The 72,089-nt window shown below is 36.4% G+C and overlaps 4 protein-coding genes across 6 annotated transcripts in view; 3 read left to right on the top strand and 1 right to left on the bottom strand.

Moving 5' to 3' along the window:
• Positions 1 to 22,546, top strand: part of LOC117327797 (platelet binding protein GspB-like) — a gene marked incomplete in the record, with an annotated part of 631,084 nt that extends 608,538 nt beyond the window's left edge. The window contains 13 exon segments of the mRNA XM_033884978.1: positions 3,008 to 3,134; positions 3,756 to 3,829; positions 5,396 to 5,504; positions 8,442 to 8,522; positions 8,742 to 8,823; positions 9,730 to 9,820; positions 10,450 to 10,529; positions 10,807 to 10,941; positions 12,870 to 12,995; positions 13,622 to 13,776; positions 15,929 to 16,073; positions 16,610 to 16,715; positions 17,125 to 22,546. Of these exon segments, the coding sequence (XP_033740869.1) occupies positions 3,008 to 3,134; positions 3,756 to 3,829; positions 5,396 to 5,504; positions 8,442 to 8,522; positions 8,742 to 8,823; positions 9,730 to 9,820; positions 10,450 to 10,529; positions 10,807 to 10,941; positions 12,870 to 12,995; positions 13,622 to 13,776; positions 15,929 to 16,073; positions 16,610 to 16,715; positions 17,125 to 17,198 (1,385 nt within the window).
• A 1,262-nt stretch (positions 22,547 to 23,808) lies between these two features.
• Positions 23,809 to 43,077, top strand: LOC117327796. Its single transcript, XM_033884977.1, has 5 exons — positions 23,809 to 24,148; positions 33,443 to 33,572; positions 35,000 to 35,129; positions 39,915 to 40,051; positions 41,879 to 43,077. The coding sequence occupies exons 1-5, from the start codon at positions 23,884 to 23,886 to the stop codon at positions 42,138 to 42,140; spliced, it is 924 nt and encodes a 307-aa protein (XP_033740868.1). The 5' UTR covers positions 23,809 to 23,883; the 3' UTR covers positions 42,141 to 43,077.
• Positions 43,078 to 44,106: 1,029 nt separating this feature from the next.
• On the bottom strand, positions 44,107 to 69,627 carry LOC117327794. Of its 3 annotated transcripts, none has more exons than XM_033884974.1 (7): positions 69,023 to 69,627; positions 66,645 to 66,720; positions 52,168 to 52,489; positions 51,580 to 51,797; positions 48,747 to 51,045; positions 48,262 to 48,372; positions 44,107 to 47,671 (listed from the first exon to the last, which is right to left on the bottom strand). In XM_033884974.1, the coding sequence occupies exons 3-7, from the start codon at positions 52,448 to 52,450 to the stop codon at positions 46,731 to 46,733; spliced, it is 3,852 nt and encodes a 1,283-aa protein (XP_033740865.1). In that variant the 5' UTR covers positions 52,451 to 52,489; positions 66,645 to 66,720; positions 69,023 to 69,627; the 3' UTR covers positions 44,107 to 46,730. The 3 variants fall into 3 exon arrangements, with proteins under 3 accessions (XP_033740865.1, XP_033740864.1, XP_033740863.1); XM_033884973.1 differs by lacking the exon at positions 69,023 to 69,627 and adding an exon at positions 67,431 to 67,492; XM_033884972.1 differs by lacking the exons at positions 66,645 to 66,720; positions 69,023 to 69,627 and adding an exon at positions 54,224 to 54,327.
• LOC117327795 (fatty-acid amide hydrolase 2-like) lies at positions 54,611 to 65,845 on the top strand. The gene is made up of 8 exons (XM_033884975.1): positions 54,611 to 54,747; positions 55,531 to 55,740; positions 56,738 to 56,957; positions 57,285 to 57,494; positions 59,432 to 59,551; positions 60,085 to 60,242; positions 60,390 to 60,488; positions 60,803 to 65,845. The coding sequence occupies exons 2-8, from the start codon at positions 55,549 to 55,551 to the stop codon at positions 61,373 to 61,375; spliced, it is 1,572 nt and encodes a 523-aa protein (XP_033740866.1). The 5' UTR covers positions 54,611 to 54,747; positions 55,531 to 55,548; the 3' UTR covers positions 61,376 to 65,845.
• Positions 69,628 to 72,089: the final 2,462 nt, after the last annotated feature.

The raw sequence follows: 72,089 nt of genomic DNA, 5'->3' as shown, positions 1-72,089 counted from the left end.
ATCAAGGTATATTGTATCTCATGTCTCTATCAAGGTATTGTATCTCATGTCTCTATCAAGGTATTGTACCTCATGTCTCTATCAAGGTATTGTACCTCATGTCTCTATCAAGGTATATTGTATCTCATGTCTCTATCAAGGTATTGTATCTCATGTCTCTATCAAGGTACAGTGGAACCTCTATAAACCGAACATGCATGGGACATGACTATTTGTTCGGTTTATAGAGGGTTCGGTTTGGAGAAGTTGATCGAAAAATGACCGGTCAAATTCCGGATATAATTGGTTGGACGATGTTTTATTAGAATGCACCCGATTACAAAACGGCACGTTCATACTTAGACAATTTGGATTGTCTGAATAATATGCATATTATGAAAGTTAATCAATGTTTATATTGCAGAATATATAAGAAAGGCAAATGACTATAACAATAGTTTTAAACAGTATTTTCACATGTACAACTACATGTACACTTTATGATCGGCCTACATTTTGTTACATCCGGTGAAGCTTCGTCATGTGGATGGGGCCAATAGTCCGATACGGAATATTTTACACATCAAATAATATTAAAGGGTGTGAAGATGTTTTGTTTCAATATCAATTACAATTGATCAGATGATACTGGTCGTATTTCCGACATCGCTGTTGTCTAAAAAAAACATCACGGCTTCTTTACGAAAACAACCCCTTTTGGGCCTCATTTAAATTAAATGCGAAACTCAGGCTTCTAGCTCTACTTGCATTGAGAAGATAAACGAACCGACGCGCTTCAATGAAGTGTGGCATTGTTTCATAATTGTCGTGTTGATTATACACTAGGCCTTCCGTCATAATGCCCCCTTGGGATATATATTGGATACCTGTACAAATCACCTACGTAGGTCCCGAGACAATAAGGCTTCACACAATACCCGTCACAGTTGTTGTTTCACGGTTGACTGGCCTGACCTCGTGTCATAATCGCTCAGGTAAGGCCGGTTTTCAGAAGTAATTTTTGGTATATTTTAACAGGAACCGGACACAAAATCAGTCCGGTGTTCGGAATTCAGAGGGATCGGTATTTGGAAGTTTTTTAATACTATAATAAAGAAGGACCAATTCCGTACAATGACAATTCGTTCGGTATTCAGAGGTGTTCGGTTTTTAGAAGGTTCGGTTTTCGGAAGTTGCACTGTATTGTATCTCATGTCTCTATCAAGGTATTGTACCTCATGTCTCTATCAAGGTATTGTATCTCATGTCTCTATCAAAGTATTGTATCTCATGTCTCTATCAAGGTATATTGTACCTCATGTCTCTTTCAAGGTATATTGTATCTCATGTCTCTATCAAGGTATTGTACCTCATGTCTCTATCAAGGTATTGTACCTCATGTCTCTATCAAGGTATTGTACCTCATGTCTCTATCAAGGTATTATACCTCATTTCTCTATCAAGGTATATTGTATCTCATGTCTCTATCAAGGTATTGTACCTCATGTCTCTATCAAGGTATTATACCTCATGTCTCTATCAAGGTATTGTACCTCATGTCTCTATCAAGGTATTGTACCTCATGTCTCCATCAAGGTATTGTACCTCATGTCTCTATCAAGGTATTGTATCTCATGTCTCTATCAAGTTATATTGTATCTCATGTCTCTATCAAGGTATTGTACCTCAGGTCTATATCAAGGTATTGTACCTCATGTCTCTATCAAGGTATTGTATCTCATGTCTCTATCAAGGTATATTGTACCTCATGTCTCTATCAAGGTATTGTACCTCATGTCTCTATCAAGGTATTGTATCTCATGTCTCTATCAAGGTATTGTACCTCAGGTCTATATCAAGGTATTGTACCTCAGGTCTATATCAAGGTATTGTATCTCATGTCTCTATCAAGGTATTGTACCTCATGTCTCTATCAAGGTATTGTACCTCATGTCTCTATCAAGGTATATTGTACCTCATGTCTCTATCAAGGTATTGTACCTCATGTCTCTATCAAGGTATTGTATCTCATGTCTCTATCAAGGTATTGTACCTCGTGTCTCTATCAAGGTATTGTACCTCATGTCTCTATCAAGGTATATTGTACCTCATGTCTCTATCAAGGTATTGTACCTCATGTCTCTATCAAGGTATTGTACCTCGTGTCTCTATCAAGGTATTGTACCTCATGTCTCTATCAAGGTATTGTACCTCATGTCTCTATCAAGGTGTTGTACCTCGTGTCTCTATCAAGGTATTGACATTGGTAGCACTATTAGTCGGACATTTGTGACACAATTAGTTCAATGAATATGCACCGGAAACAAAAAAATATATAAACATTAGTTAGAGACAATTGCTACCCATCCTAGCAAACTTTCACTTGGCAGACCAATTCCTGTAATGAGCTTGAACCTGGCTGACATTTGGGTCAGATTGACCAGACCTGCTTGGCAGAGATCTTATGTTTTGTGATCTGTGTATTATATAATCTAATCTAGAGTATCTTCCCCTAGTTTGAAACTTAGGAATCAGACATATTGTAGAGACCTAAATAAAAAAAAATCAATTATATTTTATAATGTTACTGAGACAGGGCCAGTCTAGGTTTTTATAGTGCAAGTCCTAAATCAGATCCTATCTGGCTTTTAGATAAAACATTAATCATTCTACTTATTGAAAGTTTGTTCAGCTCTCATATGTCAATTGTCATGCTCACGCTGACATCTTTCTAATTTTCAAACTTCGAAAGTCTATTTGTATTATAGCTTAAAATCTATAACAGGGATCTATCAGTTGAATTAGAGAAGAGATATTTAGTATGGGACACGATTATTACATGTAAGTTGGTTTTAGTTTGATCTACCTCTGACCTCTTTTGAATACAAGTCACAGATTATAAAATCAATGTTTGCAAAATGTTTTGAATACAAAGTGAGAGTTTCAGGGCCATTGGGCCTCTTTTCCTTATGACAATGCTTAGCAATGCTAATTACATTATAATTAACAAACCAACCTTTCATTACAGCTAGTACATTCGGCAGACGTAAGAGATCAACGAAAACATTTGTGGTCCAGATTGGAAAAGCAACAAACTGTGAATCCTCAGCAGAAAAGTATTGCAATGGACCTCTGGAGGCAGGCTCAATTTATTAGTAAGTTTATTTTTGTCTCCCCTGCGAACTAAAGTAATAAAGCCAGACTGTGGTGTTACTTTTTCAGGTGTGATGGCAACGGCTATATCAACATTTCACTTTAAAGTCTTTTATTTCTAAAAAAGAATAATTTCCACTTTAATCAAACTTGTTATATAGTTAGATCACATAGTGGACATCTCAACACAGCCTTCATACATGGAATATCATCCAGAATGTATTGTCCAGTGACACTGGAATTTAGACATCAGCTGGGAATCTGGACAGAATTTCAATTAAAAACCAAAAGGTCTAAAAGAATCAAAACAAAATAAAATTAGATAATTTGTATATAATTATGTTGTATTTAGCAAAAGAAGGGCTTTTGAAATATCTTATATGGATATGTTAGATTTGAAGTGTGCGAGTCCCAGAAAAAGTCCCCATCATCATAAAGGAGTGAAGAGTGGTCAGGTCACATGACATAAACAGGAAGTTGTGTACATTCACTGGCTGTCACTCTACTTATCTAGAGGTCACATTGGTCAAAATATAGTTAATAATATGTTAAGGCAATTGAGATCACAAAAATAACTTGTACTTTTATAGGTCTGTGTTTCACATTGATTATTTATGTTTCAGTGTTAAGGGGGTCGTTTGTACTGTAGGAGGATGTACATTGTCTACACTGTATGGACCATATTCAACTGAGAAAGGTAATTCACAAGTTTACTATCTGAGCCACACACATTCGATACAATCACCTTACCATACCATCAATCAAACCTGATCTTGTCAGGATGGTGTATTTAAGGTATTATTTTTACTCTTAGAGCATACTTAGAGATAAAGGTGCTCTATAGTTCAGTTTGAATTTAAATTCAATCCGACTGAAATATAGATTATCAAATGCACACAAAATTCTTTAAATTCAATTGGACTGAAATATCAAATATACACCAACTTCAGAAATGTGCCTTGCTTTAGAATCCTTAAATTTCAATGCATGTTATTCTTTTGTCATGTGACAATGACTTAAAGATGAGAAAATGGATCAAAAGCAGTCATGATAGCCAAGGAAGCATCAACTGTGGAATGGAAGTAGTCTGTATATTTTAGAGCGGTTTGCACAGGGAGTTTTGATTGGTTGATAGCTATGTAAACTTTACTAACTATAATTATAGGGGCTAATAATTTTTATGAATACTTTAACCAGAAGCAGATGCCTGTGGACATGATTAGTAAAGTTAGTTGGAATTGAACATGTGGAACAACTAATTTACAAGGTCACTAGGTCAGAAGTTAATTTTACTGTAAAAGGTCAAGGTCAAATTTTGTATATTTTTGTGGATGAATATTTTGTTATGTCATGAGGAATCAAAGTTCGTCAGAATTAAACATGAAATCAATTATACAAAAGTGAAGGTCACCAGATCAGAGGTCAAGGTGACTGAGTCAAAATGAAACTTTTGTATCTTTACACTGGTGAATATTTTGTTATTTATGAGATGGTAAGCACTAAACAAGGAGTCAGGTGACTAAAGGTCAAGGTCATCGTTATGGCATTTTGAAGCAAAGTTGGTTAAAATTGAAGATGGAATCAAAGGTTAAGGCCTGACTTTCAACATTCATATGGATGCAATGGCCATAAACTGTCAGCTGTCATGTGTTGTCCATGTTTGGTTTTTGGATGCAAACCTTTATAAGGGCATAGTGCAGTCAGCTATAAGAGGAAAACATGGGATACCAAATGATTTGACAGGCAAGAATGGTCTGCTCTCAAAATTTTAGTTGGTATGTAATTAGGTATGAGTGGCTACAGATCAAGTATGAGTTTCAGGATTTTTAGGTCAAGGTCAAGGTCACTGTTACTGTTTTTAACAGGGGCCGGTAGGGAACATGTATTGCTTTAACAATGCTCCCAGAAAGCTGGTTGCTTTATGACCCTTCTCTGATTGATGTATTTTTAGAGACCTATATTAACATGAAATGTAATTTTTGTGTTTGAATGATAGAAATATCTTTGTATTGAGGATGATAGAAATATCTTTGTATAATTACAAATGATAGAAATGTCTATTTTTTGTTTGATAGAAATATCTTTGTGTTTTTCATGACAGAAATATCTTTGTGTTTTTCATGACAGAAATATCTTTGTGTTTGGATGACAGAAACATCTTTGTGTTTGGATGACAGGAATATGAACATCTTCAACATGAGTCGAAAAGAGATTTTTAAAACATTTATTATGGAAGTTAACAAAATTGTTTTCCCTTTCTCAGTTCCAGACCCAGGACCAGACATTGGTGTCATAGTTGGCGTTGTTTGCGGCATTGTGGCTTTCGCCATTGTCATTGGTGTTATTGTTATTTATATGAAGAGGAGGCAAAGGTTTGTTCCATTTGTATTGGTTTTAAGAATGAAATTGAGAAATAATAACATAATATATATTTTGATTATTAAATATTTAAGTATGTTGTAACTATTTCTCAGAAAGTCATACATACTCATACTCTGAGCTTTGAATGGTGGGTATCAATTAAGACCCCTCTGGGTTAACCTATAGGTGGGTATCAATTAAGACCCCTCTGGGTTAACCTATAGGTGGGTATCAATTAAGACCCCTGTGGGTTAACCTATAGGTGGGTGTCAATTAAGACCCCTCTGGGTTAACCTATAGGTGGGTGTCAATTCAGACCTCTCTGGGTTAACCTATAGGTGGATGTCAATTAAGACCCCTCTGGGTTAACCTATAGGTGGATGTCAATTAAGACCCCTCTGGGTTAACCTATAGGTGGATGTCAATTAACACCCCTCTGGGTTAACCTATAGGTAGGTATCAATTAAGACCCCTCTGGGTTGACCTAATGGTGGGTGTCAATTTAGACCTTTCTGGGTTAACCTATAGGTGGGTATTAATTAAGACCCCTCTGGGTTAACCTATAGGTGGGTGTCAATTAATACCCCTCTGGGTTAACCTATAGGTGGGTATCAATTAAGACCCCTATGGGTTAACCTATAGGTGGGTGTCAATTAAGACCCCTCTGGGTTAACCTATAGGTGGGTGTCAATTAAGACCCCTCTGGGTTAACCTATAGGTGGGTGTTAATTAAGACCCCTCTTGGTTAACCTATAGGTGGGTGTCAATTAAAACCCCTCTGGGTTAACCTATAAGTGGGTGTCAATTAAGACCCCTATGAGTTGACCTAATGGTGGGTGTCAATTAATACCCCTCTGAGTTAACCTATAGGTGGGTGTCAATTAAGACCCCTTTGGGTTGACCTAATGGTGGGTATCAATTAAGACCCCTTTGGGTTGACCTAATGGTAGGTGTCAATTAAATATAAGACCCATCTAGGTTAACCTAATGGTAGGTGTCAATTAAGACCCCTCTGGGTTGAGCTAATGATGGGTGTCAATTAAGACCCCTCTGGGTTGACCTAATGGTGGGTGTCAATTAAGACCCCTCTGGGTTGACCTAATGGTGGGTGTCAAATAAGACCCCTCTGGGTTGACCTAATGGTGGGTGTCAAATAAGACCCCTCTCAGTCAACCTATAGGTGGGTGTCAAATAAGACCCCTCTGGGTTGACCTGATGGTGGGTGTCAAATAAGACCCCTCTGAGTTAACCTATAGGTGGGTGTCAAATAAGACCCCTCTGGGTTGACCTGATGGTGGGTATCAATTAAGACCCCTGTGGGTTAACCTATAGGTGGGTGTCAATTAAGACCCCTCTGGGTTAACCTATAGGTGGGTGTCAATTCAGACCTCTCTGGGTTAACCTATAGGTGGATGTCAATTCAGACTCCTCTGGGTTAACCTATAGGTGGATGTCAATTAACACCCCTCTGGGTTAACCTATAGGTGGATGTCAATTAACACCCCTCTGGGTTAACCTATAGGTAGGTATCAATTAAGACCCCTCTGGGTTGACCTAATGGTGGGTGTCAATTTAGACCTTTCTGGGTTAACCTATAGGTGGGTATTAATTAAGACCCCTCTGGGTTAACCTACAGGTGGGTGTCAATTAATACCCCTCTGGGTTAACCTATAGGTGGGTATCAATTAAGACCCCTATGGGTTAACCTATAGGTGGGTGTCAATTAAGACCCCTCTGGGTTAACCTATAGGTGGGTGTCAATTAAGACCCCTCTGGGTTAACCTATAGGTGGGTGTTAATTAAGACCCCTCTTGGTTAACCTATAGGTGGGTGTCAATTAAGACCCCTCTGGGTTAACCTATAAGTGGGTGTCAATTAAGACCCCTATGAGTTGACCTAATGGTGGGTGTCAATTAATACCCCTCTGAGTTAACCTATAGGTGGGTGTCAATTAAGACCCCTTTGGGTTGACCTAATGGTGGGTATCAATTAAGACCCCTTTGGGTTGACCTAATGGTAGGTGTCAATTAAATATAAGACCCATCTAGGTTAACCTAATGGTAGGTGTCAATTAAGACCCCTCTGGGTTGAGCTAATGGTGGGTGTCAATTAAGACCCCTCTGGGTTGACCTGATGGTGGGTGTCAATTAAGACCGCTCTGGGTTGACCTAATGGTGGGTGTCAAATAAGACCCCTCTGGGTTGACCTGATGGTGGGTGTCAAATAAGACCCCTCTGAGTTAACCTATAGGTGGGTGTCAAATAAGACCCCTCTGGGTTGACCTGATGGTGGGTGTCAAATAAGACCCCTCTGAGTTAACCTATAGGTGGGTGTCAAATAAGACCCCTCTGGGTTGACCTGATGGTGGGTGTCAAATAAGACTCCTCTGGGTTAACATATAAGTGGGTGTCAATTAAGACCCCTATGAGTTGACCTAATGGTGGGTGTCAATTAAGACCCCTCTGGGTTAACCTATAGGTGGGTATCAATTAAGACCCCTTTGGGTTGACCTAATGGTGGGTGTCAATTTAATATAAGACCCCTCTAGGTTAACCTAATGGTAGGTGTCAATTAAGACCCCTCTGGGTTGAGCTAATGGTGGGTGTCAATTAAGACCCCTCTGGGTTGACCTAATGGTGGGTGTCAATTAAGACCCCTCTGGGTTGACGTAATGGTGGGTGTCAATTAAGATCCCTCTGGGTTAACCTAATGGTGGGTGTCAATTAAGACCCCTCTGGGTTAACTTAATGTATATTACTCTGACCTGTGTAGACTCCAGTAATATCCTGTCAATTTAATGTATTTATGATCAGTAATATCCTGTTAATTTAAGAGGGTTAATTGTAAAAATATTTACTGTAGTTTAAATATTGTTTACACAGTTTTTATTTCAACTCATCACATCTAGTCATCAATTATTTAATCAGTGACAAAATAATATATTTCAGTTCCAAACCAAGCACATACAAGACCGATGAAGAGGAACCGGATCTTCCAGAAATTGAGAAAAAACACATCCGTGCCAAAAGGTGAGTCTATGTCCATACTTCAGAACCAAGATAATCATCATAGTGGCATTTTGTGAATCATTAGGACAATGGATTTTTCTCTGTACACTGGCTTGTTTTCTATCAACAGGTCGTGTGTTAATAGTCTATTTTGTGTAATAGCATATTTTGTGTAATAGCATATTTTGTGTAGTTTGTATTAATATAATGTTAAATATGTGATTTCTTTATTAAACCCAGACCTGTTGTCATGGAGAGGTTTCCCCAGCATGTGGCTGACCTTCATAAAGACAGCAAACTGAAGTTTGCTAAAGAATATGAGGTAGGAAAAGGCAAAAGAAGATTTGACAATTGTTTCAGAAATTAAGAAAATATTTCATATGAAATAAACACTCTTCTGGAAAGACATACATCTTTGTTTTTGAAAATATATCAGGCCATACAGTACCTGTTCAGTTTTCTGCTAGATAAATACTTGTATGTTAAACCCTTAAACATTCAAAACAAAGAACATTCTTGTTGGTCCAAATGGAAGTGTGCAAGGGAGGACAGGCAAGTGCACTACCACTGTATCACCCAATCACCTGCTTCTGAAACAATGCATTAGATTAACTTTTAAATTAATACATTTTGTAAACTGTTTTTATAAATACATGAAATACCAAATTTACATTACGGTCAGATTGTATTCTATATTTAAAAACATTAATTAAGTTCAATCTTTTCTAAATGTTCAGTGAACAAAACATTAAAAATGCAGCAGTTTATAGAAACTGTTGGTTATAGCAATTGGAAACTGTAACTATGGATCAATTAACTAAAGGCACAAGATCGAAGATGAAAGTTAAGGGTCAAGGTTATATACATTAGTTACCAGGCCTTAGATAAAAAATGGATAATTTCTGATTAATACACTTAATTATGCTGTCGCAGTTATGCAGCATCTATTTTCTGTTTTACATTCATTTATTGAAGTAAATATAGAAATATCATCATTTGAAATGTATCTATTAAAAGCTATATTTCTCAGTCTTTGATTGGATATTATGTATTATTCAATATTCATTTTGAATGATACCCCCTCCCTCTTATTTTCATCCATATCTTTTTGTTCCCGGGTGAAAAATGCTTTGATTCTGTTTGTCTTCCAGGTGCTAATTGTGTTGTAGAGGTTGAATGTTGTTAATTGAAGGTACCACTTGGTGACAGTTTTGTTTGTATTTATCAGGACCTTAAGGAGTTGAGTGCCAAACATCCATGTAATGCTGCTAACGAGGATGAAAACAAACTTAAGAACAGATATGTAAACATCCTACCATGTAAGTGTTCAACTTTGTCGCAGTCAGTTTACTGAATCGACGCCCTTATCCTGTCTACTCATCCTTATCTTGTATGTACAATACATTAATATCTACAGTCTGGGAATCATCTACATCGTCAGGATATGTACTATACAAATACATGTACATTAATATCTACAGTCTGGGAATCATCTACATCGTCAGGATATGTACTATACAAATACATGTACATTAATATCTACAGTCTGCAGTCATTTACATTATCATGATATGTACTATACAAATACCTGTACATTAATATCTACAGTCTGGGAATCATCTACATCGTCAGGATATGTACATGTACTATACAAATACATGTACATTAATATCTACAGTCTGAAATCATTTACATTAATTATCAGGATATGTTCTATACATTATGTCAAGTTAATTAGTATCTATACATTCTGAAGTTATTTACATTATCAGGATAAGCACTGTACAAATTCATTAGTATCTACATTCTGAAGTTATTTACATTATCAGGGTATGTACTGTACAAACATTTTGTCACTTAACTAGTATAGCTCTGTCATATTTTTTCCTGACTTATGTTTTACATGTTTAATACAATGTTGACTGTATGAGTTTGTTTCTACCTGTAGTTGACCACAGTCGAGTGAAACTGAATCCTGCAGATCCAGAGGACCCAACCACAGACTTCATCAATGCTAATTACATACCTGTAAGTTATGTTGGTTTGTAAATAGTTAATTTTTTCATGTAGATTTATTTTATTTTTTAAAATGTCAAGGAATAATAAGTTTAAAGGTTAACTATCTAATGAATAAATCGATGTCTTAATTAAGGAATACAAAATGAGTATCTCTTCGAAATAGGTATATGTTCAGTAAGTATGGAAATCTCAGCTGTTTCCGTCTCCGTCCTTTTCTGTCCTTCCAAATTAAGTTTCTCTTTGTTATATTACAGTATAGATTCACAAATCTGTTGAAATTTTCCAGGGTTACAACTCTCCACGAGAATACATAGCATCCCAGGGCCCGATACCAGGCACTATTGATGATTTCTGGCGCATGATCTGGGAACAGCAAGTAGCCATCTGTGTCATGTTGACCCTTTGTAAAGAGGATGGAAGGGTACTTATTATGATTCTAAATGATATAAGTTGTTTTAATGTGAAATACAGGCTACATCATACAGTATTACTTTGGGTAGATTTAAGTGTTAAAATCTGTCAGTCTGTCAAATAGATCTTTGTGGAATATTGTGTTTAAAAATGTATTTTGTTTGAATGATTTTGCAAAGGAGCTTGAAGTGAGGACTAATTAAGGTGCTTCTGTTTTGCCCGTTTACAAATATTATACAACCTAACCTGCCTTTATATAATGACTGGTTTTAGCTCCTGGCCCTTCAGTGAGCTTATGTCGCGGTGTAGCATCCATGTCCATTCATTGTCAACTTTTTTATTCATACGACTTCTTGATAATCAAGAGGCATGAAGGGTTATCTGATTTATGTAAATGAATGGCCTTGACTTATATCCAGGGTCACAGGGGTCAATTTTTTTTCAAAATTCTTCTCAAAAACTCCAAATGCTTAGAGTGATAACATTTAGCCAGTGATATTCTGGAATGAATGGCTGCCAACCTAGGCCATTGATATTTAGATAAATGACCTTAAAGCTGACAGTGCAAGTTAAAAAGCATCCAATTGAGATTAAAAAAAAAAATACCTGTACAGATTTCCAAAAATCGTTTCCGAGACATCCCCCAATTATGGTTGTGTCGTATCTAAGGACGGGCAGACATTTTTGTTTTTTGTAATGCGTAGATACGAGCCGCTATAAAAGCGTGTGCGTTCATTGAGACAAGTATCAGTCGATCGATACACGCGCATAGCGACACATCTCTCCATTATACATAGTTTACGTTCTCAATACAAACGCAAATGAGTTTTTGTTCACATTACGGAACTTGAATATGGAATTTGAAGAGGTAACTTTATATATATACATGTACATATATATTTTATTTTACAATAAAAGAAAGAAAAGAAAGTATTGACAACACAAACTATTTGGGCCCCAACAAAACATGTACCTAATGAAATTATAAACAGAGTAAATATGAGTAAACTCCTACCTGAGTCTTTCCAGTGGGATATGCAGCAAGAACAACTTTACAACTGTTGCATCATTATATCCATAGTTTCCATCGAAATATTTCCCGTGTCTTCGTACAAATGTATTATTTGTGCACGTGCCATAACGCAATTAAAACGTGATAAAACCGCACAACAGCCCTAGTGTAGTGTAGACAATAGGAAAACATCCGAGGAGTGCTAGTGTAGGATACGAGTAAAAATCGGAACTCCTCGGACTGTTTACTTGTTATGAAAATGGCTGCACCCACGAAAAACACGTGAGAAGATGGATAGAGTATTTGGGATTAATTCGTTATGCATTTTCAAGCATTTATTTGGAGACTTTATTTTCAACAAGATTTGAAAGATAATTGAGAGACACTGACAATCTTTCTGCTCAAGTTACAGGTAAGTGCTTCTGTTTGGTGTCGTTCGCGAATACAGTTGTAGGTCACGTGGTGTACAGATATAGTGTAGAAGATACAGGTGTGTCACCGTGAACACCTGAGGTTAGAGTGAATGCGAGTGTGACGAAGCACGATCTTTTTATAGCAGCGGCGGCTTGGTTGTATCCACGCATAACAAAAAAGAAAAATGTCTGCCCGTCCTTAGATACGACACTACCATAACTGGGGATTGTCTCGGAAACGATTTTTGGAAATCTGTACAGGTATTTTTTTTTTTTATTTCAATTTGATGCTTTTTAAATTGCACTGTCAGCTTTAATGTAATTTTTTCGAGGTCACTGAAGTCAAAGATGTTTCACTTTAAACCCTCTTTCTGATTAATGGCAGGTGAGCAATACATACCCATTAGACCTCTTATTTAATTTGATGTCTCTGATCTGGATAGATTGTACGTATGGTCAAACTTTTATCTCCTATGTTGTTTAGACATGACATTGTGATGTTTGTTAACATAGATCAAGTGTGAACAGTATTGGCCTACAGAGCGTAATGAACCAAAGCAGTATGGTGACATCGTGGTGGAGATCACCTCATGCTCAACTGTCAATACCTATGATTTTAGAATCTTCAAACTCACACAGGTAAGTTACAAAGTCACTTACAAACTAACACTAAGTCGGAGAAATATACAGTTCTAATTAAAAGTTTTATTTCAAAAATTCTGAATTGAGTTCTAAATACACTGCATGTCATTCTGGATGTTTAGCCTTTATATAGTAATTAGCTGTGATTATAAAGTCAGATGAATTTGGGGAGACTTATTTTGCCATTAGTGTAGACAAATTGCTATAAACTATCCCTTTTATAGTGTCTGCTAGTGTATCTGAGGAACTTTTCTGAGCTACAAATCATTCAACTGATCCTTACAAAACTATATGTACATACATGTATATCAGGCTGGTGTCCACTTATGAGCCTTTCGCTATTTGGCAAGATTTCAGTTTAAATACACGAAACAGTGAAATAGGAAAACGATCTACTGACACAAAAATATTAGAATTCATATCTATTACCATGAAGTTGATAACAAATTATTTATCTAGGGTTATTATTTGACAGCTGATTGAGGGAATAATGCTATTCTTTATTATTTAAGCTTCTGATTGTTTTATGAATCTTACTTAATTCTGTCATTGCAGGTACTTTGCTAAACATGGCCGTTGGTTTTTTATGATTTATTCTAAAATTACATCACTGATTTTTACAGGGAGATCAGACACGAACTCTGAAGCATTTCCACTTTTTAAATTGGAAGGACTTCTCTGCTAATGTTCAAAATGATGTGATGATTGACTTCATACAAAATGTGCGGGCACACATTCAACCTCCAGACAAGAAGGGCCCAATGATCATACACTGCAGGTTAGATAGATTTTCACAGTTGTATTGATTTGAACATGTAAAGTTAAGATACTTTCATTGACAGACATATGTAAAAAAATCTTTGTCAGAAAACGCTTTTTAGATCAGGCCTTGGCACCTACAACTTGATTTGTAGCTACTATGAAATAGATATGGGTCCAACAACCTGAAATTGAATATCAGTATGTCTGAGGAAGAGGTCACAGTAAACCATACACGTATACATATACAGACTGCATTAACTTCCCAATATCGATCACCTCTTGATACCAATCAAAATAGTCATGTTCAGAATGGATCCTTCTTTATTATAGTAATAAACTTTCCAATACAGCTCCCTCTGAATTTGTGACAAAGTTAAATAAAATAAATATACCTAAAATTACTGACATAGGTGCCTGACCAACTGACCTTGAAATCAACACCTGTGGCAATTGTTGTCGTAACTTTTATCTGTGGGTAAACGTGTGTAGTTAAATTGGTATCAAACACTTAAGACTATGGAACATTATGATTTAATTGTGTAATGATATCAAAACGGTCTAGAGGAAGCCAAATTAACATGCATCATTGGAGTGGTACAACCTGTTTACCATAACAAAACAAGTAGAGCTAGAAAGCTCACGCTTCACAGCTAATTTACATGAGGTCCATTACAGGATGTTTAAGCAAAGGGCAAATACCAAAATGCAATATTGATGTTCTGAATACCATCATCAGGAACTGGTTTATATTTGAATTTTATTTTCTTATTTTTATGTGTAAAACCATTCAAGTTTTCAATGAAATAAATACTTCTTATCGATTGATAGACTGTTAGGTTGGATGCAGTTCAGTACCAAAGACAGCATTGTAAAATGATAAGTGAAATGATACATGGCATATGTTTGAAATCAGTATAAGAGCTTACTTAATTTCTAATTCAATAGATTCTGCATTTTATGAATTCATTGACTTCCATACTACTAACTCTTCTTCAAAGATATAAAAAAAAAAAACAATATTATCCCTGGATCTAGACCGGTCAAAATGAATCACTCCTCCAAACCTAACCCTCTCTAAACTGGTGAAATATTCATGTACCATGCATGATAATGCATTATATATGACGTAACCTAATAATACCAATGATGAAGGAAGACAACTTTATGACTCGTGCCCTGACTGCGCCTCAAACTCGCGATCTTTGTCACCTAATTGCCTAGCCAGAAATACCCACAGCTCCACATCCACATTTTTAGCTCGTCTCCTCATAGAAGAGTAAGAGCTTATGTTGTCACTCCAGCGTCGGCATTGGTTTTTCAAATGTTAAGTTTTTGGTGCAAGTGTTGAAAGGCATAATGATTCATGATAATATGGTCATTGTGAGGGTTAAACTATCCCCTGTCGGAGTTAAACTAAAAGATTTTTTGGGAAAAAAACAGATTTTTGACATTTTTTGGACTTAGAACATTTCTGAGTTAAGTTTTAGGTGCAAGTGTTGAAAGGTATTAATACATCACTTTATAATTGTACTAGGGTGCTGATAATTGGCAATAGAGTCCCTCTGGATTTAAACTATCCCCTTTATACCGGTCCACATTTTTCAAGGGAGACAACTCTCTATTTTATCAAAAAAATGAAGAAATAGGTTCAAAATTCATTCAATCTACAACAGCATAGCTTGTCTCCTGAGTGTTTTTCAATAAATAATTTATATATATGTAAATTGGTATGGTTTTGAAAATTGCATGAATTCACAAAACACAATCTGATCAAGTAAACAATATAGATATTATTAATGCAATTTGCGAAACCATACTAATTAATATATTTTAATTATTTATTGACAAACGTTTGCAAGACGAGCTATGCTGTTTTCCAACAGCTCTTGTTAAAAGAAGATTTCAATTTTGCAGTGATATATGACATTATAATACCCTGACATGATCATACTGACAAACTGTCTATCAGATGATATGAATACCTGGATCCCAATGTACTGTATATGCTTAGTATATCACATGGATGTGAATTGTACACGTATTACCTGTATTCAGCTTTGTACAATTACGACAGGAAATGTTTGACCTTTTGATAAACAACACATAGTAATAGTACATAAACATTATGAAACTTGTGTGTTGATTGTGAGAATGAACTGGTGTTTCAGTGCCGGAGTTGGTCGTACAGGAACGTACATGTCCTTGGATCAACTTATCCAGTTCATTGATGAACATGATTTCAGTGAGGAGTTAGACATTTTCGACCTGGTTCTGTCAATGAGGAACTACAGGGTGTTTATGGTCCAGACAGAGGTACAGTATAACTAACCTGCTATCACATGTGCTATACACCATCAGGAGATCCAAGCTTTCTTTAATTATAAACAGTAAATATATTGTCATCCTGACATATACCCTGTAACAGATGCTTTGTCTTCCACTTTACCTCTATTTCATCCTGTCCTTCTGTAACATTAACTTACATAGAATATATCTACAATAAGTGAATTATTTGTTTGTAGTGGGGTTGTTTTACCATGTTGCAATTGGTGGCAGTGATGGGATTATAAGTTTCACAGTTTTTGGATTACATGTCAACTGACTTCTTTAAAGAAATGGCCATGGACCATCCTTGTTTGGTTTTAGTATATTTCATTACTTACATAATACTTTGTGTATTAATATCAAGCTGGTTTAACCCTCTAGAAAAAGTAGTGTAGTGACCAGAGTCGCTTCCCTTGCCAGGAAAACAAAATTGTAGGGCTTCTGATAAAAAAATGATTCATTAATTTTTGCGGGGCCAAGTAAGCACCCTTCAAACATGTACAGGTGTGCTTGTTTCTTTATAGCAACAATATGTGTTTATCCATGACTGTGCCAAGGACCTTATTGAAAGAAAGAGAGCTAGGCTGCAGAATAATGATGACGATGACCTCTATGTGAACAAGGCATATGGTAAGAAGTTAAACATATCCATAATATCATATCCTTGATTAAAACATTCTTTATTAGAAGACCTTCATTGATAGAGATCTGTTTTAATAGATATTTTATTTGTTATTATATGATTTGATATTATATTAGTACTGAATGTGAAATTTGCCCGTAGAATGTATAAACCAAATTGTATGATAGTGCAAATACATTATTTCCTTTTAAAAGAGAAGTCGATCACTATTTAATGAAAATAAATGACCCAAGGATTTTTAACTTCCTCATCCTAAAGTTATTTATTAGGATCAGTAGAATCGGCCCTATTACATGGTAGTATACAGTATATATATTATAGTTACCTTCTGTATAACCACTTTTCTGATTGATGGTGATATATAAATACTAATTACTATGGTGCTACTTTTTTCAGAGGAAGACCCGGAGGAAAACATGTACCAAAATCAAGACTTTTACAACAACACAACTGCCAAAACCGAGCTTTAACCAAACCAGTTGACTGATACAAAATATGCAGCAAAGTATGGATGTATCATTTACATGTATATAGTTATTTGTTAGCTAAACTGTGGACATTCCTACAATATGCTTCTGAAAATTTACCAAATACTTACATTCCATCTAATTCCCAAAGATGTATACTTACAAAACAAATGGCAGAATGTATGTACAGCAATTGGCAGTAATATGAAGCAGGTCTTAGTTGAAATAGTATGCATTCATTTTGACTTTAATGGCTTTTAAGGTATTTTACTTCAGTGCCAATTTCTACCTTGTTTAGGAAATAATGTATTTGAGTGGCATAGTCTGAGATTTTCTTATCCACATTAACATGGTTACAAACTATTTGAATGGTCAGGATAAGTTTTTTATTATCTGAAAAGGAACATTAGATAGAAACGTACAGGGGCTATTAATCATGTTTACCTTTAATATGTATATACTTTAGTAACCTTTCACACATTGTGGAGATTATTATCATAATATTGATGAAATGAAAACTTTTTCAGTAAAATGTCCAATTAAAGCCTATGTGTGCATTATGTAATGCATGATTGATTGAAAACTCCTTGTAATGTTTTGATAAAAAGGAGAAAGATGACAGACAATTTTATTTTTTTCTTTATTTTATAGAGATTTTGGTATATGGACTACAACTTGAACTGGGGGGCTATTATTTGAGGACTAGTGAAGAATTAATTGTAAATGTGTAAAACATAAGTATTAGAATTTCTTGAATTCATTTAGAATTAAGTAAAGAACAGGGTTATTTCCTTTGTTGGACCCGACAAAGTAAGTTGTCTCAAAATTAGATAGATTCCATTGGTCACACAGTTAAGATTATAAGTAAACTTTAATGATATTATAGTATATGATTGGAAATCAAAAATTCCAGATATTTGCCAGTCCTGATTACATTGGAGCATTGTTGTTTTCAATAATATACATTTGTAACTGTAAATGTATAACCATATGCTCCTGCAGCAATAGTGAACAGTTGAAGAACTTAATAATCTCACTGCTGTAGCATTCCATGAGTGATAGTCTGCTCTAATATCAATCAAAATGTTTCGGACACAATCAATGAATTCTATAATATATGAATACAGATATTCTTTATGTACATGTAGAACTGAAAATTCCTTAATTCATGTCTGGTTTTTTTTCAAATAATCAGACATGATCAAGTAATATGCAATATGACCATTACTTACAGATTACCATCAAATCTAAAAATGTTTGGTGTGTTCGGTACACAGTGGATTATAAATACCTATAAAAATGATTGGTGTGTTCGGTACACAGTGGATTGGGTTATAGATACCTATAAAAATGTTTGTGATATGTGAATTTCAAATGTATGGTAAATTGCCCTATGAAATACACCTACTGGTACAAGTACTATCACCATATCACAGACCTTTGATACCGGTAGTTTTTGTTTCTTTATTTTCCTCAACTGTTACATCTGTGATTTGTTAACAATTTTGTAAGATTTTATGAAATGGATTGGCTTTGGAAAATAATAACTTTGTATAAAGCAAGATCACAACAGACTTTGATTTGATGATAAGCCCTACATACAGTGTAAATAGTTATATTAGCTTTGAATAAAAATATTTCTGATAAGTTTACATGATAAATATCATATTAACTGTAAGAATTTGGTCTTTGAAAGCAATTCCAGAAGGCAGTTATATTCATAACTATGGCCATGCATATAATGTATTCTTATAATATGTAATGTATTTTACTGCATGTACATTGTACAATATTACTCATTGCTACAAAACGTTTGTATGATCTCTCACATGTTATAGTGCTTGCCAACAACAGTGGTCGTTGTTGACCAGTAGTGCCTTGTTGTTGAATTGTTATTGTTTGTCGTGGATATGTAGGGATTTGTTCACATCTGTTGGAGACACATTCTCTTTATATTTGTTGTATATACACACACCATTTTTCGGTTATAAACCAGGAGCATTTTTAAGATAATAATTATTTTCCCAGTTGTCCTCTTCTAGACTAAACATGATTTCGTGTTTTCATTGATCACATAACTACCCTGTTAGTTTAACATTCACCACATGTGTGTGTTCAACACACACATTGATCAGACCTAGAGGTGTTCTGATTAGCTGGTACCTCCATGGTTTCAGTTTTTATGTCACAACTTTTTTGTATTACATATGTCAATTCACAATTAATTAAGATGTCATAAAGAGAAAAGTGAGAATGTAGATATTTTAGATTTCAAGGTAGTATGAAAATATGTTTTTCAAGCATATTTGCAGCTGGTCATGTGTTAAACAGAATCTTTGAGAAATGTGATTGATCATATAAAATCCCAGACTTCTATTTTCACTTTTCTACACCGACTTAGTAAATTGACAAGTTCTTGGGCTACTTTGAATCTTTTCTGTCAATGGGAACATGCAGGTATATGGTTCTCAATGTCTAGGTTCCTAATATCTACCAAACCAGGATAGAAAAATTTCATTAATAGATATTTAAATCATTCGAAACGGAAATAGGAATTAAAATAGATAACTACAACCATGTGATTATTGACTTGGTTGGGACATGGAAATTGTTTTGTTTTTTTTTATTATTTTTTTTTTTTTTTTTTTATTTGTGAATTATTAATTATATGAATTTTGTGATTTTTGTCATGTGTCAATGACTACAAATGTGCAAAGGCATGATGATAATGAAACATACACAGGTTGTTGGGAACACTTTTTTCTGGTAATCGTGTCAATCGAAACAATGGTGTGATGTTTTCCCAACATACATTTTTATGTTTTTGTTGTTAAACATATCCAATAATTTGCAACATTCCTCGTGTGTTTTCATCCGGTGTATTTTCGTGTTTGATACGATCCAGGTAAGTGATATTATCTTTGGGTGTCTATATTTTTTTTATTAAAATTGATGTTATTATTCCATGTAATATAATACATAAATAATTATGTATATATATGTATTTTCATTTATAAATATATCTGTGATGTCTGTTTTTTCCTTAGTATTATACCTGAGGAAGAAGCTATTGTTTCTATGCACTTGCATTGGAACATATTATTTCTTTTCTTGTATAAGTAGGACATATAATTTTGTTTTCTGTGGTTTGCATAAAACTTGAATTTTGATACAAGTTTATTTCAATATGTAGATACATTCCATGAAAATTAACATATGGGTAAATGATTTCCAAAACACTCTCATATACATGGAATATTAAATGTCTTATTACAAAGCATTATTTATCTGGTGTCACGTCCTATGAAGATCACCTGCCTGTAAAATTTCAAAGTTATCGCCCCTTGTTTCTTTTCATTTTTTTTTTTTATTATTTTTGTCCAGAGATCTATTTTTTTGATCGATTTCTTTTATACTTGGTAGGCTTCATAATCATGATATATAGCTGTGATTCCCTGAATGACATTTAGATTTGATTATTTTTGCAACAAAAATGTTGCTTTTGCTATATCCATTACTTGAATCTTGTTTGGAGATCTACATTTTTTCAATGATTTCTTTAAAACTTTTTAATCAAAATATCAAGTTATGTTTGATGAGTTGTAAACAAATTCCTGATACTTATATTACTGAAATTATTAGAAAATTAAACATTGACTTTGTAGTGAAAGCTAGGTGAGGGTTATAGCATGTCACCTAGCTAGCCACTCATTCAGTGTAAAGTGATGTAAGTCTTATTTTAATGTTGATGAAAGATGGACACATTATCTTGTGTATCCAAAAAAAATTGGAATATACTGCTGAAGATTTTCCTCAAGTGTGGAGCTTGCTCGGATTTGGAGTTTTGTTAATTCAGGTCAGGGTCTACTTGAATTTGTGTTTTGTCAGGTTTTTGGTACATATCTTATTGTAACTGCTGTTCTGTTGTTATGGGAACAATCGAAATGGTTATGGAGAGGTGGAAGGGTTTTGTGGTGCTAACACATCATGATAACAATACACAAACTTTTATTATAATTGTATAAGGATAACCTGAAGCTAAACCAATAGGTTTTATTTGGTATGAAGCTTGCAGACTTGTTAATGGAAACAGCAAATGTGAACATATCTTAGTTACACTCATAAATACAACATTATCATTAACATATAAAAGGACCAAGAAATCTTGTTAACAAATTAAATATATTTTTCTCTATAAATTTTGCATGAAATATTTTGTGAAACCAGATGCTTAATTTAATGTTAAAAAATCAAACAATTTGACCATAAATTCTATTAGATTTTGATAGATGTAAGATGCTTTAAGTTCAATTAAATGTGCTATTATTTACAGTTTCAATGATGTCAGCTTTAAAATATATATTGTATTTAGTTAATATACTCATATACTATGGATATAACGTACATGAACATTGAGCAGTGGCTTATTGTTTCTTGTTAAGTTTCTGTCTGTTGAATACATGATAATTATATCCTGAAGTACAATAAATATATATCCAGATTAAGATACCTTAGTCTTGGCATTATGTTAACTCACTATGTATGATGTCAAATTATAGTATAAAGATAAAACTCTATTTCACAAAGATCAAAACAATCCTTCATACCTAAGTGCTTTATTTTCATTTACCAGCTTTAAATTATTCGGGAGAAACATGTATTTTGTTATTGTTTAAGTCTTTGATAGAACTACTTTACAGACCTACTCTTTAAGGTTCTGTCAATTAAACCGGATAGTAGTTTACTGGTGGTTCCAAAGGAAAGCTTCTTTTTAAAGTAAAGTAAAATCCATCCAAAATGTACCTTAATGATATGTACTACTCATAGAACTCGGCATAAGTTTAGCTTTAGTAAATATATTATTTCATTTATTAATCAGATAAACCTATTATTTATACAGATATATACACCCTTTATATAATGTTATACTGCTTCCTAAACATTTCATTATCAGGATCCTTGGTCAAATGATAAGACTATGATGACAGAATGGGTCAATTTAGTAACTCAATGTGTATATTACAGACCTATTATTAATAATATTAGGAATTGAATGATGGGCATGCCGACGTGTATGTATGGTCTGTACATACACAGTGGGAAAGATTAGACTAGAAAGTATAGATTCCTTATCTCAATATTTGTACTTAATTATTTTAATCGACTATTTTACATTGAGAAATATCACCATATTTTTACAACGAAATGATTCTCTTTTACTTACTGGATGCAAAATATCTCGAGACTAGCTTATTCACAATATTTTTGAAGAATTTATTTTGAAAATAAATTGATTTATCATATATAATATATTTTCATATATATAAACAATAAAACATTTCTCACTTGGATTCCTTGGTCTTTTGTTTTATATTCATTGAACATGACTACATTTATTGAATTCATGTAATGGCATTGCTTCAAACGTTTTATGTCTCGGCTGTTTTCATATTGTTAAAATGTAGGAGAAACACTAAATACTACTTTAAACGGTAAAGCATGTACATGTACAAAATATGAATGAAACCTGTACATAAAAATTCTTGGAATCAGAATAGGACTGCTTGATCCGGACAGAGAAGTCTCTTTTATATAACTAAATAATGTATATAGTGGGCAAAACAGGAAGTTAAATAACAAGGAAACGTTCACAGTAACGTCAATAAACCATATAACTAATGTCAATGAAAATAGTTTCGACTTTTGCGTGATTCTCTGCATTTTACGATTGAGAACGCCCTTTATAAATTATCAAAATTTTCGGATTTTGGAATATAGTATTTCATTGAAAATCGCACCACTTCGTTATCATAAGATCAGTTTTCGTTTATTGCTGTTTTTCATGGTTTCTGTTGCATAAAAGATCGCATTTCTTCATAAGGTGGAGATACCAAGAAATTTGTCAAAAATTGCAAACTTTGAGTAAAAGTTGTTTATGATAAGGGAAACCTATAATCATAATCAAAATACATGTGAATCACATGTGACTTGCTACATTCGATAATGGAACCGATATACAAATGTACCCTGCCTATGTATACAGCTGTTTTGTCCTAGGAATCGTCGGCTAGATCAGAGACGTCTGATATACACGTCTCTGGCTAGATGTCAATAGTGTGTATTTTACAGGTATTGCCCGAATTCAGTTTTGAAAACCTCGACAGTTGAAACAAAAGATAATTGTACATTGGTAATTGCACAAGAGTATGCATGCAGGCCACAACACAATGCACTTTAGATATAATTAGGCTAGAATACCTCATACAGCGAAAATACAATAGCTTAGCGTTCAATACATTGGTATAATGAATCCGACAAATGTATTCGATGTAATTTCAACAAGGTAAGCAACCCGATGTTAGGTTAATTGTTTCTACTTTTCATTTACTGACAAAACAAGATAAAATCAAAACATTTTAGCAAGCACTTTTGCAGGCGAATTTCAAACTTTACTTCGAATAAAATATGAGCCAATTAATCTACTCCGACAGGTACCCTGGTATATATTACATGTCGTGGCTTTATTTTTAAACTTTAACCTTGACCCAACAATTTAAATACCTTAAAAAATCCCCACAATACGTCACTTAAACAAACAGATCCTGTCTGACCAAACATTTTACCTGTGGGTTGATAGCTGTATTATCCTTAACTGGCCAAGTATATTGTTTGAAAACATCGCGCTAACATGGCTTCCTGTTATATCTACCTGGCGGTTTTAACAGTCTTGGTTGATAATGGTCTCGCTAGTACACGGCGCCCCGGAGCAACTACCTTACGGCCGGGGGCGACAGCAACACCGTCCCCACCCTGCATGGTCCCGTCCAACAACCCTACGAAGGAGTGGCTGAAAGAGAAATTCCCCAACCCCCGGGTAAACGTCACGCTGTGCGGCCGAGAATGCATGCAATCCTGGGTGTGCGATCCTTCCGGGATACTCAAACCCCGCGACGGTGAGCAACCACTTCATTTACTTTTGGGTTGTTGAATTATGTTCTAACGATTAAAAAAAAATATCTTTGGAGTATGATACGTATAGTATTCTGAATAGCAATGTATACAATCTGCCTGTTTATCGGTACCCACCGCCCCTTGTGTCTGTTTGTGATAGCCATCGTTAGACGCAGGCATTTGTGCAAAATAGTGGCACTGCGGGCTTTGTCAACTCCTGTTCGGTTAGTTACAATATCTTATACAGGGCATCCACCATGGCAAGCTTGTAAGACTAATAATAAAACTCGGACAACAGATCTGATTTGAATATGGCCGTTTATTATAGTAAACGACGGTTGTTAATATATATTCAGAGAACAGGAGTTTGGTATTTTGTACCACAAACTATTAATCCTTTATTAACGGACATTACATCACCACAACAGCGATGTATGCGTCACTTGGAGTCTATTTTTAGTGCCATATCATACTGATCTTTGTTTCGTTATTTCGTTCAAGAGATAATTCATGGCGCCTAGGAACAGCTAGGCTATCTGTCCTGTGCGGATAGTGGTATCTTTGCCCCTTATCGCTGATAGTAATCTACTAACATTTAACACTGTACATGCTAAGAGACCTGCTGTATCGTATATCATTATCATATCAAAGTTAATATGAAACCACAATTTAAGTCATGAATAACTCACAGAAAATAAATTCTTCGATAATTATAAGCTACATGGCTCATGTAATGTAATAATTGTCCTCAGTCGTCGCTAAAATTAGATCTATATCTTTATCTGTGTATAGCATTTGTATCATTTGTAAGTTGTAATCTACAGGTGTCCAATGCGTCTTACTTACGGAATAGAACTAAATTGAATTGAATTGTATCTTGTTTCGTCGTTAGAACCTTGTAAGAGGGGCGGCACGTTCTTTGAAAGCCTCGTTGAATTTCCACAGACTACAATTTAAACAGTTCTCTCAAATTATGAATTTTTATAGTGTTACGTTTTAGCTTGCAATATTTCCTAACAATTTCAGCTCTAAACTCAAGAAATATATTTGTTCAAAATATTAGAAAAATAAATCAGTAGTAAGGGGATTGTTTACAGCTGAGGACAACTAAGGAATACAATAGGACTATTAATTGCTGTGTAAATAAAACAGTGTTAAATGGAAGTTCAAATGAGACTTGCATCTGATTTGAGACATGGAATTAACCTTCATTCGCCGTCCGTTTGGGATCTTTTCCACAGAATACACACACCCTCTTTCTGTACTGATATATGTTTCAGTGATTAAGATGTGGTATACGTTGCTCTATGCGTTACAAATGTCATGGCTTCTCATTGTGTGTGATGTTATAACACATCCTCCCTTCCTTGTGCGCTGTGCTATATCTTGTTTTTTGGCGGTTCCATTGTCATTTGTATGTTTACGCTGTGCGTTATTTTGTACTTGTTCGTTTAATTAGAAGAATGCGAAAAGTTCTATTGTGAACATTTTTCCTTACTCTGCATACCTTTGTTGTTAAAATATGGATCCACGATCCTATGTAAAGACTGGCAAAGAAATAAGTACGTGTTTAGATTCGCACGACCCCGTTGAATGAATTGAGTGGATGTAGTATATATTTTGCTTCCATTAACTACACGAGTATGGTGGTATGCGGTAACATTTGAATGTCACGTTTGTTCTATTTCTGTTAAAGATGTTTTATAATTTTGCAAACTATAAATATCACACCACAATACTAACTAATCAATAACAATAACAAAGCAAAACAACTACGAATCTCAAATCACAAAGTAACAATGCCACAACAAACATTCACTAAAAAAACAAAACAAAAAAACAACACAAATCGTTGTCTATACAGCGTTACAAAGCCGCAGCCATAGGAAGTATATTGATTACGTCTAACGAGTGCAAAGCTATGCGCTACCTTTGAATAATGTGCAAGGACATACCTACATAATATGTATTACAGGTACAGCAAACCATTTCTTTAGACCAATGCAGGTATATGACTCAGACATAAAGCATGGCCATAGCGTCCTTGATATTGATAGGTTGTTTTAAATACTGATCTTCTTTTTTTCAAAACGCACTATGATTTGCAATACGCCTTTCTAATTGTATTTCCGCATTTACTGTGTAGTTACAAGCGGTTGACACCATGGACGTAGGTGTATTAGGGAACAACCAACCAATTGAAAAAATAGATTTTAGAAACATCCCCTGTGTATAGAAAGTTGAGCCAGGGATAAAATGCCTGGCAGCCATTGATTGCCCATTATGTTATGAAGTAACAAAATAGATATGTGGCCTGATAGGTAACTGTCTAAAAGAAATGTAGATATAAATTTCGTAAGTCCGATTGACTTTTTTCCCAAAAGGTCAGGGCATAATAATTTAGATTTTTGAGAATTTTTACTGCGAAATTCACCCATTTTCAAAATGGCTACCATGGAAAAAAATTGAGCTGAAGGATCCAACTTTTTTTTAATTACGTGTTATATGAGACCCTAAACTTTTGTTATAAACCATAATTGCCATATTGAATTCAAAAATTTTAATGATATTCTCCAAAACGTCAACACTAAAGTCTATGGGGAAACAATTGGTTGGTTGGTCCTTATTATGTTACTTTAGACATTTACTTGTATTTATGTATAAGTAATCAGTATTAGGATTGTACAAAAGATACAAGATAGTAGCACATTTCACACCACATTTAGAGTTAGATACAGTAGAGTTAGCTGTAGTTATATGACCATAGCTGTCGATAGGACATTAGATACCAAACCAAGTCAAACAGTAGAGTGAAAAGGACTAAAACTTTACCATACTGTTGGTTCGTCCGTTAATGACTCTAGTGATATATCCACATCGTAGTCACTTAGGCAGTATTCTCTTACTGGAGAGTGTTTCTTGTTTTATTTATGGAGTATAACGTCGTTGTGCTATATTTTGTCGTTGTTAACCGACAATGTAAATTCTATAAACTTTGTTGTATATCAATATTGCAGTATATTGTGAGTGACGCAACAACCAGGGTCATATATAAAGACGGATGTGAAGGAGACACCAATAGAAATAACACAAAAAGCAAAACTAATGCTCCTTTATGGTGGTTGGCATTCTCGCGTTTTCGCTCCCTCGCCGTCGCGTTTTCGCATTCTCGCGTTCTCGACATAAGGTCGAGAGTGCGAGAATGCGAGATTTGATACTTGGCCCTAACGAGCCACCATACTCCTTAGTTTTGCTTTTTGTGTTATTTCTATTGGTGTCTCCTTCACATCCGTCTTTATATATGACCTCACATTATACTACTGTACTGCAGACTTGAAAGAAATTAAAGAAATTAGATCCAACTGTTGCAACTGAGGAAGAGCTATTGGAATAAAAACAATTAAATCCTGTCCTGCAGGGGGTCTTGATCAATCGCTTATTACAGCCCTCAGACTACGGGGTCTATCATTTAGTCTCTCAGGTTAAAGGGGGTCTTGTTCAGTCGCATATTACAGCCCCCAGACTACGGGATCCTACAGTTAGCCTTCCAGACTACTAGGTCCCACATTAACACTCTTACAATCAATACGGAGTAGAATACAGCAGGCCTTATTAATCGGCTCTGCATTATATACCATTATCTAAAACAACCACTAGGCTATGGGGTCTCATAGGTAGTCTACCAGGCTGGATGGGTCCCACAGTTAGTCTACCAGGCTACAGGCTTCCCATAGCTAGTCTACCAGGCTGTAGGGGTCCTCCAGTTAGTCTACCAGGCTAGAGGGATCCTCCAGGTAGTCTACCAGGCTAGAGGGGTCCCATAGTTAGTCCACCAGACTAGAGGGGTCCCACAGTTAGTCTACCAGGCTAGAGGGTCCCACAGCTAATCTACCAGGCTAGAGGGTTCCTCCAGTTAGTCTACCAGGCTGTAGGGGTTCCCACAGTTAGTCTACCAGGCTAGAGGGTACCACAGCTAGTCTACAAGGCTAGAGGGTTCCTCCAGTTAGTCTACCAGGCTGTAGGGGTCCCACAGTTAGTCTACCAGGTTAGAGGGGTCCCACAGTTAGTCTACCATGCTAGAGGGTTCCTCCAATTAGTCTACCAGGCTGTAGGGGTCCCACAGTTAGTCTACCAGGTTAGAGGGGTCCCACAGTTAGTCTACCAGGCTATAGGGGTCCCACAGTTAGTCTACCAGACTAGAGGGGCCCCACAGTTAGTCTCCCAGGCTATAGGGGTCCAACAGTTAGTCTACCAGGCTAGAGGGGCCCCACAGTTAGTCTACCAGACTAGAGGGGCCCCACAGTTAGTCTCCCAGGCTATAGGGGTCCAACAGTTAGTCTACCAGGCTGTAGGGGTCCCACAGTTAGTCTACCAGGCTAGAGGGGCCCCACAGTTAGTCTCCCAGACTAGAGAGTCCCACAACTAGTCTACCAGGCTGTAGGGGTCCCACAGTTAGTCTACCAGGTTAGAGGAGTCCCACAGTTAGTCTACCAGGCTATAGGGGTCCCACAGTTAGTCTACCAGGCTAGAGGGGCCCCACAGTTAGTCTACCAGGCTATATGGGTCCCACAGTTAGTCTACCAGGCTAGAGGGGCCCCACAGTTAGTCTCCCAGGCTATAGGGGTCCCACAGTTAGTCTACTGGGCTATAGCGGTCCCACAGTTAGTCTACTAGGCTATGGGGTCTCACAGGTAGTCTACCAGGCTAGAGGGGTCTCACAGTTAGTCTACCAAGGCTAGAGGGGCCCCACAGTTAGTCTACCAGGCTGTAGGGGTCTCACAGTTAGTCTACCAGGCTAGAGGGGTCCCTCAGTTAGTCTACCAGGCTGGATGGGTCCTACAGTTAGTCTACCAAGGCTAGAGGTGTCCCACAGTTAGTCTACCAGGCTGTAGGGGTCCCACAGTTAGTCTTCCAGGCTAGAGGGGTCCCAAAGTTAATGTACTAGGCTATGGGGTCCCACAGTTAGTCTACCAGGCTAGAGGGATCCTCCAGGTAGTCTACCAGGCTAGAGGGGTCCCATAGTTAGTCCACCAGGCTAGAGGGGTCCCACAGTTAGTCTACCAGGCTAGAGGGTCACACAGCTAATCTACCAGGCTAGAGGGTTCCTCCAGTTAGTCTACCAGGCTAGAGGGGTCCCACAGTTAGTCTACCAGGCTAGAGGGTCCCACAGCTAGTCTACCAGGCTAGAGGGTTCCTCCAGTTAGTCTACCAGGCTGTAGGTGTCCCACAGTTAGTCTACCAGGCTAGAGGGTCCCACAGCTAATCTACCAGGCTAGAGGGTTCCTCCAGTTAGTCTACCAGGCTGTAGGGGTCCCACAGTTAGTCTACCAGACTAGAGAGTCCCACAACTAGTCTACCAGGCTAGCAGGTTCCTCCAGTTAGTCTACCAGGCTGTAGGGGTCCCACAGTTAGTCTACCAGGTTAGAGGGGTCCCACAGTTAGTCTACCAGGCTATAGGGGTCCCACAGTTAGTCTACCAGACTAGAGGGGCCCCACAGTTAGTCTCCCAGGCTATAGGGGTCCAACATTTAGTCTACCAGGCTAGAGGGGCCCCACAGTTAGTCTACCAGGCTATAGGGGTCCCACAGTTAGTCTACCAGGCTAGAGGGGCCCCACAGTTAGTCTACCAGGCTATAGGGGTCCCACAGTTAGTCTACTAGGCTATGGGGTCTCACAGGTAGTCTACCAGGCTAGAGGGGTCCCACGGTTAGTCTATCAGGCTAGAGGGGCCCCACAGTTAGTCTACCAGGCTAGAGGGGCCCCACAGTTAGTCTACCAGGCTAGAGGGGTCCCACGGTTAGTCTACCAGGCTGTAGGGGTCTCACAGTTAGTCTACCAGGCTAGAGGGATCTCACAGTTAGTCTACCAGGCTAGAAGGGTCCCTCAGTTAGTCTCCCAGGCTAGAGGGGTCCCAAAGTTAATGTACTAGGCTATGGGGTCCCACAGTTAGTCTACCAGGCTAGAGGGGTCCCATAGTTAGTCCACCAGGCTAGATGGGTCCCACAGTTAGTCTACCAGGCTAGAGGGTCCCACAGCTAATCTACCAGGCTAGAGGGTTCCTCCAGTTAGTCTACCAGGCTGTAGGGGTCCCACAACTAGTCTACCAGGCTGTAGGGGTCCCACAGTTAGTCTACCAGGTTAGATGGGTCCCACAGTTAGTCTCCCAGGCTATAGGAGTCCCACAGTTAGTCTACCAGGCTATAGGGGTCCCCACACTTAGTCTACCAGGCTATAGGGGTCCCACACTTAGTCTACTTGGCTATAGCGGTCCAACAGTTAGTCTACTAGGCTATGGAGGCCCCACAGTTAGTCTACCAGTCTGTAGGGGTCTCACAGTTAGTCTACCAGGCTAGAGGGATCTCACAGTTAGTCTACCAGGTTAGAAGGGGTCCCATAGTTAGTCTACCAGGCTACAGGCTTCCCACAGTTAGTCTACCAGGCTAGAAGGGTCCCACAGTTAGTCTACTAGGCTATGGGGTCCCAAAGTTAATGTACTAGGCTATGGGGTCCCACAGTTAGTCTACCAGGCTAGAGGGGTCCCATAGTTAGTCCACCAGGCTAGAGGGGTCCCACAGTTAGTCTACCAGGCTAGAGGGTCCCACAGCTAATCTACCAGGCTAGAGGGTTCCTCCAGTTAGTCTACCAGGCTGTAGGGGTTCCACAGTTAGTCTACCAGGCTAGAGGATTCCTCCAGTTAGTCTACCAGGTTAGATGGGTCCCACAGTTAGTCTACCAGGTTAGATGGGTCCCACAGTTAGTCTCCCAGGCTATAGGGGTCCCACAGTTAGTCTACCAGGCTAGAGGGGCCCCACAGTTAGTCTACCAGGCTATAGGGGTCTCACAGTTAGTCTTCTAGGCTAGAGGGATCTCACAGTTAGTCTACCAGGCTATAGGGGTCCCACAGTTAGTCTACCAGGCTGGATGGGTCCTACAGTTAGTCTACCAGGCTAGAGGAGTCCCATAGTTAGTCTACCAGGCTACAGGCTTCCCACAGTTAGCCTACTAGGCTAGAGGTGCCCCACAGTTAGTCTTCAAGGCTATAGGGGTCCCACAGTTAGTCTCCCAGGCTATAGGGGTCCCACAGTTAGTCTTCCAGGCTAGAGGGGTCCCAAAGTTAATGTACTAGGCTATGGGGTCCCACAGTTAGTCTACCAGGCTAGAGGAGTCAAACAGTTAGTCTATCAGGCTAAAGGGGTCCCACAACTAGTCTACCAGGCTGGATGGGTCCTACAGTTAGTCTACCAGGCTAGAGGGGTCCCATAGTTAGTCTACCAGGCTACAGGCTTCCCACAGTTAGTCTACCAGGCTACAGGCTTCCCACAGTTAGTCTACCAGGTTAGAAGGGTCCCACAGTTAGTCTTCCAGGCTAGAGGGGTCCCAAAGTTAATGTACTAGGCTATGGGGTCCCACAGTTAGTCTACCAGGCTAGAGGAGTCAAACAGTTAGTCTACCAGGCTAAATGGGTCCCACAATTAGTCTACCAGGCTAGAGGGTCCCACAGTTAGTCTACAAGGCTATAGGCTTCCCACCGTTAGTCTACCAGGCTATAGGGGTCCCACAGTTAGTCTACCAGACGAGAGGGGTCCCACAGTTAGTCTACCAGACGAGAGGGGTCCCACAGTTAGTCTACCAGGTTAGAGGGGTCCCACAGTTAGTCTTCCAGGCTATAGGGGTCCCACAGTTAGTCTACCAGGCTAGAGGGGTCCCACAGTTAGTATACCAGGCTAGAGGGGTCCCACATTTAGTCTGCCAGGCTATAGGGGTCCCACAATTAGTCTACCAGGCTATAGGGGTCCCACAATTAGTCTACCAGGCTATAGGGGTCCCACAGTTAGTCTACCAGGCTATAGGGGTACCACAGTTAGTCTACCAGGCTAGAGGGGTCCCACAGTTAGTATACCAGGCTAGAGGGGTCCCACATTTAGTCTGCCAGGCTATAGGGGTCCCACAATTAGTCTACCAGGCTATAGGGGTCCCACAATTAGTCTACCAGGCTAGAGGGGCCCCACAGTTAGTCTACCAGGCTATAGGGGTCCCACAGTTAGTCTACTAGGCTAAATGGGTCCCACAGTTAGTCTACCAGGCTAGAGGGGTCCCACAGTTAGTCTACCAGGCTAGAGGGTCCCACAGCTAGTCTACCAGGCTATAGGGGTCCCACAGTTAGTATACCAGGCTAGAGGGGTCCCACATTTAGTCTGCCAGGCTATAGGGGTCCCACAATTAGTCTACCAGGCTAGAGGGGCCCCACAGTTAGTCTACCAGGCTATAGGGGTCCCACAGTTAGTCTACTAGGCTAAATGGGTCCCACAGTTAGTCTACCAGGCTAGAGGGGTCCCACAGTTAGTCTACCAGGCTATAGGGGTCCCACAGTTAGTCTACCAGGCTAGAGGGGCCCCACAGTTAGTCTACCAGGCTAGAGGGTCCCACAGCTAGTCTACCAGGCTATAGGGGTCCCACAGTGAGTATACCAGGCTAGAGGGGTCCCACATTTAGTCTGCCAGGCTATAGGGGTCCCACAATTAGTCTACCAGGCTATAGGGGTCCCACAATTAGTCTACCAGGCTATAGGGGTCCCACAGTGAGTATACCAAGCTAGAGGGGTCCCACATTTAGTCTGCCAGGCTATAGGGGTCCCACAATTAGTCTACCAGGCTATAGGGGTCCCACAGTTAGTCTACCAGGTTAGAGGGGTCCCACAGTTAGTCTGCCAGGCTATAGGGGTCCCACAATTAGTCTACCAGGCTATAGGGGTCCCACAGTTAGTCTACCAGGTTAGAGGGGTCCCACAGTTAGTCTGCCAGGCTATAGGGGTCCCACAATTAGTCTACCAGGCTATAGGGGTCCCACAGTTAGTCTACCAGGTTAGAGGGGTCCCACAGTTAGTCTTCCAGGCTATAGGGGTCCCACAGTTAGTCTACCAGGCTATAGGGGTCCCACAGTTAGTCTACCAGGCTATAGGGGTCCCACAGTTAGTCTACCAGGTTAGAGGGGTCCCACAGTTAGTCTACCAGGCTATAGGGGTCCCACAATTAGTCTACCAGGCTATAGGGGTCCCACAGTTAGTCTACCAGGTTAGAGGGGTCCCACAGTTAGTCTTCCAGGCGAGAGGATTCCTACATTTAGTCTGCAAAGCTAAAGGAGTCCCACAGTAAGTCTACCATGTTACAGGTGTCCCACAGTAAGTTTCCTCTGTTATGAGTTGTAATATACTTTACTCGCTTGTCTATAGGGAGCAGGTAAATTCTTAATTAAATTATAATCAAGGATGAGTGTAATAATGCCATTTGTTTAAACAGCCGACGTACTGGATGAGAAGATTGATGCCATCGCCACCAACGGTATATGTGGCTGCAGAAAATGTGTGGACGGACAGGATGGCTACAAAATCGGGGTGGCGCTCGTACGAAAGATGGCAGTACATTCTTTGTAAGTTATTTAGTCACTTTCCCACTGTTTCATTCGATTAAATCATAGTTGGTTATGACGGAACATAAGTCATCCAAGGAATTTACTGTAAGTAGTTGTATTATTCAAAATGTTTTCGAATATACTCCCTCTTTGGGATGTCATGAAAAAAAAAGTATAAATTTTATCTGGATCCAGATGGCAAATACCAAAAAATTATCGATTCGTTGTTCAAAGCATATTTAGTTATAAAAACACCCATAATTCCTGCCGTCGAGTAATATCTTTTTAACACATTATAAAACTAAGTAATACATTGTATAAAATTAAGTCACATATTGTATAAAACTAAGTCACAGATTGTATAAAATTAAGTCACATATTGTATAAAACTAAGTCACAGATTGTATAAAACTAAGTCACAGATTGTATAAAATTAAGTCACACATTGTATAAAACTAAGTCACAAGTATAAAACTAAGACACACATTGTCTAAAACTAAGACACGAATTGTATAAAACTAAGACACACATTGTATAAAACTAATACACACATTGTATAACACTAAGTCATACATTGTATAAAACTAAGTCACAAGTATAAAACTAAGTCACACATTGTATAAAATTAAGTCACATATTGTATAAAACTAAGTCACACACTGTCTAAAACTAAGACACGAATTGTATAAAACTAAGTCATACATTGTATAAAACTAAGTCACACACTGTAAAACTAGGTCACACGTTGTATAAAACTAAGTCACACGTTGTATAAAACTAAGTCACACATTGTATAAAACTAAGTCACAGATTGTATAAAACTAAGACACGAATTGTATAAAACTAAGTCGTACATTGTATAAAACTAAGTCACACACTGTAAAACTAGGTCACACGTTGTATAAAACTAAGTCACAAGTATAAAACTAAGTCACACATTGTATAAAACTAAGTCACATATTGTATAAAACTAAGACACACATTGTATAAAACTAAGACACATTGTATAAAACTAAGTCACATATTGTATAAAACTAAGACACACATTGTATAAAACTAAGACACACATTGTATAAAACTAAGACACACATTGTATAAAACTAAGACACACATTGTATAAAACTAATACACATATTGTATAAAACTAAGTCACATATTGTATAAAACTAAGACACACATTGTATAAAACTAAGACACACATTGTATAAAACTAAGTCACATATTGTATAAAACTAAGGCAAAATTGTTGTATAAAACTACGCCACATGTTGTAGAAATTGCGTAAAACTAAATTACACATTGTAGAAAACTAAGTTACACATTATGGAAAACTAAGTTACACGTTGTAGAAAACTTTTACACATTGTATAAACTAAATACATATACATCACACATTGTATTAAACTAATTCACAAAAATCTACGTAAATTTGTATTATTTTTCAGCGTCCTCTCACAAAATGTCGATAAAGAAAATATGGCTATTGAGTTCTCCGCCTATCTAAGGTCGGTGTCCTGGAAGTTTGGTAACTGTGACAATAACATCGTAATTTTCTACTCGCAAGAGGACAGAAAGGTAATGTGCAAAAATTGCCATAGATTGGTGCCTTTTTAACCGATTGAATATGATTATAATACAGTAAACCTTCTCTGGAGAAAATGTTAATCTGCATGGATCTGAGAGAAAAACTCGGATCAAAGTTTGTATGACTGAACCGTCAAAGAACATCTTCAAATATCAATAATGAGCAAAGGCAAATACCAAAAGAAATCTTCATCATACAACTGTTTCGTCCTTTGTGGACCGTTTGGTACTGCTAATGACCATACTAGATATTCATGAAAATTAAATATGTCCTCTTGCACCCTGTTAAAACTATGTCGCATACTCGTCAGTTATAATTGTAATAATGTGATATAGTAGTACATATAGATATACATACACAATTTCTGCGAAAATCGAAGAACAAAACATCAGCAAACTAGAAATGTATACATTTGCTACGAGGGGCCATAAGTATAGAAACCTATATATCTATACCTAGTTAGTACAAATCCCAATCGGCCAAAACAATACTAGAATATAGATATAGGACGAGTTTTGTCACCGACGAAAGTATTAGTAAAGGATAATGTTATCGGCTGTAACGCTGACGACTACGTGGAATAGTTACCATAAGTTAGATTGTTGTTGTCGTTTTAATTTCATTTTGTTGATAAAGGATTGGTAAATTGTGTGACCGTTAAACCAAGATATCGTATATACTTTATAAGATATATGATTTGATAAATAAGATACCTTGTATTTTTAGCCCACCATCATCAGATGGTGGGCTATTCAAATCGCCCTGCGTCCGTGGTCCGTCGTCCGTCCGTCCCTCCGTCCGTCCGTCCGTCCGTCCCTCCGTCCGTCCCTCCGTCCGTCCGTAAACAATTCTTGTTATCGCTAATCCTAAGAAAGTACTGAAGGGATCTTTCTCAAAATTCATTTGTAGGTTCCCCTTGGTGCCTAGTTATGCATATTGCATTTTGAGACCAATCGGAAAACAACATGGCCGACAGACAGCCATCTTGGATTTTGACAATTGAAGTTTGTTATCGCTATTTCTCAGAAAGTACTGAAGGGATCTTTCTCAAATTTCATATGTAGGTTCCCCTTGGTGCTTAGTTATGCATATTGCATTTTGAGACCAATCAGAAAACAACATGGCCGACAGGCAGCCATCTTGGATTTTGACAATTGAAGTTTGTTATTGCTATTTCTTTGAAAGTACTGAAGGGATCTTTCTGAAATTTCATACGTAGGTTCCTCTTGGTGCCTAGTTATGCATATTGCATTTTGAGACCAATCAGAAAACAACATGGCCGACAGGCAGCCATCTTGGATTTTGACAATTAAAGTTTGTTATCGCTATTTCTCAGAAAGTAATGAAGGGATCTTTCTGAAATTTCATATGCAGGTTCCCCTCGGTGCCTGGTTATGCATATTGCATTTTGAGACTAATCAGAAAACAACATGGCCGACAGGCAGCCATCTTGGATTTTGACAATTGAAGTTTGTTATCGCTATTTCTCAGAAAGTACTGAAGGGATCTTTCTCAAATTTCATATGTAGGTTCCCCTTGGTGCTTAGTTATGCATATTGCATTTTGAGACCAATCAGAAAACAACATGGCCGACAGGCAGCCATCTTGGATTTTGACAATTGAAGTTTGTTATTGCTATTTCTTTGAAAGTACTGAAGGGATCTTTCTGAAATTTCATACGTAGGTTCCTCTTGGTGCCTAGTTATGCATATTGCATTTTGAGACCAATCAGAAAACAACATGGCCGACAGGCAGCCATCTTGGATTTTGACAATTAAAGTTTGTTATCGCTATTTCTCAGAAAGTAATGAAGGGATCTTTCTGAAATTTCATATGCAGGTTCCCCTCGGTGCCTGGTTATGCATATTGCATTTTGAGACTAATCAGAAAACAACATGGCCGACAGGCAGCCATCTTGGATTTTGACAATTGAAGTTTGTTATCGCTATTTCTCAGAAAGTACTGAAGGGATCTTTCTCAAATTTCATTTGTAGGTTCCCCTTGGTGCCTAGTTATGCATATTGCATTTTGAGACCAATTGGAAAACAACATGGCCAACAGGCAGCCATCTTGGATTTTGACAATTGAAGTTTGTTATCGCTATTTCTCAGAAAGTACTGAAGGGATCTTTCTGAAATTTCATATGCAGGTTCCCCTCGATGCCTAGTTATGCATATTGCATTTTGAGACTAATCAGAAAACAACATGGCCGACAGGCAGCCATCTTGGATTTTGACAATTGAAGTTTGTTATTGCTATTTCTCAGAAAGTAATGATGGGATCTTTCTGAAATTTCATATGCAGGTTCCCCTCCGTGCCTAGTTATGCATATTGCATTTTGAGACTAATCAGAAAACAACATGGCCGACAGGCAGCCATCTTGGATTTTGACAATTGAAGTTTGTTATCGCTATTTCTGTGAAAGTACTGAAGGGATCTTTTTCAAATTTCATATGTAGGTTCACCTCAGTGCCTAGTTTTGCATATTGGGACCAATCCGAAAACAACATGGCCGACAGACAGCCATTATCGCTAAATCTTAAATTTTATATATAGGTTCCCCTTGTTTGAAAAGTACTAGAGGGCTTTATCTGAATTTACACAGATTAGTAAGACTTAGAGGAAGGGAAAAGTAGAGAAAAGATCAATCTGACATGGAACCTATAAAGATCATTCAATGGTGGGCGCCAAGATCCCTCTGGGATCTCTTGTTTCCTTTATAAGGTGTCTTATAAATTATATAAGGTATTTCTCAAAGTATATGAAATACCTATCTATCATATAAGATATCTCATAGATTTATAAGACATCTCATAAAGAAAATTAAATCAGATATATTATATATCATATAAAGAAAAGTATATAAGGTATATTATTTATAGTGTAAGATATTTTTATAAGACATCATATACATGTATATATGTATATTGTATACGATATCTTATAAAAGATATAAGATACATCATAAATTCAAATCAGATAAGTATTTAAGATATCTTATAACAAGAGATCCCAGGGGGATCTTGGCGCCCACCATTGAATGTTCTTCATAGGTTCCATGTCAGATTGATCTATTCTCTACTTTTCTCTTCTTCTAAGTCTTACTAATCTGTGTAAATTCAGAAGAAACCTCTAGTACTTTTCAAACAAGGGAAACCTATATACAAAATTTAAGATTTAGGCACCAAGGGGAACCTATATATGGAATTTGAGAAAGATTCCTTCATTACTTTCTGAGAAATAGCGATAACAAACTTCAATTGTCAAAATCCAAGATGGCTGCCTGTCGGCCATGTTATTTTCCGATTGGTCTCAAAATGCAAGATGCATAACAAGGCACATGGGGGAACCTACATATGAAATTTCAGGAAGATCCCTTCATTAGTTTCTTAGAAATAGCGATAACCAGTTTCAATTTTCGAAATCCAAGATGGCTGCCTGTCAGCCATGTTGTTTTCTGATTAGTCTCAAAATACAATATGCATAACTAGGCACCAAGGGGAACCTACATATGAAATTTCAGGAAGATCCCTTCATTAGTTTCTTAGAAATAGCGATAATCAGTTTCAATTTTCGAAATCCAAGATGGTTGCCTGTCGGCCATGTTGTTTTCTGATTAGTCTCAAAATACAATATGCATAACTAGGCACCAAGGGGAACCTACATATAAAATTTCAGGAAGATCCCTTCAGTGCTTTCTGAGAATTAGCGATAACAAACTTCAATTGTCAAAATCCAAGATGGCTGCCTGTCGGCCATGTTGTTTTCCGATCGGTCCCAAAATGCAATATGCATAACTAGGCACCAAGGGAAACCCACGTATGAAATTTGAGAAATATCCCTTCAGTACTTTCTCAGAAATAGCGATAACAAACTTCAATGGTCAAAATCCAAGATGGCTGCCTGTCGGCCATGTTGTTTTCTGATTGGTCCTAAAATGCAATATGCATTACTAAGCACCAAGGGGAACCTACATATGAAATTTGAGAAAGATCCCTTCAGTACTTTCTCAGAAATAGCGATAACAAACTTCAATGGTCAAAATCCAAGATGGCTGCCTGTCGGCCATGTTGTTTTCCGATCGGTCCCAAAATGCAATATGCATAACTAGGCACCTAGGGGAACCTACAGATGAAATTTGAGAAATATCCCTTCAGTACTTTCTCAGAAATAGCGATAACAAACTTCAATGGTCAAAATCCAAGATGGCTGCCTGTCGGCCATGTTGTTTTCTGATTGGTCCTAAAATGCAATATGCATAACTAAGCACCAAGGGGAACCTACATATGAAATTTGAGAAAGATCCCTTCAGTACTTTCTCAGAAATAGCGATAACAAACTTCAATGGTCAAAATCCAAGATGGCTGCCTGTCGGCCATGTTGTTTTCCGATCGGTCCCAAAATGCAATATGCATAACTAGGCACCAAGGGGAACCTACAGATGAAATTTGAGAAAGATCCCTTCAGTACTTTCTGAGGATTAGCGATAACAAGAATTGTTTACGGACGGACGGACGGACGACGGACCACGGACGCAGGGCGATTTGAATAGCCCACCATCTGATGATGGTGGGCTAAAAATTCAGATGTTTTATAAACATAATACATATCTTACATACATTATAAGATATCTTATATGATTTGGATTTTGGATAGGTACTAGATCAACATTGCGCCATGTATAAATAACAACTTTGCTTGCCAGGGTACACCATTTCAATCACATATGCACACTATCCGTTCGTTGAAACAACTATTCATTTCTATTTTCAAAGGTGATGACATCGACAAGTTCGAGAGTTGAGAGCGTCCTTTCAGTGAACTGTACCGGGGATATCTTTAATGAGGCCAAACCTATGTTTAGAGATGATCGCGTGTTTGAGGCGCTGGACCACATGGTTACTCGATATGGGTAAGGCATTATCTTGTTTAAGATGATGATATATTCATAAAAAAGATAACCTCACATTGAAACATGTAGATACACCGTAAGCTTTCGAAACTGAATAGAGCCTGCAATGAAATAGATGTCGAATACACTTATGATTAATTTAACCAATTAACAGAATAACATTGTGTTTATATGGCTTGGATAAAAAAAAACAATGCGTTCAATACTGATCCTGAAATAGTAACCCAGAAAATGGGAGGATAAACAGGGACCACACAAAACATAGCACCAAACACATACAAAACCTTAAACCTTTGAGGAATTCATCCATCTACTGACAAAATGTACTCCAGGAAAACATTAAGGTTTATCAGTTAAAAGGCAAAAAATATCATTTTCAATAATCAAAACAAAAAGCAATTACCACGATGTAGATGTGCTGAAAAATAACCAACAATGAAACAATGTAAATCATGTGCAATACAGGACTTCAAACGTCATAAACAATCAAAGTTAACCATCAATGAACGGTGGTACATATGATACACTATTTTAGACTAGTATAAATATTACGCTATTATCTATAGGTTTTGTAGTTAAAGAAAATATAAACGCGTTCATAAACTACATAAACATGGCAACATCAGTCTTGCAATCTCATCAGTTTGATAGTCCGCGAATCTTCCATAACACATCAGTTCATTTACCAGGATGGTAAGTCTAGAGAAAATTATCTTCGTCAAAACTTACAGTTCTGTGATAGAAGGCATGATTAATTAAGAAATAATTAACGATGACTCGTGTATTGTTGCAGGATATACAACTCGGACTCGGATATTTTGCAATTTTAATTAATAACTCAGGCCGCTGAGTTATTAATTAAAATTGCAAAATATCCGAGTCCGAGTTGTATATCCTGCAACAACACACGAGTCAAAGTTGATTATTTCTATTCTACCATGTACTGTTTAGTTCTGTGATCGACCTCTTTCTAATAGAAAAACAGCAAAGAAACCCCGGGAAAACCTTGTAATTTATTTCTTGAGTATTGCATTATTTGTTGATGAAATATACATTTCTTTACAGGCACTACAGTACTACGATCAAGAGCATATATAATATGGCGTTGAATATGAAAATTAAAAAAAGGGATAAAGAAAAGAAAAAAAGGGGGCCTCCGTAGGATTCGAACTCGCGTCGTGATAAAAATTTAATGAAAGACTAACCCATTAGCCCACTCGGCTATTGTAACCTTATAAGAAATAAGTGAATATTAGATATATAAAGTTGTAACAGCCGTGACTCACGAGCGTGTATTATTGGCACGAGCGTGTATTATTGGAAAATAATACATGGTTTTAAACCAATCAAAACTGCCGTTGCAAAGCAAACATGGTAGAATTGAATTTAAATCACTGCCTCCACTAGGGATCGACCCCGGGTCCTTTGGCTTACTACACTTACGCTTAACCGATCTCTCAACCGATTGCGCTAAAGAGAAGACTCTCTGGCCGAGTGGTATTTCGACTATTCCGGCTAGTATTTATTAGGGTTAAAATATTATCTTTGCAGTATTTCAATATTTAATCTACTTGAGACGCCGAAGTTAGCTAGTTCATACTCAAGAAACGTTAATATTTTCTAGTCATATGTAATGGTTTTGTTCCATTAATACTATAAAATCAACATATGGTTCAACAATTTCAACATTTTGACACATGCTACAAGGTACTGTATTTGAAGACGACATGATGATATCAATGTGAAAAAACAATCGTAATTATTATCCAAAATATGTGTACCTTAATTCCTTACCTTTAAATATGATCATGTAATTTTTGCCATCAGACAAGTCCTTCGAACTGGCAAATGTTACCCGCCTGCAGAACACGTGGAGCTGGGAGTTGGCATGATAATACTCATTGTCATTATCTGCTTCTTCGTTGTGATCATGGCCATCATTGGAGGAGTGTGCGGTTGGCGGAGAAGCCATGGCGGCTACCACAGGGGTAGGTCAAATGACCCGGACAAGAACCGTGAGGACAAACCGGAAACATTCACTGGTGGAGAAACTGGAGACGGAGGTGGGGTAGCTGGTGGGTCATTCTAGAATATGGCGTCATAGCGAAATCAAGTTCAATTGACAGTTTGGTCACTTTAAATATTGATCAAATTCCAAATTAGGTACATATGTAACTGACAAATTACTAATAATATACTTGTTATTTTGAGAGAATCTTTTTGTAAATTCAGTTATTTCATTATTCACAGCTCTTATAAATATTATACAGTAGCTTCTCACGCTCAAGTTTAGAGCATATCTTAGTTCAGTTCATTTTATAGGTTTTCTATATGTCCTTTTCGTAATTGTTTATAACAAACGTATGTTATGGTTGACATTGTTAACATCATCTTGTAATATATTCATTGGACGTATACATATTAGATCTTATTACCATAGGTACATATACTTACATATTATAGTTTAACACTGAAGTTGTAAAAAGGTAAATTTACCTAATATAACAATAATAGATAATGTTATCTTTCGTTATCAAAGCAAATACAATGTATATGTTTGTATCAGGTTAGATCAAAGCAAATACCATGTATATTTGCATCAGGTAAGTGACATACGATGTTTATATGTAACTAAAACTATCAACATCATAAATATACACACTCATTTTAGTGTCACACAATGCATAATTTTGTACCGGTATGTCATACAATTTATTACTATACTTAGTGCCATACAATGTTCATCTTGACCATGTATCTCGTACATAACATATTAACTTTATAAGACAATGATATGTTACACATACCAGGGTACTACATCGTACATTCGCCTTCTGTAATCTAAGTGTAGTACAATGTATATGTTCTACTCAATTTACTATATATATCATACAATGATATGTGTTGAGTGTGCTACTGTCAGTAATAAATGTACAAACATGAGTTTTATTCAACAAATGTGAAGTACCTTAGTTTCTGCATGCCTTTCGTAATAATATAAGTCATCAATAAAGAAAAAAAGAAAAATTTACTGAACTTGTGTTTTTTTAAAGTGTCTATGGAATGTGTTCAAATAAAGCAGGCATGCAAATTTGAATTTCAATGAAAAATAGAAAATTTTAAACTAGTTTTAACTATGTTGACAAAAAGAGGGCAAAATATGAATAATGAGACCATTAAAAAAGTACAAAGATAATAAAAAAGAGAATAAGACAAGGTGTTCCAGTAGAGTAACCGTCTGCTTTGCCGACGACAACCGCCATGCACATTATTCTCAAAATGAAATTTAGGGTAATGGTAACTAACTCCATGTCGCACAAGCCAATAAATAAAATGTGTGCTTTTCGAACCGAGATCATGATGTCGATCATAATACCTCCCTATAATAGCCTTCATCAATCGGCATTCCCTCGAAACCTTATGTTGTCATTGAAGTTGTTAAAACAGAACAGTTCTTTGAACGTAGGAAGAGTAGGCATGGTTGTTACTATCTAGAAATGGAAAATTGCCACCATGCTTATCACACAGCTTAAAATCTCTCGAAGCTGGTTGAGTTGCAAGTAAAGATCGAGGTTAGCGGCTGGTATGAACATTTGTAATCACTAAACGTTATATGTAAGGTCATCACTACACGTTGTATGTATGGCAATCACTACACGTTGTATGTATGGTAATCACTAAACGTTATATGTAAGGTAATCACTACACGTTGTATGTATAGTAATCACTACACGTTGTATGTATGGTAATCACTACACGTTGTATGTATGGTAATAACTACACGTTGTATGTATGGTAATCACTACACGTTGTATGTAAGGTAATCACTACACGTTGTATGTATGGTAATCACTACACGATGTATGTATGGTAATCACTACACGTTGTATGTATGGTAACCACTACACGTTGTATGTATGGTAATCACTAGACGTTGTATGGTAATCACTAGACGTTGTATGTATGGTAATCACTACACGTTGTATCTATGGTAATCACTACACGCTGTTCCGCCGAATGAATTATACAGGGGGAAATAATTTGAAGCCCAAACATCAAAATTAGGACTTTTTTAATGGTTAAACGACATTAAGAAAAAATTAAAAGACAAACAATTATATATATACATCATGGGTACACACCAAACACGACATTCAAGTGTGTTTAACTAAATTACAGGTCAACAACTGAGAAATTATATCATATTTTAGATTAATCAGTTAGAACATGTAATATAAGAATTTTCATCATTACGTTTAACAGAGATTTTTACATTTACACGATAGGAATGGCGGTTATTTTTACTGCAACGTATATTTGCCATCCAGACAATAATGATGTTCGTTTCACATATATTTACCAGCAAGACACAATTATGAATGTTTTTCTTACTTCAATGATTGTCATCTCAATTCCGACTACAATATATCTACCCACGGGAAGGTAATGATAGTAACTTTATCACCAAACTGTAAAACATTTTACTTGTTTTATGTGACGAAACATTTCAGTCCGGGCAGTGCATCATATAGTTTTCGTCAGTATCATACAAACATTCACACCAGCGGTTTGATTCCCAACATCATCATGATTTATGGTTACGGCTAAATTAAAAACCAAGCGTGATATTCTTCAGCATAATACCACTGTCCAAGTAACAATTATTGTATCGCTGTTAATCATGGATCATGTCCCGAGCATTACTTCTAAACAGACACGCATAAATCAATTAAACTTCTTCAAACACACGCTGTGAAGTCACCTTATTACCCCCACGACCTTAAAATTCAGTTCACTTTATCCTTATGACGAGAGAATAACAGGAATGCTGCTCGATATACTGGTGGAGTTAAAGACTCCCTTGGATAATTAAGGAAAGCACAGTCTCAAGCGAGGGCAGTACGGTAAAATTAGCATAACGTTAAAATCATTATCTTTACCTAAATAAGGAAAACATTGTGTATATCAGTTGCATTTAATATTTTTATTGACGGTGCCGATCATTCTTGTGCGATATAAAATATAATATATCGACCGAAACAAATCTCCGATAGTTTACTTAATTACACTAATCAAGTATACCGTGTATAAAAACAAACGTAGACTTAATCACACACTACCAAATCAGAATCTATATGTTACTGATGGTACAGAGCACGCCTACTTTCACTTTATTTCGTCCATTGAATGGTTTTCAACAGAATTAAACATGTAAGTTCTCATCTCAGATGCCAATATGATGTGTAAGTTATTTACCCCTGTACACTAAAAACAATAGATATTTTTTTTTTAATTTGAAGTTTTAAATTGAAAAGCCAAAACGTATTTAATATACAATTTGTACATGTATTTAGATACGCGCATACTAACATAAAGTGCAATATCAAACACTTTTAACAACAGGACTCTTGGAATGAGAAAGACATTGCCTTCAAATCGCTATTTAAAATTTACAACATCGTCATATACGTCACAATAAGCAGTAGTACTTCAACAAGTCTTGGCCATTATTGTACAATCCAAAACTTCCACGAAAACAAATAACGTCTAAATTGCGTTACAATGTACATCGTCCTATTCATTAGAAATATATTTACAAACTTTTTGGTTACACTTCTCAATTATCCATTTGGAACGCCCAACGAACCGCCAGAGCCTATTATCTTCTCTGATCTTATGGATAGAGTCCAAGTACGTATCGCATATTGAACATCAATGGATAATTTAACAGGGACAATTGAATATATATTGTCCCTAGTATTGAATACTCAAATTTACCTAGTTTTTAATTTCCTGCGTTTTGTCTGCGGTCTATATAATCAAATATTAAGATTTTCTTAAAATGTGTTCTGCCGATTATCAGATACATACATACTATATATGTCTCTGCGATTATATAATGATGCAGACTATCTGATATATATCATGTTTTCGAAAAAAAAACATAAGAAAAACTGTGGGCTATCTGTCAAATTCAACGTCATATAACCCCACTTCGATATTTTGAGATCAAAACAAGAAACATGAAATCAGTATTCAAGGTTCAGATACTATGTTACTTACATTAAATATATATACAAACTACAATGTACATGTAAATATTTCTGATTTAACATACACTTTACATACACTGTATATTTTGTACGTGTATATTTACATAAACTTCTTATTAATATAATTTATACATATGTAAAATATTTTAAATACATGAGCTCTCTGTATTTACATAACCTAGATATGACAGTATTAGTTGTTATTGAAGAAATCCTTCCAATACAAAATCCAGGCCAAATATATTAACACAATTACTTGTTACTATCTGAATCCAAGGATTTTTCTTCTGAATTCCACTCATCCAGTATAAAACTAATCCTAGATAATTAGAAATACGTAAAGACATTTTATTTACATAGTTCTCTAAGTTTCACAGATCTTCACCAGAAACACACTCCTATTATGTTATTGTTTATAGATATTCTGCAATACAGAGAGTAGAGCACCATATCAATTAGTAGTACACTATTATTAATACTTAAAAAAAACATTACAGAAAAAATCACAGCATTACATTTGCATGTCAATAATGTGGCTAAACGTCAATTCGAAAAACTATATTACAATACATAAGAGCCTACACCTATTTCAGATGGATAGAAACTCCTACAACAAGTCACATCTTTTAACAACAGCCATAGTTCATGCATGGATCATCAGCTGGAAGTTCTGTGTCCGGGCCCCTCCTCTGTAACGTGTGAGGGTAACACTCACTACAATATCCTCTTCTCATTCCACTGCCAATATTTGTACATCCAGCTGTCTTACAGAGCACACGGTTCTTCAGGTTATTTTCCACAGTAGACATGGCAGAGTGGAAGGCAGTATTTTGGGGACAAGCAGGTTGAGAGGGGTTATTATAGGTAGGTGGCCTAGAAAGGTTGTTCATGTAGTTAGCATTTGGAGGCCCTGACAAAGGGCTGGGATGAACAGGAGATGGTTGCCCTGGCATGTTGTACGGTGGCTGCTTCTCGGCCAGGTTGTAATTCATCACCTCTCTAGCACTGTACTTATTGGAGGGAGGAGGCTGGGGCTGGAAGTCAGACAAAGCCATCTGGTAATGTTCTGTACATCTGTAGTACATATTGGGGTCTCCAAACCTGTCGCAGCCAGGCTCCAAACAGAACTGGGATTTATTTTGGACCTTAAGAGGAACTCTGTCACCCTTAGTGTGTCTGGCTCCACCTTGAGTCATTTGTGGCGTGTATCCAGCTCCAGCTTGCGTCATTTGAGGAGTGTATCCGGCTCCAGCTTGCGTCATTTGCGGAGTGTATCCAGCTCCACTCTCAACTACCTGTGGAGTGTATCTGGCTCCACTCTCAACTACCTGTGGAGTGTATCCGGCTCCACTCTGAACTACCTGTGGAGTGTATCCAGCTCCACTCTGAACTACCTGTGGAGTGTATCCGGCTCCACTCTGAACTACCTGTGGAGTGTAACTGGCACCACCATGAAGTACCCCTGGATCACTGCGAGTCCTAGGCGGTGCCATCGTTTTGTTGTACGGTGTTAGGTTTGATAAGGTAGGCGTCTGTTTGAAGTTAGATTCTATTGGAATCCTTTTAACTGAAAAGAAAATTAGTATATTTTATCACAATAATCAAGAAAATAACAATGACACGGTCACTGTCACCCAATTCATCACCTATTCAAATAAACATTCTAAAATATTCAAACAGATACACCACAACTTTTCACTATAGCTTCAATGTTATATAAAATAAACTCAATAGAACACAAACAAGAATCACAAGTGTGTTTTTGCATCATATCCATTGATTTTAGTTCCTTCCCACTCACTCCATCTTATAAGTGACTAGTATACTGTTATCATCAGAGATAGAAATTGCAGTTGTTGCTATAGAAACAAAATATTATATTACTATACTCAAAGCAGCAAAAGTAAAAAAAAGGTGCAAGACGAGCTGATCTGTGATATAAGAAAGCTCTGACCAAATTGTTGACAGAGAATTCTTTTGCCAGCAAGAGCCAGTTTTATTTCCTTTAAAATTTTACCAGAATGATCAATATTACATCAGTTGTAATTACATGTGCTATCATTTCTCATGAAAGCATTTAATAATCTACTACTCTATCTATCAGTATGACATTCATTGGTGAACAGGTCATGATAATGTATATTTGTCTATATTTACCTTCTTTGTAGCATTGGGAACAATAGCCATCAGTTTTGCTACTGCCATGAAAATCACAATTCTTCTTTTTACACTTAGGTCTGGATGGTGAATAGCTCTTACTTTTTCTTTCTAAAATCAAATAAACCACAGAAAGTTGTATAACTATATGGAAAATGTACTTATATAAACATTATTTAACTAAAAAACACTGGTTTAGTGTTTACAAATAATATATCAAAGGATTATAACTTAGCCTTTAACTGAATGTTGAAAATGGTGTACCATATTTGCAACAAAATAACATATATAAATCATAAATACTTTTTTCATCAGAACTGTGTACAAGATTAAATTTTCTATGTGAAATACAATAATGAACTTTGAATCATATACTAACTTTGTATGCCAGTTTAACATAAGTGATGACAATGAAACTGTCCTCTGGCTCTTGTTAAGCTAGTATCATTAATATGCATGACTCACTGATGTTTCTGTATACTTACCATGACGTGGAGAGGTCTGCTCTTCCAGTGATCGAGATTGGCCCTGACGCAGGACCTCAATGCATTCATCACACAGTTTGTTGGGTGGATATATCTTCTTGTTACACAAAGGAGAGGCACAATCCCTCTTGTCCTTGGATGTAGTAACAACTGGGTTCATGGATCGTATCTCTGAAGTGTTCAGTTGAGGTGCTCTTGACTCTTCAGTTGATTCTGAGGTCAACAGTACTGGTGTTTCAGTTGTCCTTATACAGCTAGTCCAGCAATCCAGGCAATACCCAAAATTGTTAGCTATTCTAACACCACAGCAACCTGGTTTTGAGCAAAGCTGTTTCAAGAGTTCTGGTGATTCTGGTGACTGTCTTTGACCTTGACTTTTACTGGGATCAGCCTGGCTTTCCTGGCTACTTGTTTCTTCTCTGATGATAGCATACGAGCTTCCTGATGACTGTATGGTTGTTTGTTGGTGAAACTTTGCTTCAGGATAAGACAAACGTTTACCAGATTCCATTGGGGAAGGAGTCCCTTCAGATGAAGAATTATTGGTTTTAAAATTTTTAATCACATGTGTCTGTGATGAAGGCCCATGACTGAAGACAAAATTACTTGAAAGAGAGTTGGATTCTTCAAAGTCTTCTACTGACAAAGCTGATGGTGTAATATCAAGCTTACCAAGTTCTTTGATAGGAGCAGTTGTAGTTCCTTCTCCAAATAAGCTGTTTTCGTCTATGCCTTCGGCTCCAGCACCCTGTGTCTGTACTGCAGGTTCTACAGTTTGTGTTGCAGGTGTAAGAGGATGATTTGTCACAGGAGGACCCTGCACATGTGATGCCAAATTTGATGGATTACTGATAGTGTTTCTGGCTTCTCTTTTCATAGCAGAGCATGCAGGACAATAGGGAAAAGTGGATTTTGTACAGCGGTTCATGCATTGCAAACTATTCTGACACTGCTGATCCTGCATGAATGAAATGTCTGTACCTCCAATTGGTCGCATCCCACTGTTTATCTGGTCTTCTGGAGCTACAGCTAGTCCAGATGGTGAAGTGTTGGGCAACGTGTTGGTGCTAATAGTAGCTGGTGGAAGTACTGGTACTGTAGCCTTGTATGCTCCCTGTTGAATGAAAAAGTCTTTACATTCATGACAGACACATTCTCTACTTGAACACAGATTATCACATTTTGGATTCCTACACTTTGCTTCAATGAGAGGAGTGTTAGGTGGAGTTGAAGCTCCTGCTCCTGGCTGTACTAGATCTGATCCATGTGCCTGGGGTTTACAGGCATGACAGTAAGGGAAGGTATGTTCAGAGCACCTGTTGCCACATTTAGGATTACAACAGTTGACTCCCATGACTGAGAGGTCTGTGTAACTTTCCTGTCCATGGAATGACATTGGTGGAGCAGAAGGTTCACTTGGTAGATTCCATCCTTTCCTTTGTGCTTCTTCCTTGTTGAAATCCAATGTATATTTTCTGAAACAGGCTGAACACATGTTTGCTGTTTCAGGTGACCCAAACATAGTACATCCAGGTGTAACACATGGCTGTATATTTCTTCCTGTTTGGATAGATATGGGCAGCTTTGCTCTCTGGACTGGATCAGGTCTTGCCTGAGGAGCACTAGGATTGATCGTCCTAGTAAAAGAGGTAGGTACCTTCTCACTGGCAGCAACAACTGCTTTGCCACCAACAGCAGTCTGTGAATTAGGAATCCCCCAGTTCAAAAATATTTGTTCACATTCACGTCTGTGTACATTTACTATGTCCAGTTCATCATGTATGGATAGATGTTGTAATACCACTCCAGGAATAGAAGAAACTGATTCAGAAGAAACCCTTGGAATGTTTTTCACATACATGTACTTTTTCATCAAGTCAACAGCATTATACTCTTCTCCTCTTAACAAAAACCTTAAAGGAAGGGGGGTATAGTCTCCCATGACCAAAGGAAGAATACTCTGACTAGATCCCTCACCTTCAGGGCTATTAGCCTGTGTGACCAGGGGTGCAAAGTGGTTCAGACTATATCCAAGAATGATTGGTGTCTTGCATATATCGGAGTGTTTTACCTCCAACGGTAAATATATCCCATACAGATTGTTTTCCTGCATACTATTCCCATATACTGATCTTGCTGTCCTATCTGCCAACACTATTATTGGCCTTTTGAGAAGGTTTGCCAGTGTGAAGATATGTACCCCCTCCAGTGTAGGGTAAGATGTGCCTGCTCTATTTGTTCCTGGCTGTAAAACATCACTGGCTGCTTGAACAATATTGTTCCAATCTAAAGAAATGTCCTGTGATAAAAGAAAATTCAGATGATAAAACTGAGATAGCAAGAGGAATCTTGCATTTCAAAATAACAGTATTAAATATATAATATTTGTTTGAAAAATCAATTGGGGTACTAATAACATCCTAATTGCAGAAAAATAACGGATAATGAATCTAGAAACTTATGTATCATATCGGTTAACGAATAATATTGAGGTGCTAAATTTGGCACCTTTACTGTACACTTACTTCATATGTACACTCAATGTCAAGATATTTGTTAAACTGAAAATGTGTGCTACAAGTTTACTAAAATTCTCTTCCTCCTCATGATAAATATTCTGATCATTGAAAATGGTACACACATATATCCTTTGAGTAAAAAATTTTCATCTAAACTGAAGTATTTTGAAGGAATTGCATGGAAATTATTCACAAAGAAAAAATACTGCAAAGGGCAATAACTCTGAATATTAATAAAAACAATCAGCAGTGTGTACAACTACAATCAGGAAAAACTGTAAACAAAAAATGTTTTATTTAGAAGTTTATCTTACCAGAGAGGTGACGTCATAGTTGAACTCAGTTGGGCGCTGTTTCTTTAGTTCATCTTGAGCATATTTCCATCTTCGTTGGATCTTACTTGACATGCCATTGGTTAACGATGCATCTCCTTCTGACAATGTTAAGTAAAGCAGAGTACGCAAAAACTGATCACTATCCTCAATTCCCCACAGTCCCTGTGACACTGCATGCAACAGACAGTTACCATCCGCTGTAAACAAATGACCTAGTTATTTATATTACGTATAAGTTTTGAATAAAAAAGACATACTACACATACCCATGATAAGCATTAAATAACTTTTACAATGTTTACCAAGATAATCACTATTTTTGTGATATTTGAAATTGTGCCACATGAACAAAAGCAATGTTTGAAGTAAAATCATCTAGCCACACTTTCATTTCAATTTTTCAAAAGCCAAAGCACCTGATTCATTTTGAATAACTGTATTTACTAAAACAAGATTTTTCATTGTCATTGATCCACTTGTTTAGTAAAATGAAACCAAATCACATGTTGGCCATGGATGATTAAGCTGATTAAGCCAAAATCTTCAACAAACTCCAAAGTACATTACCTGTTGTTGATAGTGGGTACAGATTTTTCACTCCATCACACCAGTTGATAACCTTGGCTGTTTTGAGATCATTTTTCATATCCAAGTCACACACACTGATGATGTACTGCTGTTTGAAGTCAGGCATGAACAAATAGAGTGCTGGCAAACAAACAGTAAACTTGTGGAAATGCCTAAAGGATGTATATTGTACATCTTCTTTAATGCGTTGTCGAAGTTTTCTGACAAGATCTGGAGAAGTATCAGAAAATTTCTTCTTGAACAAAACAACTGGTCTATCCATTTCTAAGTTATTTACTTTGTTTCATGGTACATGAGGCAACTGAAACATACAGAAGAAACATTTGTGAGATATATCATCAAGTATAGTCATTTTATTAAATTATCTTATATGACAAGCATGCTGGGTATTGCTAAAGTAATATTTATCCCCATTGACCCCTTCTAAAAAAGAGTAACAGTGACATTAACCTTGACCAAAAACCTTGAAACTCATAGTTGATCTGTAGCTTTACTCAAACTGAAGTTATATAATTTCACCAACATACCTTGAAGCATGGCTGAGAAAATTGCAAAAAACTGAGTGGACAGACAGATGGATAGACAAACAGGGAGGAATCCTATAGTTCCCTCGGGTTCACTGGTAGGGAACTAAAAATAGCAGGTTGCCATGGCAGCCATATATGTTTTCCTCTTTGCAAAAGATCAAAAAAATTCCATTACTTCAGTTTTAAAGTAATAAATAAATGGATACCATATACATATAGGTGTCAGCAAATCTCATGTATGCGATGCAGGTTTTTTTTTTCTTTCTCAGAATCTTTGCAATGATTTTAATTCTGACAAGTTGTTTTTCTCTTTGCAGTCATTAAATATATACTACAAAGAGAAGTCATAATATGTTGTTAGACTAATACATCGTAAAAGGAGCAGATTGGTGTGACTTATACATCAACATGGTGTTAAATACGGTCTCTCTCAATCAGCTGATTGTGAGCAGAGACATATATGTCATTAGGCCTAGATCACGTACAGTTGTACACATGAGACCAGGCTCAACATCTATTAGGGCACTCAGCATGAAGGTGTTTTTCTGTTCTTTCACATTGCACAGATGCATGACAATATAGTTATATGAATACCCTTGTGATATAGGTCACACAACATTTTGAGAGTGAAATAAAAAATATACAGCTTACTCGTCATTATACTTCTCATCCCAATGTAAATATACTATACTTTGATTATCTATAAACAAAAGGTTTTTAAATGTTAAATTGCTACAGTCCTTATTGTTAACTGCTTTTGTAATATATATATATATGTTTCCTTGCTGTTATTTGAAATATATGTATTTAGTTATAATATTATTTGAGAAATGTGAATTATGTATGTCAAACATTTGTAGTTAATTATTTTTTATTGGTATGATGATAAAGTGCTGGCAGAAAACAATTGTTTCTATTTCCTTCATTACGATAAATGCCGTGAAATTAAAACAATTACAATTAAGATTTTTTTTTAATTTATCTGAAACCTGCATATATATTTTACACATAAATAGTACCGTATAATATATTGTAGATCTATGACTGTCAAAGAAAGACAAGTTAGTCCTACCTTAAATTAATCCCGTTTGGTTAATTCAATTTTAACATACATCTTGTACATACATACATGATATGTAGACTGTATGTGGTCATATTTTTTTATGACGAAGTTTTATTTTTACTGTATTCGTGTACACTGTACCTTATCGGCATTAATTATCACCAGGCACGAAGTACCGTATTATGTGTGTATGACTACTCACATGACGGGTATGTTTCAATATATTGTTCGGGCACAACGAACGTGATAGTAACACCCAAACATAGAACAAGAACGCAATGTTTTAGTCAGCTACGCATTACCCCTATAGGTTAACACCCATCCACTTTCGGTTTGTGCCTACTTTCACCGCGTATGGAATTAGTTTCGATGGACGACATGTTACACAATACTTTTAAATATCTTTTCATTCTCATTTGTTTATAATTTATAACTGAATACTTACGACGTTTACGAAAATGTTCAAAATATCCCAACGTTGGCAGCTGTTCAAGGAAAATTATATTAAGGGGAATCCCCCACTCTATCCACCTGAAAATCCCCAGTCACTCCCTTGGACGGTCAACGCAATAGAATATGTAAGAATTATGATGTTATCAACAATAGGTATATCAACCAATATGTTGTTGCTAATGAAACTCTACAAAATTCTACTAAACGTTAGAATATAATGTAAAACCTAAATTTTGCTCATTTTTTATCATATCAATGCAACGAACAGATATTGTCTAACACACAAATTCTCCATACAAGTGTCTATGCTGTGGGGCTATGCTGTGCGGTAACCGGAAGTTTCTGATGTGTCAATGCATCGCCGTCGTTCGAACGCTTAATTAATGTGCTTGTTTCAGATCGGGACAACGCCAAGCAAATCTCAGTGCATGTTTGTAATAAGCTTAGGATCCCTTCCTGAAAGTATTATTACTTCAACCGTCTGCATCAGGAAACGAAACACCACACAATACACCGGTAAGAAATCGACGGAGAACTGTATTGTGTACATATACAACGCGTGTATAAAAAGGGCATTGCTGTATATAACCAGTGAATTAGGCCAAGGCAATCCAGATATTGTACATATTTCATGTACGTGTAATTACACCTAGTCGGCTGAATTTGACTATCAAAGGCACAAATAAGTACAACTATTGCTGGATTTGTTAAAAAGTACTTGGGGTCCTGCATTTGGGTTCAAACCAGGCATAGGGTCAACTGCACTCAATCACAGATACCTGACTCGTTTTATAAAATAATAACATATAAGAGTATACATGAGATTTATATACATGTACTCTTATATGTTATTATTTTATAAAACGAGTCAGGCACCTGTGACTCAATCCTTTGAGTTCGACCCTTGAATAAATCCCTGTTATGCCTACAGTAATCTGCTTTTCATTCCTACAAAATAATTGCATTACTTCAGCACATAAAATAATTGCTGAATTAGGATCAGTTGACTCGGCTGTAAATTATAACGTGAAAGAACAAAGCAAGAAATTCCGTGTTTATGCTGTTAGCACCGAAATGGCTGCTTAAGCAGTATCACAAGGGATTTGCATATGCTCAGGGAGTTAAGCAATACATTGGTTGACATGGTAGATAGATAGATATACCTGCCAAGCCCAATAACAAAAGATACTATTTTGTTAATTACTTTCAGATGGCTATACTGCTGTGATATAATGGTGTAGACTATCTATATATAAATTTAAAATTATTATTATTATTGTTAATTATTGTTTGTTACAGACACCACCACCTGGAACCATGTCCTTGGTGAAGATGGTGGACACTGTGGTGCGAGGACTGCTAACATTGATTGGACTGGTGATGAAACCCATTCTCGCTGTTGTGTTTAGCATCATATATGATTGGAGATCACAAAAAGTGCCACCAGTTCAGGAGGAATTATGTCTCAAGAGTGCCACAGAGCTTGCAAAACTGATTAGGAAAAGGAAGGTAGATGTGGCAATTTATCAGGTCCCAAAAATTTGGGAGCTACAGAAGTGATAATATTTGTAGTATATGTACACAATTGTATGTATTGTTATTTATTTGTATATTATCTTATTTCTTCACCAGGTAACTTAAATTTCTGTAACGCAAAAGTAATTCTGCAAATTGTGGTAATGAATATCTAATATTTAATATGAAACATTATGGACACATTATGGATGCAGGCTACCACACCTCTATACTGTACATATCAGTACATACTACAATAAAATTTGCATTAAGTGTCAGAATAAATAAACAGTAAACTAAAAATTAAAAGTTGTGTTTTCATGACTACAGTACAATTAGTGCTCATCTAAACTAATTTCATATTGTGTAAGTAATAAGAATTTAATCATATAGATCCATTTATCAACAACATGAAAAATAAATATTAGTTCCCCTCATATCAAGGACCCAAGTGTTAACAAAAAAAATGTTCAAATGCCCTCCTGCTATAAAAATAGAATACCCAAGAATATAGCAACACATTTCCTGTAATACTTGCTGACAGAACATTTTTATATAAATTAAAGTTGTCAAAGCCAATTAACAATAATAGAGCTTATTTAGTTAACATATATAGTCTCAAGTGTGTAAATAGTGAAGACAAGTTCATTCATAGTAAAGTAGTCCCATAACAGTAACACAAAAATACACTTGTTTCCTTTGTACATCAGAACTATCTACTTAGGGAAGATTATATAAAGCATTCTGACAAAAACTATGAATTCCTATGTTATTTTTTATATACAGACTGTCAAATCCTATGAATGAGTTGTCTGGTAATAAAACTTTAGTATGATTATGTCATGAGCAAGTTACTACTGGAGGTACGGGTACAGAGTTATAACTGTAATTGGCTAGCTAAAGAAAAGGACCCTTTTTATTGTTGGCTCTACTTTTGAAACCAAATGTTGACACCTGCGAATCTGAGCTTTAATACAATTGATATTTCAAGGTGAAAGCAGCTGATGTGATGGAGTCCTTCATCAATCGGGTAGGAATAGTCAATCCAGTGGTGAATGCAGTCACTGCCACCAGATTTGAGGAGGCAATCCTAGAAGCAGAGGAAGTAGATACTTTACTGGACAGTGGGCAGTTAGATGACCGTTACTCTGAGGAAAATGCCCCATTTCTTGGTGTCCCAACATCTGTTAAGGAAGCTTTTGCTCTTAAAGGTTATTGCAATATATGTTACTATATATGTTAATGAAGATGCAGACTTCTCACTAATTGAAACTTTTGTTAAGAATAATGGAAAATTTTAAAAATTCAATGCCTTCCTTCCAACTTACATTTAAATTTCTGCAGTTCAATAAGTAGTTAACAGAATTTCACAAGCTGAAAAGTTCATTTCATTTCATTGAACAACTTATAAGTGGATTCAGCTATTCAATCTCATTTCTAGAAGCCAACAGGTGACATTTTGCAGGATAAATAGACTCTGAAGTACCATATTTTCCTCCATCAAACATTTGCTTTTCTTCCCATTTTGTTCAACAAAGGTTTGCCTAATGCCTCTGGACTAGTGAAACGTAAAAACAAGATTGCCACATTTGATGCTGAGGTAGTAGCTCGCCTTAAGAAGGCTGGAGCCATTCCTTACATTCTTACTAATGTTAGTGAGCTATGTATGTGGTATGAATCTGCCAACAATCTCAATGGTCGCACACGTAATGCCTACGATACGTCCAGGATAGTTGGGGGCAGCTCAGGTAATGTATGTTACATACATCTGTGATTGTTTAAAAAGCTTAAAAAAGAATCCTTGTGTTAATACCTTCATTTAAAGGTTTTTTTCCAAAAACAAATTAGGAGTGACGTATACCAAAATCAGGCAGTCGCTTCTAGATTTGCTCATATCCTTTTTTCCAAATTTACTCTAAAAGAACTTCAGATCTTCAATCTCTATTAAAAGAAATTTTGTAAATATGTCACCGCAGCAAAATGTTTTGCATGTAAGTTTCAGTACTAGTGACACATGACTTAGATACAACCCGTAATTTATTTAGGCTTTAAAATCATAAATGCTACTTTCCCAATATAATACTATGAAATGAGCCCATGTATGTGTGACTACAATGTGGTTTCAATCAATTTTATTTGATGCATTTATGTGTTTTTCTTCAGTTTACATTAATATTTAAAAGAGCAGTAAACAGAATACAGTGGAACTTCGTTAACTTGAACTCGGATAACTCGAATACCCCGCTTAACTGGAAGTACATCGTCGGTCCCGGCCGAATTCTCTCTTTATCTTAGTAAAAAAAACTCGGAAAACTCGAACTCGGATAACTCGAAAAACTTGGATAATACGAAGTGAAAATTTGGTCCGAACAATAAAAATCCTATTTGAAATGAACGAATAACTCGAAGTATAATTTTCGTTGATCGGTGGTAAACGCCGACATTTTTTAAGAGCTAAATTTCGTTTGTAATACTGAACATATCGGCACTACTAACCTACATGCTATTATAAGTGTTTCATAAATTCATTAAAGAAATTGTCGGTTGAATCTTATTACAACAAGTCTTGGTGGTAAAAAGTACTGCTTTACTTACATCAGGTAATTTCCTAAGGCGGTCGCCGATATTAGTACACACGATAGTCAACAACTCATCTACCCGCTCGCTCAAGCGGAACTAATCTCTGACACACCGGTAGATCTACCCGGCTGATGTTTTTACAGGTGTAGAAATGAAACAGTCACCGGCGCCTATTAAATCTTTAAACTGCTGAAACAATAGCGTAATTACTGCCGAGGTGTTCAGAGTACAACTGTAACGGTCAGTGCTGTCTATTAAATCGGATAAAACGCCAGCTCAGTTACAGTAACATTTTATACGCACATGCGCAGCCTAACTTCCGGTGCTAATACACATGGAAATGGCGTGGTTATCAATAAAAAGTAAGTAGGCCGATCAAACAGTATTTTATATGTCCAATAAAAGGTAATGGTTCTGTTACGTTTTGCATGCAAACTCTGTTAAACTCAAACGGTTACCGGGTATTTGATTTGACATGAATAACTTGTTATTTTGTCAAATTCCGTTTTATCGTTTACCTTTTGCAAACATGACTTGGACATCAGATCGTTCTTGAAGTGACTTAAGTGAAAGAAACTTTATCGTGACTGTATATCGTCAAAACTACACCAAATTACAAGTAACATAACGAAACATTACATATATATTTACATGTATTGACCAGTCTTCACACTAAACTGATGAGCAACAGAGCGAAGTTATAATGATTATATAATGTTGACAAATATTGACCAAACTTTTCACCAAATATGATAACTCGCTTAATTCGAACACTCGGATAACTCGAAGTTTTTTCGTGGTCCCGTCGACTTCGAGTTAACGAAGTTCCACTGTATATAAAAACAAATTGTGTGATTGAAATATTAGCTCAGTTTTACTCTCTTTTTTTTCAGACAATTTATACTTATACAGTTTTGTTGAAGTAGCCGTGACGAAATGAAGCTAATTTTGATTACATTTTTGATCTGGACATACCATTATTAACTAATTAATATCTGTAAAAGGATTTTGTGTAGTTGCATGTATACTGGGAGGTACATTTGTACTTCCTTAATTATCCACCGTAACTGTCCACTACCTTAACTCTACTCTAACTTTTTGACAGGGGGTGAAGCCTGTATCATTTCCACAGCTGCGGCAGTGATAGGTATTGGGTCAGATATAGGAGGCAGTATCAGGATGCCAGCCTTCTTCAATGGTGTGTTTGGACACAAAGCATCTCGAGGTGAGACATTGTATATATAAACTATCTGCTGACAGAACTAAAGCTCTGTACAGTGTTTAGTGGTTAGGGCATATAATTCACACTAAGTTGAAAAGTAAAACCGGGCTATGCAATAGTGAATTCAAATTTGTCATTCTGTATATTGAAGGTGTCATATAGGTGCGAAGTTTCAAGTTTCAGTAATACAATTACAGGGTTATTCTTGGAATTGTTACTACTTTTATTAATCTATTGAACAGATACATTAAAGTTGTCCTTTAGACTATATGACCCATTTCTTAGTATGCTACATATTTATTATACTGTAGCATTATCATGAAGTTTTTGTGAGAAATGATGTACTGTGGGTTTTTTTCCCAAAAAGTGGTGGACATGGAAAGATTCAACATTACCACAGATAAAAACATAAAATCATTAATCATAAAAAAATACAGAGCAAACCAACCATGTTAGAACAGTGTTCTTGTTGACACCACTTACTGGTCAAAACTATTAAACATGTACTAAAGAGTTATATGATTGGTTTGTACTAGGATTGGTCCCTAATGACGGTCAACACCCAATGGCCACGGGTAAGGAGAGAGACCTACTAAGTACAGGCCCTATGTGTCGCTATGCTGAAGATATTCTTCCTCTACTCAAGGTGTTTGCTGGACCTGAATCAACATTCAAGGCTAGACTTGATGACCAGGTAACACATCTCCTTCAAATATACATTTATTTGCTTTTAATTGTCTATTTTTCTCTGTAAACCTTGAAATAAAGAAAAAAATATAATCCACTCAGATATGAATATGAAAATTGAAATATTATGTGCTGGTTGATTTCTGTACTGTAGGTAGACCTGCAGTCTTTGAAAATCTACAGTATGCTGGATGATGGAGGAAGCACTCTGGTCAGCTCAGTAGACAAGCAACTGAAAGATGTTCAGTGCAAGGTAATACAAAACACATTTTTAGTTTTAATAATTCAACCTCGTGTCAATTCATTTAAGACTTAATAAACAAGATTTAGTTTCTACCCGACAATTCTTAAGATTAAAAGTACAGATTTAGTTTTACAAAAATCTATAAAAGATATGTTTATTTCTGCGGAAAACATGGCAATGTTGTATCATTTTATGTTTTCCAATAGAGAAATATGTGGCAATCCTATCTAAACTATGTAGATTAATTTTCTGAAGATTTTTTTTTCATTTCTGACATAATGTTGTTATCACTCTCCCCTATAAGAACATAATCGGTGTTGTAGGTAGAGAAATACTTGGAAGAAAAGCTGAAATTGAAGGTGGAGAGAGTAAACATACATCGAATGAAGTATGGTCTGGAAGTATGGACTGCAAAGATGAATACAGGAGGGGGCAAAAAATTTGCACAGCTCATGAGTGACGATGATGGCAGTGTAAATTGTGTACTTGAGCTACTGAAATGGCTGGTAGGATGCTCACAACATACACTGCCTGCCATAAGTCTGGGGCTTGTCGAGAAAATCCCCATGCCCGAGACCGACAAGAAATTCCTCAAAGTTTTTGACAAATTAGAATCTGACATTACCAAATTGCTATCGAATGATGGAATTCTACTATATCCCAGCCATCCAAAACTTGCTCCATATCATAATGAGCCCATACTATATCCCTTTAACTTTGCATACACTGGCGTGTTCAATACTCTAGGTCTGCCTGTGACTCAGTGCCCACTAGGGTTGAGCAAGGAGGGTCTACCGCTTGGTCTACAGTTGGTGACTGGTATGAACAATGACAGACTCACCATAGCACTTGCAAAGGAGATTGAGAAGGGCTTTGGTGGTTGGGTTAAACCATAAATGTTTTATGAGTCTTCTGCTAGAACAGGTATGTAGTCTGTCAATCAGTCCCTGTGTCTACCATTTTATTCAGGACATCGAAAGTAGCAGGTGATATTGTTTAAAGTTAAGGGCTTTGGTGATTGGGTAAAACCATAAATATGTTGTTAGACCATGGCGGGTATTACTAGAACAGGTATGTAGTCTGTCAATCAGTCCCTCATTCCACTATTTTATTAGGGAGGTGTAAAATGTAAAGTGATATTGTTTAGGTTTTATTGGCCTTGGTGGTTTGATCAAACCATTAATATGTTAATAGTCCATTGCTGGTACTGCTGGAACAGGTATGTAGTCTTTTTGTCAATCAGTCCCTCGTTCTACCATTTTATCCCGGACATATAAAATATATAGTGATATTGTTTAGGTTTTATGAAATAGGTTTTAGTGTTATATAACTAGCAGTATGTTGGAGCGGATGTATTTAAATGTAATTTTGGCTTAAATTTCGCATTTGTTTTCATTATTAAGATCACCGGTGATGTAAACATACATATTTTAGCGGTTATTTTATTAAAGCGTTTTTCTTGTGCGCTGAAAACATTCTGCTGAATTATTGCCTTGTCAGACATGAAGTATTGCAAATGTGTCAGTTCATCACTGCCTTAATCTGTTTGAATTCGGTCTTGCGCTAAATTGTGGATCTGTTAAGATAAATATGTTTACAGTATTAATAAAGGTGGTGAATTGATACTTAAATTATTTGTTCTGCTTACCTCATTAAAAATATAAAACGGGATATTTCTATAAGGAGAATATGGGGTGCTAATAGAGGCTTTTATCTCCATCCATAAGCGTTATTTTTCGATAAATACCCTTGTATACTTTAGAGCCTTACCATGATGAAATTTCATTAAAATAAGGTCAGATGGAAGACACTTTCAGGAAAAGCTTTTGTAGTGAATAACTTAATGAAAAGCTTACATAGTGTCTCCAGCCTTTCATTTCATCTGACTACACTGATACACATATAAGGTCACCCTCCCTGCCTTTCGTCTGCATTGCTTCTGTTATCTTGATTAGTTTTATAAGTCCTGTATATATAAGGCAATGCAGAGAATATGAAGTAAGATGGGGATGAGCTGTACCTGTAATATGGAAATAAATGAGTAATGTACAAATGTCGGGGTGAACTGTATTATTTATATGACATTAGATGGGTATTGTACAAATGTCAGATGAACTGTACCTGTAATATTAATTTAGATGTGTATTGTTTGAATGTCGGGGTGAACTGTACCATTTTATATGGAATTAGATGGGTATTGTTTGAATGTCGGGGTGAACTGTACCATTTTATATGGAATTAGATGGGTATTGTACAAATGTCAGATGAACTGTGCCTGTAATATGGAATTAGATGGGTACTGTATAAATGTCGGGGTTAACTGTACCATTTTATATGGAATTAGATGGGTATTGTATAAATGTCGGGGGTAAACTGCTGTAATATGAATTTGATAATAGATTTATAGGTATGTACATAACATTGATCAAAACTTGCATTATTCTTCAGTGATGATATTACTAAAACTACTGGTACATATAGAAATCCAGAGTTATGGTAATCTCCAGACTAAAAACGTTGGTTCCCCCAACAGAGTTACCACGCATCTATCACAAAGGATTTGACAAATAATTCACGATTGATTGATATTTCTTGATCATATGAATTTAGTAAATAATACAGTTCATACTGAAGAGATACGTTTTTGCACCACTTTTCTAAAGAACAAATTTCTAATGTGGGATTTCTTGTAATGGTATTATATGACAAGGTGTACTGTTTGGGCGACATTTGAAATCCATATACTTGTTTGATCATAGCTGTTATGATATTAGTGATATACATAAAAGGTGTCGATGATGAAATTTTGTGTCTATGTGTTTTATATGAGTTCTGAAGGACAGTTAATTGAAGCTTAATTGAAACTTTCTAGTTATGGGGAAAATTTTGTTTTTAATGAGAATAAGATATACAATAGATTTAATAATCTTTTATCCAGTAAATGATTTTAAAAGTGGCAAGATGTAATTATTGTTATTAATTAGTACAGAAAGGAAAATGAAAATTTTGATGTAGCAAAATTCTTGATGTTATCGGTATCTACAAAGATCATTAGCTAACTTGTAGAATACCGCCCTTTAGAAGTCCGATTTCTAATAAATATCAAAGAAAACTGTTTTTCTTTATGTCAAGTCTATCTTGTAGATCCCATTTTTCTTTTTGATCTTTGTCAAACCCGCCTGGGGGACTACCACTCTCAGTCACTACTTCTGAGAAAGTTTTATTAAACCTCGGTAAAAAAGCTGTGATATATTTCAAACAATGCTGAACACATTTTAATGATATTTATACTCTGGTATTCCATCAAACTGTTTTCTTTATAGAAACATATTTCACAAATTTTTATCTTTAGTAATGTTTAATTTTATCAGTATTGCTCATTTGTTTCTAGTTCAATTGCGCTGCACTGTGATATTACATTTAAAATTATTCTACATTTTGTTTTATCCGCTACATTGTATTCGTTCACTTTATCTTCATATTCGTGTTAAAATGATAGTTTTTATATTATCAATCAGCGACTGGTTTGTTATCATTTTGATTAACATGTCAAATCTTAGATCGAATACAGAGAGTGTGCATGGTATCATTTTACTTAAACTGGAAGAGAAGTAATGTTTTCATAGATTTAAATCTTAACTGCTTACCGATATATACATATGATGGACACCAAAATGTTTCAAGAATTATTAGGTTTTAATAAAGAATAACTGATTGAGTGTAATGACAGACAATCAACATGTACGTACAAACTATATACTCATACTTTTAGAAATATAGTTATTGTCGCTGATATATTTCTTTTCGATTTCAATTTTGAGTCATTTTTAGAAGTCGGGTTTGCAAACTATAAGAGTTTCTTTAACAGTATAACTTCCTTGTCCGTATTTACGAAGAGGTAATTTTATGGTTGTATAATGTGGTGCTTTGAATGACCGGTGTACAATGTACATGAATATAAAGGTAGTGTATTGCATCATTCCTGACAGCCTGGCGTCAAATGTGGTGTCTAATTAGTTGTATACTAGATCAATACGGCTACATGATGCTTTTGTGAAAAAATATGTGTTGGTGATATAGTAAGGCATTTGTAAATATAGCAGTTTAGGTTTTAGGGATTCCACCAAGTTATTTTATTTTTGATAGCTTTTCCAAGTAACTTGAACTAAATTATGTTTAGATATACACGTAAAGTGATGTAACTAGCTCTTATATTGGCCGAATTTCATTCGGAGATGCCGCCTAAAACATAATTTCTTATCTTGGTTATGCTTAATTTGTTACGTTGATAGTGATATCGTAAAACATATTTTTATGTGTTTAAGATGCATAACGTGTTGTGTTGACTTTGTGTCATAGTCAAGTTGGTTTATATATAATATACATTCCATTGGCTTTGTTTTTGGTTTTGTATTTTACATCCCATCAATGATTTGCCACTTCAGACCAATTAAGACAGTATCATTGCAGTAATATTTATCATCAAACATAATTTACTATTAGCGTATCATGTTGAAATAATGTAAAATGTAGTTTATACACCAGTAAGCAACTTTAAAGACAAATTATCTCTTAAATAAAGAGGGACCAAACTATTTCGATCACATAACCATTTCACGTTAAGAGTTCAGCTATGAGTTATACCACAATTTCTCTCTCACCAGTCGGGTATTTCCCAATCGCTCCTTTAGCATTGAAAGTCGGGCATTTATTTGTGAAATACAATGAAAATATAGTGTGTGCATTGCAAGCCAGGTATTTCTTCTACAACCTATACACATGTATATTATCTATTTCTGACAATCACATTCTTCCTCCAGAAATATTTCCTTACCATTACACTGAAAACTTTATACACATATTTACCGCTAGTTCATCCAGTTCATATATACTTCCTACCTTTGAATAAACGTATTTTGGTCAATTTCTACCAACATACTTTCTGTATACAAAGACACAAATTGTACCTTATAGTATTCATACCATTACTGCTCAGGGCAATGATTTTAGTGTTGAAATATTTCCATTGTATTTGTAATGAGATGATTGAATGGTATCGTATGGCTGGTAGTATTCGTTGTGTATATCTATTATTTATGACGGATTGTGTGGTAATGGTAGAGAAAACATATTATTGGCATGAAGTCTTAGTAATACAAAGGTGGTAACTGTGATACTACATTATATTATTTTGTTTTCTGTGATAATGTTAGGACAACTATGGTACTTGTTTTCTGCTCTTATACGTTTATTTTTTACTTACTTCAATGATTGTTCCAAGAATAAAAAAAAATGTATTCTTGATTTTCATTCTTACTCCACGCAATAATTTGGAGATTTTACTAAATAAAATGGGGGAAAAAGGCTCTTGTGTGTTGGCTTTCATTTTTCAATCATTAAAGTATGTTATAAGCCTCTACAAGTCCCAATATGAAAACTTCCGTTGGTGCTGTTCAAATGATATATATATATATATATATATATATAATGTATTTAACTGGGAACTTAAAATCAAGGTCCGAGTATCCCTTTTACAGAGAAAAGACAAAGTATTCAATATTCATTCTGTACACGAGATATTTAAAAGTACTCAAATCTGTTAAGTTAGCACACTAATACTTTGTGTTCAATTCATCTTCGCAAACTTAGGGTTACGATTCCCCTATACCTACTCGAGCGAAGATGGGTTTAAACATTATATTATTTTATATTAGTTTACCACAGTTAATGGACAGTTGTCACGAGGATAGTCTGTTGGTGATAAATAAATGAAACAATGCGGTTAGTCTATCCAATAACACCGCCCATGGTCAACCGGGTCTTCTGTCTTTAGAATACTCTAGTATTGAAATTATAAATAAAATTGAGCTTTATCGTTTTGGTAGCTAGGATATGTAATTCGAGGAGGGGGTGGGGGGGTGGTAATCCATCATCTAGTATTAGTATTCAGAGAAATTATATTTAAAACATTTGAATGATGGTGGCCTGTCGAGGTATTCCTACCAGGATACAATATAAATTGTGAATGAAATAGTGTATTAAAACAAACTACTTAGATTGTCTGAAGCTATGGTTGTTATATCGATACAGAGTTTATACAATGATCAGGTACATTAGTTTTATTTGATGTTGAATAGATATTATTTGTCTGTTAAAATGTCTTACCTTTCGTCGTTAACGGTTGATATCAGCTAAAGAGGGGAATTCCCGTTTGGAATGTTTATAAAGCTGCGTCATCTTCCTGTTTTAAATATATGTATAACGTATACATAAGTATTATTGCTGCACAAGATTATACTACAGTTCATACTACGGTCTCTAGTAAAAGGTGTCATCGCGTTCTTATTCATAAGATCTTGTTTAAAAGGGTAAGAGCAAATGAGTCGATCTATTTTCTTTATTCTATCAATGAACTATACGATTCAAATTTTCAGCCGGATATATAGCTAAAATTAGTATCAACATATTGTGTCACGGATATCGTAGACAGTTTCCAAAATTCCTGAACAGAAACTAACTATACTTATAACATTAGTCATAATATTTTCAGTTACTAGAAACGTCGCATATTTCAAACCGCGAAACATAAGCGCTGTTGATTCAGATCTCAAGATGGAAGTACAACATTTAAAGTGCTTGAATTATCGATTGTCTTAGGATCTTGTCGTCTTTGAATGAAGATTGGTTGTACGCGATCTTACCGCCGACAATCAATATATTTTAAGCTTCCAGACTTCATCTGGGATTATAATTGAGAAAAGAACGATTGTTGATATTTATTTCATAACTTTTCTCTAAAGAAAACTATTGATAAACATACAAGTGAAATAGACTTACTACAATGTTAAACGTCATTACCTACAATAAGACTTACCACAATGTTAAACGTCTTAACTCAAAATAAATATTTTCCGATCGAGTATACATGGTACAGAATCTACAAATACTGACCTTCTATATTGATGCTGGCAATGAAGAAAATATTAAAGCGATTTATTTTTATCACCAAGACTAGTAATGATATGAAAATGAATTAGTTATGTATTTATCCAATGGGATAAACCGGAAAGTCCCATTACCCAGAACAGGAACTTAGTGAGATCTGGCCAAATGTGTAAACATTGTGACCCATTACCTCGAAAAGAGGTGAGACTATAAGGAGTGAGTTGATATTTAACCGAGAGTTCGGTGGTGTGGTTACCAATGACAGATGGTAGTAGTGAGGTGATATTTAACCGAGAGTTCGGTGGTGTGGTTACCAATGACAGATGGTAGTAGTGAGGTGATATTTAACCGACAGTTCGGTGGTGTCGTTACCAATGACACAAACCGACAGTTCGGTGGTGTGGCTACCAATGACACAAACCGACAGTTCGGTGGTGTGGTTACCAATGACACAAACCGACAGTTCGGTGGTGTGGCTACCAATGACACACGGTAGTAGTGAAATAATATTTTACACACAGTTCGGTGGTGTGGTTACCAATGACACATGGTAGTAATGAGTTTATTTTTAACCGAGAGTTTGGAGGTGTGGTTACCAATGACACATGGTATACGGTTTAAACTGTTAAAGTGTTTATAATAATCGTTTACCATATTTGTTTACTGTAACTTAACATTGATGTTTATACATGTTATTGAGTACATATTGTACTTTCTACAATAAAATCCAGATATGTCATTCAACACGCAACTGTAAATACGACCACAAAAGCACGTACTTATTTTAGAGCTTCCGTTTGAATTGATAAATAATAATGATAAACTTCAAGGATCAATTACGATGTTAAGGATTTCTCGGAAATCTGAGGGATAACCGGTGCGGAAACTGTTGAATATTGACAAAAATTTTCATCCGTAGGTGATGGAAATCTCCCGGCATATTCTATTGTGATCTAGTTTATAGTATGAAAATATGCATAACGTTGAATGTATTAATTATGTCAGTGGCCGAATACTTCATTCGTATATAAGATATATTTATATTATTTCAGAAGAGTATGTTGTACATGTTATGTATAATGCAAAGGAAAGATGGGAATTAAAAAAAATAATCTAAAAGTGATGAAAAAAGAAATTATCAGACCAACATTACACGTACATATATGCATTTATATAAAATTACTGAATGCATTCATGTTTTATTCATATTCCATTAATTATACCTCCCGAGACGCAGTTTTTCATCAGGATGCTACTCTATACAGGAATATTTGATTGAGGGCACGATTTCCACTACTGTCGGACAATTAGGTGACCTAATGTAATTGTGACATCACACTATTTTTGTCAGACGTGTGCTATAAATAATGTGATGTAGATTAAATGAGAAATATAATGAAACGTGAATTTGCAGGTTTCACAATTAGATCTTTTAAATATCTTTACATGAACTACGTACCTAGCACACCGATGCATTGCTTCACAGGATTGCGACCTAGATAATAGGATATATCCAAATGCAGAATAAGTTCATTTGCTGTCCATTACAGTGATTAACGTATTGTAAAATAAACCGAAAGACAAACTGGATACATTACCATATTCCGCCTGAGGATTTACATTCGTGAATTTCTACTTTCGTATTTCTGCTTCTCACTTCTTCTTTCGGTTTACTAGTGTGTAATCTGCATGAAAGACATAAATAATATTTGATGAATATATATATGGAATGATAAGTGTACATATATATGTATAGTTGACCATCACTTGCATAAACTGACGATGTTGCATGATTGTATAGTATAGAATAATGGTTTTTAAGAAACAGCAGAAAGGCAAGCTACCCGAGTACTATTTTTGATACTTATCTCCCTTTGATCGCAAGCTATATCTAGACCTGCATATAATATTAAAAAAGCTATTGAAAGTAGATAATACTGTCAGCTATATATAATTCAACAATGGTACATCTTTATCTTAACTGTTTAATACTGTATGTTTATTAGCCATTAAACATTGTTCAATATATATACATATACACATTTTCTAAAATGTTATATGCCTTATCACTGACACCCTTGATGCTCTTCACACACAAAAAAACGATATTGTGTTGCTGTAAAACTGTATCTATAATTGATGCTTGTTCTATGTATTTTATATACTCACAACATGCAAAAGGATGAATAAAAAAATTTCAAACTGAAAATATATATATACATATATATATATATATGGATATTATGTTACGAAAAAAAAATATGTGGAAAGTAAGAATCCACGATCAACTTTTAAAATCTAATATGCACTTTTTTCTTTCTTTCTTTTTCTTTTCTTTATTGACCATACGGATCTGATTTACAAGGTAAAATTTGAAATCAAGAATATCCAAGACTCTTAGAAATCAACCTCGATCTTTACTTACGATGTAAGCATAGAAAGGTTACATTTAAGCTGTACGATAAATATGATGACTTCAATTTTCCTATTGTTAATTTTCTTTTTATAGAGAGTAACATCCCTTCTTACCCTAGCTAGTGTTTACATGTTCCGGTTAATTCGATATGCAAGGACTTGTCCCTATTATCACAATTTCTGCAACAGATGTCAACCTTTGACGGAGAGATGAACAACACAAGGTTTTGGGAGATGCAGGTTAATGGCGAGTTTTATGGTCAATATTATGACCTCCTTATGAAATAATCTATTTCCTTCTGCGATATGAAGTCAGACGTGTTAAAATCTTTATAAATGCATCGTTGTTCCACTGTCACCGGCCTAGCTTTCATTTTTAGAATGTGACTTAACCCAGATATAAACTGGTTATGTATGTTGGGTGTCGCCAGTAAAGGAGACAATTTCCCTTACAGAACACATGGTGTTATTCTAATCCTCCTCAAGCTAAACTTTGGTATAAAATTGATCACTTACTATTAATCGATTTTATTTTGATTGCTGAGGAAATGCCAATTTACATATAGACATAAAGTAAAAAATTAAAAGCGGAAAAAAATTATTGACCATATGGATCTCATATACAAGGTAGAACTTGAAATCAAGAATATTAAAGAACATCATGTAAAATGTCATTTGATGTTGATCTTTGACAATATTTCTCAGTTAAAGGTCAAGTTTAAAATCTAAACTAAATATGATGGAAGACTGGGGAAAAAGCTCTCCACGCAAGGGTTGATCACCAACACGTGGTATCGCATTTGTTTTTGTTTGGCGAGAACTTTCACGTCCTTTTTGCTGTGATATCAGTTCATACTTTGGGTTTTCCATTGTGTACTCGCGAGTTGACGCACTTAAAAAAATGTCATCTTCACAGGTATACGTGTAACATCAAAACATAATAACACATTTCAATGTAAGAATACAAATAATGACATAAAATGGTTGTGTGAACAAACGTTGGAAAGTCACCATTCCTCCCTCTCGTTGTAGGTCTCCTCACCATTCCTTCCTTTCTTTGTAGGTCCCCTCACCATTCTTTCCTCTCGTAGTAAGTCTCCTCACCATTCCTTCCTCTCGTTGTAGGTCTCCTCACCATTCCTTCCTTTCTTTGTAGGTCCCCTCACCATTCTTTCCTCTCGTTGTAGGTCTCCTCACCATTCCTTCCTCTCGTAGTAAGTCTCCTCACCATTCCTTCCTCTCGTTGTAGGTCTCCTCACCATTCCTTCCTCTCGTAGTAAGTCTCCTCACCATTCCTTCCTCTCGTTGTAGGTCTCCTCACCATTCCTTCCTCTCGTTGTAGGTCTCCTCACCATTCCTCCCTCTCGTTTTAGGTCTTCTCACCATTCCTCCCTCTCGTTGTAGGTCTTCTTACCATTCCTTCCTCTCGTTGTAGGTCTTCTAACCATTCCTCCCTCTCGTTGTAGGTCTCCTCACTATTCCTTCCTCTCGTTGTAGGTCTCCTCACCATTCCTCCCTCTCGTTGTAGGTCTTCTCACCATTCCTTCCTCTCGTTGTAGGTCTTCTAACCATTCCTCCCTCTCGTTGTAGGTCTCCCCACCATTCTTTCCTCTCGTTGTAGGTCTTCTAACCATTCCTCCCTCTCGTTGAAGGTCTCCTCACCATTCCTCCCTCTCGTTGAAGGTCTCCTCACCATTCCCCCCTCTCGTTGTAGGTCTTCTCACCATTTTTTCCTTTCGTTGTAGGTCTCCTCACCATTCATTCCTCTAGTTGTAGGTCTTCTCACCATTCCCTCCTCTCGTTGTAGGTCTCATCGCCATTCCTTCCTCTCGTTGTAGGTCTCATCGCCATTCCTTCCTCTCGTTGTAGGTCTCCTCACCATTCATTCCTCTCGTAGTAGGTCACCTCGCCATTCCTTCCTCTCGTTGTAGGTCTCATCGCCATTCCTTCCTCTCGTTGTAGGTCTCCTCACCATTCATTCCTCTCGTTGTAGGTCACCTCGCCATTCCTTCCTCTCGTTGTAGGTCTCATCGCCATTCCTTCCTCTCGTTGTAGGTCTCCTCACCATTCATTCCTCTCGTTGTAGGTCACCTCGCCATTCCTTCCTCTCGTTCTAAATCTCCTTACCATTCCTTCCTTATGTTTAAGGTTTCCTCGCCCTTCTTTCCTTCCATTGTAGATATCATCACTATTCCTTCCTCTCGTTGTAGGTATCCTCGCCTTCTTGGTCTGAGATGCTTTGCTGGAGTC

This window comes from Pecten maximus, chromosome 5 (genome assembly GCF_902652985.1).
Source record: "Pecten maximus chromosome 5, xPecMax1.1, whole genome shotgun sequence".
Classification (NCBI taxonomy): Eukaryota; Metazoa; Mollusca; class Bivalvia; order Pectinida; family Pectinidae; genus Pecten; species Pecten maximus.
Note: the sequence above shows the minus strand (reverse complement) of the source record. Positions and strands in the feature narration are given on the sequence as shown.

Coding starts and splice junctions, on each gene's coding strand:
- LOC117327794 (XM_033884974.1), bottom strand. CDS start 52,450: ATGGATAGACCAGTTGTTTTGTTCAAGAAGAAATTTTCTGATACTTCT. Junction 51,046..51,579: donor ACTATGACGTCACCTCTCTG/GTAAGATAAACT, acceptor CTTTTATCACAG/GACATTTCTTTAGATTGGAA. Junction 48,373..48,746: donor GCAGACCTCTCCACGTCATG/GTAAGTATACAG, acceptor ATTTGATTTTAG/AAAGAAAAAGTAAGAGCTAT.
- LOC117327795 (XM_033884975.1), top strand. CDS start 55,549: ATGTCCTTGGTGAAGATGGTGGACACTGTGGTGCGAGGACTGCTAACA. Junction 57,495..59,431: donor GATAGTTGGGGGCAGCTCAG/GTAATGTATGTT, acceptor ACTTTTTGACAG/GGGGTGAAGCCTGTATCATT. Junction 59,552..60,084: donor TGGACACAAAGCATCTCGAG/GTGAGACATTGT, acceptor GGTTTGTACTAG/GATTGGTCCCTAATGACGGT.
- LOC117327796 (XM_033884977.1), top strand. CDS start 23,884: ATGGCTTCCTGTTATATCTACCTGGCGGTTTTAACAGTCTTGGTTGAT. Junction 33,573..34,999: donor AAGATGGCAGTACATTCTTT/GTAAGTTATTTA, acceptor ATTATTTTTCAG/CGTCCTCTCACAAAATGTCG. Junction 40,052..41,878: donor CACATGGTTACTCGATATGG/GTAAGGCATTAT, acceptor TTTTGCCATCAG/ACAAGTCCTTCGAACTGGCA.